Genomic DNA, 72,089 nt, shown 5'->3' on the forward strand with positions numbered 1-72,089 from the left:
TCTGATAACTGTAGACTTTTAGTATAGTTTGAAGTCAGGTAGCATGATGCTTCCAGCTTTGTTCTTTTTGATTAGGATTGTCTTGGCTATACGGGCTCTTTCCTGGTTCCATAGGAAGTTTAAAGTAGTTTTTTCCAATTCGGTGAAGAAAGTCATTGGTAACTTGATTGGGATAGCATTAAATCTATAAATTACTTTGGGTGGTATGGCCATTTTCATGATATTGATTCTTCCTGTCCATGAGCATGGAATATTTTTCAATTGTTTGTGTCTTGTCTTATTTTCTTGAGCAGTGGTTTGTAGTTCTCCTTGAAGAGGTCCTTCACATCCCTTGTAAGGTATATTCCTAGGTATTTTATTCCCTTTGTAGCAGTTGTGAATGGGAGTTCACTCAAGATTTGGCTCTGTTTGTTGTTATTGGTGTATAGGAATGCTTGTGATTTTGCACATTGATTTTGTATCCTCAGACTTCACTGAAGTTGCTTATCAGCTTAAGGAGATTTTGGGCTGAGACGACGGGGTTTTCTAAATATACAGTCATGAAATATAGACAATTTGACTTCCTCTTTTCCTAATTGAATACCCTTTATTTCTTTCTCTTGCCTGATTGTCGTGGTCAGAACTTCCAACACTATGTTGAATAAGAGTGGTGAGAGAGGGCATCCTTGTCTTGTGCCGGTTTTCAAAGGGAATGCTTCCAGTTTTTGCTTATTCAGTATGATATTGGCTGTGCGTTTGTCATAAATAGCTCTTATTATTTTGAAATACATTCCATCGATACATAGTTTATAGAGAGCTTTTAGCAGGAAAGGGTGTTGAATTTTGTCAAAGGCCTTTTCTGCATCTGTTGAGAATATCATGTGGTTTTTGTCATTGGTTCTGCTTATGTGATGAATTACATTTATTGATTTGTATATGTTGAACCAGCCTTGCATCCGAGGGATAAAGCTGACTTGATCTTGCTGGATAAACTTTTTGATGTGCTGCTGGATTCGGTTTGCCAGTATTTTATTGAGGATTTTTGCATCGATGTTCATCAGGGATATTGGCCTGAAATTTTGTGGGTTTTTTTGTTGTGTCTCTGCCAGTTTTTGGTATCAGGATGATGCTGGCCTCATAAAATGAATTAGGGAGGATTCCCTCTTTTTCTATTGTTTGAAATAGTTTAATAAGAAATGGTACCAACTCCTCTTGGTACCTCTGGTAAAATTCGACTGTGAATCCGTCTGGTCCTGGACTTTTTTTGGTTGGTAGGCTATTAATTACTACCTCAATTTCTGAACTTGTTATTGGTCTATTCAGGGATTTGACTTCTTCCTGGTTTAGTCTGGGGAGAGGGTATGTGTCCAGGAATTTATCCATTTCTTCTAGATTTTCTAGTTTACTTGCATAGAGGTGTTTATAGTATTCTCTGATGGTGGTTTCTATTTCTGTGGAATCAGTGGTGATATCCCCTTTATCATTTTTTATTGTGTCTATTTGATTCTTCTCTCTTTTCTTCTTTATTAGTCTGGCTAGCAGTCTATCTATTTCATTTATCTTTTCAAAAAAACCAGCTCCTGGATTCACTGATTTTTTTGAAGAGTTTTTCATCTCTCTATCTCCTTCAGTTCTGCTCTGATCTTAGTTATTTCTTGTCTTCTGCTAGCTTTTGAATTTGTTTCCTCTTGCTTCTCTAGTTCTTTTAATTTTGATGTTGGGTTGTGATTTTAGATCTTTCCTACTTTCTCTTGTGGATATTTAGTGCTGTAAATTTTCCTCTACACACTGCTTTAAATGTGTCCCAGAGATTCTGGTACGTTGTGTCTTTGTTCTCACTGGTTTCAAAGAACATCTTTATTTCTGCCTTCATTTCATTATGTACCCAGTAGTCGTTCAGGGGCAGGTTGTTCAGTTTCCATGTAGTTGTGCGGTTTCGAATGAGCTTCTTAATCTTGAGCTCTAATTTGATTGCACTGTGACCTGAGAGACTGTTATGATTTCCGTTCTTTCCCATTTGCTGAGCAGTGTTTTACTTCCAATTATGTGGTCAATTTTAGAGTAAGTGTGATGAGGTGCTGAGAAGAATGTATGTATATTCTGTTGACTTAAGGTGGAGAGTTCTGTAGATGTCTTTTAGATCCACTTGGTCCAGAGCTGAGTTCAAAACCTGAACATCCTTGTTAATTTTCTGTTTCATTGATCTGTGTAATATTGACAGTGGGGTGTTAAAGTCTCCCACTGTTATTGTGTAGGAACCTAAGTCTCTTTGTAAGTCTCTAAGAACTTGCTTTATGAATCTGGGTGCTCCCGTATTGGGTCCATACATATTTAGGATTATTAGCTCTTTTGGATGCCTCAATCCCGTTACCATTATGTAATGCCCTTCTTTGTCTCTTTTAATCTTTGTTGGTTTAAAGTCTGTTTTATCAGAGATGAAGATTGCAACTCCCGCTTTTTTTTTTTCACTTTCCATTTGCTTGGTAAGTATTCCTCCATCCCTTTATTTTGAGCCTATGTGTGTTTTTGCATGTGAAAAGGATCTCCTTAACACAGCACACTGATGGGTCTTGACTCTTTATCCAATTTGCCAGTCTGTGTCTTTTAATTGGGGCATTTGCCCATTTACCTTTGAGGTTAATATTGTTATGTGCAAATTTGGTCCTGTCATTATGATGCTAGCTGGTTATTTTGCCCATTAGTTGATGCAGTTTCTTCATAGTGTTGATGTTCTTTACAATTTGGTATGTTTTTGCAGTGGCTGCTACCAGTTTTTCCTTTCCATGTTTAGTGCTTCCTTCAGGATCTCTTGTAAGGCAGGCCTGGTGGTGACAAAATCTCTCAGAATTTGCTTGTCTGTAAAGTATTTTATTTCTCCTTCTCTTATGAAACTTAGTTTGACTGGATATGAAATTCTGGGTTGAAAATTCTTTAAGAATCTTGAATATTGGACCCCATTCTCTTCTAGCTTGTAAGGTTTCCACAGAGAGATTCACTGTTAGTCTGTCAGGCTTCCCTCTTTCTCTCTGGCTGCCCTTAACAATTTTTCCTTCATTTCAACCTTGGCGAATCTGATGATTATGTGTCTTGGGGTTGCTCTTCTTGAGGAGTATCTTTGTGGTGTTCTCTGTATTTCCTGAATTTCAATGTTGGCCTGTCTTGCTAGGTTTGGGAAGTTCTCCTGGATAGTCTCCTGAAGAGTGTTTTCCAACTTACCTCCATTCTCTCTATCACTTTCAGGTACCAATCAAACGTAGATATGGCCTTTTGACATAGTCCCATATTTCTTGGAGGCCTTATTCATTCCTTTTTATTCTTTTTTCTCTAATCTTTTCTTGCTTTATTTCATTAAGTTGATCTTCAATCCCTGATATCCTTTCTTCTGCTTGATCAATTCTGCTATTGATACTTGTGTGTGCTTCACGAAGTTCTTGTGCTGTGTTTTTCAGCTCCATTAGGTCATTTATGTTCTTCTCTAAATTTGTTATTCTAGTAAGGAATTTGTCTAGCTTTTTTTCAAGGTTCTTAGCTTCCTTGCATTGGGTTAGAATATGCTTCTCCAGCTCAGAGGAGTTTGTTATTACCCATCTTATGAAGCCTACTTCTGTCAATTCGTCAAACTCATTCTCCATTCAGTTTTGTTCCCTTGCTGAAGAGGAGTTGTGATCCTTTGGAGGAGAAAAGGTGCTGTGGTTTTTGGAATTTTTAGCCTTTTTCCGCTAGTTTCTCCCCATCTTTGTGGATTTATCTACCTTTGGTCTTTAATGTTGGTGACCTTCGGATGGGGTCTCTGAGTGGAAGTGTTATTCTTTTCTGTTTGTTAGTTTTCCTTCTAACAGGCCAGTCTGCTGCAGGTCTGCTGGAATTCCCTGGAGGTCAAGTCCAGACCTTGTTTGCCCGGGTATCACCAGCGGAGCCTGCAGAAGAGCAAATTTTGCTGCCTGTTCTTTCCTCTGGAAGCTTAGTCCCAGAGGGGCACGTGCCAGATGCCAGCCAGAGCTTTCCTGTATGAGGTGTCTGTCGGCCCCTATTGGGAGGTTTCTCCCAGTAAGGATACATGTGGGTCAGAGACCAACTTGAGGAGGCAGTCGGACTCCTAGCAGAGCTCGAAGGCTGAGCTGGGAGGTCTGATGTGCTCTTCAGATCTGTCAAGCAGGGACGTTGAAGTCAGCTGAAGGTGCGGCCACAGCCGCCCCTTCCCCCAGGTGCTCTGTTACAGGGAGATGGGGATTTTAACTATAAGTCTCTTACTGGGGCTGCTCCCTTTTTCTTCAGCGATGCCCTGCCCAGGGAAGAGAAATCTGGCAGTCTGGCCACAGCAGCCTTGCTGAACTGTGGTGGAATCCGCCCAGTTGGAAGTTTCCAACAGCTTTGTTTACACTGGAGGAAAAAATCGCCTACTCAAGCCTCAGCAATGGTGGACCCCCACTACTACTAGTTTTTTCTTTTCTTTTCTTTTCTTTTCTTTATTGAGATGGAGTCTCGCTCTGTCGCCCAGGCTGGAGTGCAGTGGCGCAATCTGGGCTCACTGCAAGCTCCGCCTCCCGGGTCTCCGCCATTCTTTTGCCTCAGCCTCCCAGTCACTGGGACTACAGGCGCCTGCCACCATGCGTGGCTAATTTTTGTATATTTTTAGTGGAGACGGGGTTTCACCATGTTAGCCAGGATGGTTTTGGTCTCCTGACCTCATGATCCACCCACCTCAGCCTCCCAAAGTGCTGGGATTACAGGCTTGAGCCACCGCTCCCAGCCATATTTTATTAATATTGTTGTATAATTTTTATTTTGACCATAATAAAGTGCTGGGATTACAGATGTGAGCCACTGAGCCTGGCCACATAATCCTGTTTCTATGTAAAGTGTAAAAAAAATTAAACTCATAGAAGCAGAGAGTACAATCATGGGGAAAAAAAATCCCCTCTGGGTTTTTTGTCTGGTTAAGAGACATTCTTCATAATCATTCAGGAATTATATTTTCTCTCATCTTCTGCATCCTCCTGTTCTTCAGCCAATGGATGAAAAAAGATACAGAGAAGACACATTTGCCTTTTATCCACTTCACTTCTACTCACTATTAGTCAATGTAAGTACGGCTAAGAATAGCAGTTTTCTGACAGGACAGCCACTTCTCAGTAATAAATAACACACTAAAAAAACAAACAAACAAACAAACAAACAAACAAACAAACAAACAAACAAAAAACAAGTATAAGCATATGCATCAGTAATGCTTGTGGTAAAATAAAGATTTATTTTGTTGATTTGTATTGAGCTCCTGTAATATTTGATCAAAAGCTAGCAAATATACAGCAGAAAAGGAATATTATTTTAAGTAAGAATATTGTGAATGGGTATTTTGTCAATATAAGTAAAAATACGACCTCACACTAATAAGTCTCACCTATAGTTGTACAACATCAAATGCTATTTTTTTTTTTTTTTTTTTTTTTTTTTTTTTTTTTTTTTTTAGGCGGAGTCTCGCTCTGTCGCCCGGGCTGGAGTACTGTGGCCGGATCTCAGCTCACTGCAAGCTCCGCCTCCCGGGTTCACGCCATTCTCCTGCCTCAGCCTCCCGAGTAGCTGGGACTACAGGCGCCCGCCACGTCGCCTGGCTAGTTTTTTGTATCTTTTAGTAGAGACGGGGTTTCACCGTGTTAGCCAGGATGGTCTCGATCTCCTGACCTCGTGATCCGCCCGTCTCGGCCTCCCAAAGTGCTGGGATTACAGGCTTGAGCCACCGCGCCCGGCCGCTATTTTTTATTTAAAATTGTATTTCCTATAAGCATTCAATTTATATTACCCTCCTTTGCCATTTCAATGTCTTCTCCACTTTGTATCAGTGGAAAACAGGCCAGCGGGTCCCAGGAAAGCATGTGGTGCTATTACTACTTTAAGAGTGATCATGAAGAGCACTTGTTTGGGTGTTTCTCACATGTCAAACACTCTTATTTGGCTTAAAGTACTGGTTTTCTATGTTTTTCTAAGTTTACCATAATATAAAATTCTTAGCTAAGCAGGCTTTATCTTAGTCAAATATGTTTTATGAGATTTCATTGACATTTAAGTGTCTGAATTATCTGGAATACTGAAATTTTCCATGAACTCAAATTGAGTACTCTAGATAGTCTTTTTCTAAAAGCTTTTCCAAGGCAGAGTAAGATTTATAACATTTTATTATCATATGGAAGAAGTGTATTAATGTTTTCAGTAATCACTCTGAACACAGCATTTTCTGTCCCCACTATGCACCCTGAGTCCACTCAGGGGAAATTGGTATCTCTGTGAAGAGGCAGAAGAAAATGCTGAGTGGAGGTGCACCACACTGCACAGCAATGCTTTCCACATGCACCTATTAGGGTCTTCAATTAATTGGGCTGTTATTTGCATGGCTAGATACTTACTGAATTTAGTCATACTATATTTTAGCAACTAACGGCATCTGTTACCCATTAATTTTATACATTTGCTTTTTTGAAAAACAAATCTTTTGTTAATTTTACTCTAAATTAAGACTAAATTTACAATCTTCAATTTTTCACTGTTAAGACAAATCAGAGAAGAGCAATGTGTCTATATAGCATGCATGTTTCTGCCTATCAAAATTCTTCTTTCATTGCCTTGGAAACCCTGGGAAGCCCCCTGGAAAATCCTCCCTTTGAATACTTTAGCCAGGATTTTAGACTTCAAAAGGTCAAGTGAGCAAAGCCCAAATCTTGTCTTTGTTTCTTGTGAATCATCTGGCCATTTCCAAAAGCATGGTAATTATCCCAAGTCACCGAAAAGATGTGGTTTTGATTAATTTTATCTCATTTCAAATGTTTTCTCTAATTGTTAGTTTGTTCATGTTAATCTAAAAGAAACTGCCTACATAACTAAGTATGTATTCAAGAAATATCCATATTAAGGTGTTTACAGTTTAATCTTCTATTACAGTATAGTAGAATCCTCTATAATTAGAAGTTAATTATTTATACATTCATTCTTTTTAAGGTTCTTCAAATGTGAAAAAAAATTAGGTACGCCTTTTGAAATCAGTTTAATTCTAGGACATTACCCACTGGTCTTCATGGTATTTCTGTAATGAATAGTGTAAACCTGGGTCACCAGAATGGTGCAGACATGCTGATTGAATTAGAATGAGTTCAGCCTTGTTGGTAGACTATCGGTATCCCAGAGGCTGATCATTCACCACAGCTTACTAAATGTTGTTCCGTAATACCAGTGAGCACTTTTACCCAGATTACCCTTTTCTTCCCATTAATGTGGCCCTGTTGTGGTCTCCTGTTTCTCTTAGCTATCCCAGATGAGAGGTGATTATTTCTTGCATGAATGAGATTCCCTTTTTTGCCCTCTGCCATAGGATCTTATTATTCTCCATACTGGAAGCAACGTGCAGGAGGCAGGAATGATGACAATATACAAACATGTTTCCTGCCATGTGGCCACTATAAGCAGCTTACAGTATGTTCTGCCTAGAAATCACTTAGACTTTCAGGCCAGCAGAGGTGTTTTTCTATGTGTCTCTTTCTCTTAAAAGCACCTCTAATGAAGTTTGGCACAATCAGGATAATCTCTATTTTGATAAACACAAAGTCAACACATGAGTAAACTAATTTTGTGAGTGATTTCCCACCACAGTCACACTTTTTTTATACTCATTAGGAATGTATTACACAGCAGGTGTGCAACAGACTGGGAATCCAGGGTATTATCTTAGAATGTTGCCTACCCACCTGAATACACTTTTAAAATAGTCTTTCTCCTGCTTTTGTTATCAACATAAACAATGATATTATCTGCAAATGATAATTAACTACTTTAGGCTCCATTCCAAGATGGCCAAAAGGAAGAGCTCCAGTCTGCAGCTCCCAGCATGATCAATGCAGAAGAGATGTGATTTCTGCATTTCCAACTGAGCCTCCACTGGTGGTACCCAGGAAAACAGGGTCTGGAGTGGACTTCCAGCAAAATCCAACAGACTTACAGCAGAGGGACCTGACTGTTAGAAGGAAAGCTAACAAACAGAAAGGAATAGCATCAACATCAACACAAAGGACATCTACACCCAAACCCCATCTGTAGGTCACCAACATCAAAGACCAAAGGTAGATAAAACCACAAAGATGGGGACAAACCAGAGTAGAAAAGCTGAAAATTCTAAAAACTAGAGCACCTCTTCCCCTCCAAAGGATCGCAGCTCCTCACCAGCAACAGAACAAAGCTGGACGGAGAGTGACTTTGATGAGTTGACAGAAGTAGAGGCCTCAGAAAGTTGGTAATAACAAATTTCTCTGAGCTAAAGAAGCATGTTCTAACCCATTGCAAGGAAGCTAAAATCCTTGAAAAAAAGGTTAGATGAATGGCTAAGTAGAATGAACAGTGTAGAGAAGACCTTAAATGACCTGATGCAGCTGAAAACCATGGCACAAGAACTATGTGACACATGGACAAGCTTCAATAGCTGATTTGATCAAGCAGAAGAAAGGGTATCAGTGATTGAAGATCAAATGAATGACATAAAGTGAGAAGACAAGGTTAGAGAAAAAAGAGTGAAAAGAAATGATTAAGCCACCAAGAAATATGGGACTATGTGAAAAGACCAAATCTACATCTGATTGGTGTACCTGAAAGTGATGGGGAGAATGGAAGCAACTTGGAAAACACTCTTCAGGATATTATCCAGGAGAACTTCCCCAACCTAGCAAGGCAGGCCAATGTTCAAATTCAGGAAATACAGAGAACACTACAAAGATATTCTTCAAGAGCAACCCTAAGACACAAAAGTGTCAGATTCACCAAGGTTGAAATGAAGGAAAAAATGTTAAGGGCAGCCAGAGAGAAAGGTCGGGTTACCCACAAAGGGAAGCCCATAAGACTAACAGCGGATCTCTTGGCAGAAATTCTACAAGCCAGAAGAGAGTGGGGGCCAATATTCAACATTCTTAAAGAAAAGAATTTTCAACCCAGAATTTTATATCCAGCCAAACTAAGCTTCACAAGTGAAGGAGAAATAAAATCCTTTACAGACAAGCAAATGCTGAGAGATTTTGTCACCACCAGACCTGCTTTACAAGAGCTTCTGAAGGAAGCACTAAACCTGCAAAGGAACAACCGGTACCAGCCACTGCAAAAACATCCCAAATGGTAAAGACCATCAATGTTGTGAAGGAACTGTATCAAATAGTGTGCAAAATAACCAGCTAACATCATAATGATAGGATCAAATTCACACATGACAATATTAACCTTAAATGTAAATGGGCTAAATGCCCTAATTAAAAGGCACAGACTGGCAAATTGGATAAAGAGTCAAGACCCATCAGTGTGCTGTGTTCAGGAGATCCATCCCATGTGCAGAGACATGCATAGGCTCAAAATAAAGGGATTAAACCAACAAAATCAAAAGAGACAAAGAAGTTCATAACATAATGGTAAAGGGATGAATTCAACAAGAGCTAAGTATCCTAAATATATATGCATCCAGTACAGGAGCACCCAGATTCATAAAGCAAGTCCTTAGAGACCTACAAAGAGACTTAGACTCCCACACAATAATTATTGGATATTTTAACACCCCACTGTTGATACTAGACAGATCAATGAGACAGAAGGTCAAGAAGGATATCTAGGACTTGAACTCAGCTCTACACCAAGCGGACCTAATAGACATCTACAGAATTCTCCACCCCAAATCAACAGAATATACATTCTTCTCAGCACCACATCACACTTATTCTAAAACTGACCACATAATTGGAAGTAAAGCATTCCTCAACAAATATAAAAGAACAGAAATCACAACAAACTGTGTCTCTCAGACCACAGTGCAATCAAATTAGAACTCAGGATTAAGAAACTCACTCAAAACTGCAGAACTACATGGAAACTGAACAATCTGCTCCTGAATGACTACTGGGTAAATAACGAATTGAAGGCAGAAATAAAGACGTTCCTTGAAACCAATGAGAACAAAGACAAAACATACCAGAATCTCTGGGACACATTTAAAGCAGTGTGTAGAAGTAAATTTATAGCACTAAATGCCCACAAGAGAAAGCAGGAAAGATCTAAAATCAACACCCTAACGTCATATTAAAGGAACTAGAGAAGCAAGAGGAAACAAATTTAAAAGCTAGCAGAAGGCAAGAAATAACTAAGATCAGAGAAGAACTGAAAGAGATAGAGACACAAAAACCCATCAAAAAAATCAATGAATTCATGAGCTGGTTTTTGAAAAGATCAATAATATTGATAGATCACTAACAAGACTAATAAAGAAGAATCAAATAGATGCAATAAAAAATAATTAAGGGGATATCACCACCGATCCCACAGAAATACAAACTACCATCAGAGAATACTATAAACACCTCTATGCAAATACACTAGAAAATCTAGAAGAAATGGATAAATTCCTGGACACATACACCCTACCAAGACTAAATCAGGAAGAAGTTGAATCTCTGAATAGTGCAGTAATAGGCTCTGAAATTGAGGCAATAATTTTTTTTGTTTGTTTGAGATGGAGTCTCACTCTGTCTCCCAGGCTGGAGTGCAGTGGTGTGATCTTGGCTCACAGAAACCTCTGCCTCCCAAGTTCAAGCGATTCTCCTGCCTCAGCCTCCCGAGTAGCTGGGATTACAGGTGCGTGCCACCATGCCCAGCTAATTTCTTGTATTTTTAGTAGAGACAGCGTTTCACCGTATTAGCCAGGATGGTCTCAATCTCCTGAGCTCATTATCTGCCTGCCTTGGCCTCCCAAAGTGCTGGGATTACAGGCATGAGCCACCGTGCTTGGCCAAGGCAATACCTAATAGCCTACCAACCAAAAAAGTCCAGGACCAGACAGATTCACAGCTGAATTCTACCAGAGGTACAAAGAGGAGCTGGTACCATTCCTTCAGAAATGATTCCAATCAACAGAAAAACAGGGAATCCTCTCTAACTCATTTCATGAGGCCAGCATCATCCTGATACCAAAGCCTGGCAGAGACACTACAAAAAAAAAAAAAAAAAAAAAAAAAAAAGGAATAAAAAAAATAAAAAAAATTTAAAAATTAAAAAAAAAAGAGAGGGAGAGAATTTTAGACCAATATCCCTGATGAACATCAATGCAAAAATCCTCAATTTTTTTTGGATTAAAAAAAAACGAATCCAGCAGCACGTCAAAAAGTTCATCCACCATGATCAAGTCAGCTTCATCCCTGGGAGGCAAGGCTGGTTCAACATATGCAAATCAATAAACGTGATCCATCACATAAACATAAACAGAACCAACAACAAAAACCACATGATTATCTCAACAGATGCTGAAAAGACCTTCAACAAATTCAACAGCCCTTCTTGCTAAAACTCTCTAAACTAGGGATTGATGGAACGTATCTGAAAATGATAAGAGCCATTTATGACAATCCCACAGAAATATCATATTGAATGGGCAAAAACTAGAAGCATTCACTTTGAAAACCGGCACAAGACAAGGATGCCCTCTCTTACCACTCCTGTTCAACATAGTGTTGGAAGTTCTGGCCAGGGTAATCAGGTAAGAGAAAGAAATAAAGGGTATTCAATTAGGAAAAGAGGAACTCAAATTGTCCCTGTTTGCAGATGACACGATTGTATACTTAGAAAACCCCATCATCTCAGCCCAAAATCTCCTTAAGCTGATAACCAACTTCAGCAAAGTCTCAGGATACAAAATCGATGTGCAAAAATCACAAGCATTCCTATATACCAATAACAGAGCCATATCATGAGTGAACTCCCATTCACAATTGGTACAAAGAGAATAAAATACCTAGGAATCCAACTTACAAAGGACGTGAAGGACCTCTTCAAGAACTACAAACCACTGCTCAACAAAATAAAAGAGGACACAAATAAATGGAAGAGCATTCCATGCTCATGTATAGGAAGAATCGATATCATGAAAATGGCCATACTGCCCAAGGTAATTTATAGATTCAATGCCATCCCCATCAAGCTACCAATGGCTTTCTTCACAGAATTGGAAAAAACTAATTTAAAGTTCATATGGAACTAAAAAGGAGCTCATATGGCCAAGACAATCCTAAGCAAAAAGAGCAAAGCTGAAGGCATTACACTACCTGACTTCAAACTATACTACAATGCTACAGTAACCAAAAAAGCAGGACACTGGTACCAAAACAGATATACAGACCAATGGAACAGAACAGAGTCCTCAGAAATAACACATCTACAACCATCTGATCTTTGAAAAACTAGACAAAAACAAGAAGTGGGGAAAGGATTCCCTATTTAATAAATAGTGCTGGGAAAACTGGCTAGTCCTACATAGAAAGCTAAAATTGGACCCCTTCCTTACACCTTATACAAAAATTAACTCAAGGTGGATTAAAGACTTAAGTTAAACCATAAAAAACCTAGAAGAAAACCTACACAATACCATTCAGGACATAGGCATGGGAAAGGACGTCATGACTAAAACACCAAAAGCAATGGCAACAAAAGCCAAAATAGACGAATGGGATCTAATTAAAATAAATCATGCTACTACAAAGACACATGCACACTATGTTTATTGTGGCACTATTCACAATAGCAGAGACTTGGAACCAACCCAAATGTCCATCAATGATAGACTGGATTAAGAAAATGTGGCACATATACACCATGGAATACTATGCAACCATAAAAAAGGATGAGTTCATGTCCTTTGCATGGACATGGATGAAGCTGGAAACCATCGTTCTCAGCAAACTATCACAAGGATAGAAAACCAAACACCGCATGTTCTCATTCATAGGTGGGAATTGAACACTTGGCACTTGGACACAGGGCAGGGAACATCACACACCGGGGCCTGTCGGGGGGTGGGGAGCTGGGAGAGTGATAGCATTAGGAGAGATACCTAATGTAAATGAGTTGATGTGTGCAGCAAACCAACATGGCACATGTATACTTAATGTATCAAAGCTGCACTTTGTGCACTTGTATTCTAGAATTTAAAGTATAACAATAATAAAATAATCACAAGTAGCAGACTAAAAAATAATAATGAACTACTTTACAGTTTTATTCATTATAAATATTAACTAACATCTTTTTCCTGGCTTAAATTATTTTTTGTACAGTTTTATACATTCACACACACATAGAACAAAAGCATATCCAATTATTCAATTTTAGTTGTCTTTATTAATATAAATGTTGAAAATGATCTTTTTTTTTTTTTTTCTGTTTGAAAAGGGCCTTTATTGTTGTACTCAAGAGTGTTATTTCTGGAGACAAAGTTGCCTGTGCTTTAATAGGCATTTTCTAGGAAGAATCCGAACCATAAGCCATAAAATTTTACATTAATAAATTCAAGACAAAGCAAAAAAGTATAGATTTGCTTTCAGCATTTTTGAGACGTTTTTCTATTAATCATGCTATTAAAATAAGTTTTGTTTGAATAATTGCTTTTCTGATAATATGTACAAACACACACAAACACACTCACTTCATAATTTTCTTACACCTAAGGTTTATCTTCAGAGTAATTTGTGTAGTTAACTCCATGTAAATTGACACTGAAAGTCTGTATGTTTGCAGGCAGAGAGACCACATGTTCAAAGAAAACTATATAACAAATATTTATTAATTTTTCAGGACTCAGAAATGTAAGAATTTTTTTATATTTCTTTCTCTTTTTTTGAGATAGAGTCTCACTCTGTCACCCAGGCTAGAGTGCAGTGGTGTGATCTCAGCTCACTGCAACCTTCCCTCTGGGGTTCAAGCGATTCTCCTGCCTAAGCCTCCAGGCGTGCGCGACATGTCCAGGTAATTTTTATATTTTTAGTAGAGATGGGGTTTCACCTTGTTGGCCAGGCTGATCTTCAACTATTGACCTCAGGCAATCCACCTACTTCACTAAATTATGCACTAAAAGTGTATAATTACACTGTTTGCAATACAAATGATAAATGCTAGAGGTGGTGGATATCTTATTTACCCTAATGAAATTTCTACATATTGTATGCCTGAATCAAAATACGCCATACAAGATATAAATATATACACATACTATATACCCACAAATACTAATAATAAATTTCAATAAAAAAATAGGGAGGGTGCAGTGGCTCATGCCTGTAATCCCAGCACTTTGGGAGGCCAAGGTGGGCAAATCACCTGAGGTCAGGAGTACGTGACCATCCTGGCCAACATGGTGAAAATCATCTCTACTAAAAATACAAAAATTAGCCAGGCATGGTGGCGCACACCTGTAATCCAAGAACTCCCAGGTTCAAGCAATTCTTCCTCAGGCTCCTGAATAACTGGGATTACAGGCATGCACCACCATGCCCAGTTAATTTTTGTATTTTTAGTAGAGATGGGGTTTCTCCATGTTGGTCAGGCTGGTCTTGATCTCCTGACCTCAAGCGATTCACCTGCCTCAGCCTCCCAAAGTGCTAGGATTACAGGCATGAGCCACTACGTCCGGCCCATACAACTTTATATTTAAAAAACCATAAACATTATATTAAAACCTGTCTAAACTAATAAATACACCTAGCCGTATTTTAATAGTTTTAACTATAATTAATTTCTTTCTCTCACTATAATGTAGAAAAGCATTACTCTGAAACCCCACCTTATTTTTTATCTTTGTTTATTAATAAAGTAATTCATGGTTTTTGAAAAAAAGTTTTAAGATGTTCTGCATACATGTTAATGTAGGTTAGGTCATTCAACAGACATTCAAAGCATCAACATTGTCACAGGCTAGAATTATACAAATGAGAACATGAACCCCCACCTTATACATTACTTAATATAAGTTAACTACAAAAACCCTCTCCACTTATGTTTTCATCATGCATCTTACATTTTAATGTCCTTACTCTCTCATAGAAAAGGTCATACATAATGCCCAACTAATAAAAAACAATCTCTAATATCTCTAATGCAGCATCAATTGATCATATGCTTTCACATGTGAATACAATAGGAATAAAACAACAGCATAAAGCAGTGTGAAAGCTGTATTACATCATTCACTTTTCAAAAAATTTTTTCAAGGAAACAAGTATACTTTCAATGTAATTACAGTGCCTCAAAAATCTACTTTTTTAAAAGTTATGTAGAAATAATTTATCTAACAGCTGTAGCTGTGGATTAGTTTTTATACTCAAAATTCTGATTTAGTGTAATGTCTGAAGTGTCAGAGCCTTAATTATTCTATCAAAAATTCTCTGATATTTACATAGAATCAATTTTGAATTAGTTTTTCGTATTTGCTGCATCTGCAAAAATATATTTTAGTATAAACCCTCTGGTGTTTTCTAAGCTGTAGTTTTTGGAAAAAAAAGTCTTTCCAAATTCATTACATTTGCAGGACTATTCTCAATATAAATTTCCTTGATTCCCTCAAACAAAGCTTGAGCAACTGCTTCAGGGCTTTCCTCTAGTACAAAATGTGGGCAATAAGATCTGTGACACAAGTAAAGGCACTACTACCCCCTTTATATTCATAATGGCTGTCTTCAGAATAAATATTCTTCTTCACTTTAAAGGCTTCTATTTTCTGAAAGATTTTTTGACAGTAATTGCATTTAATGCTTTATTAACTATGAACCTTCTTCTGTTGAGTAAGATATGAGTAGGCATTAATGGTTTTTCCATATCCTTTGTATGTGTACAATTTTTCTCAAGGATAAGAGCTTTCCTGTGAAATACGCTGTAAGCACCAATAAAATATTTTGCCACATTCTTCACACAGGAGTTTTGGAAGTATGAATTATATTACCTACAATCATGTGTGACAACCATATAAACGCTTTGTCAGGTTTTATACATTTCTAGGGTCTCACACTAGTATAATTTATTTTTACATATAGGGAATTTGGAGGTGTTGGTAAAAGCACTGTTCCATCTTTCAGGTTTGCAGGGTTCCTCTTCAGCATGAATTATCACCATGTCTCTTAAGAATTAAGAACTTGTAGCCAGGCATGGTGACTCACACCTGTAACCCCAGCACTTTGGAAGGCCAAGGCAGGTAGATTACCTGAGGTCAGGAGTTTGAGAGCAGCCTGGCCAACATTGTGAAACCCCATCTCTACCAAAAATACAAAAAATTAGCCAGGCATGGTGTTGGGCACCTGTAATCCCAGCTACTTGTGAGACTGAGGCAGAAGAATGGCTTAAACCCAGGAGGCAAAAGTTGCAGTGAGCCAAGATCGTGCCATTGCACTCCAGCCTCGGTGACAAGAGTGAAACTCCATCTCAAAAAAAAAAAGAAAAAAAAAAGGAATTGAGAACTTGTTATAGGCTTTGCCACATTCTTCACACGTGTAGGGTTTCTGTTTGGTATGAATTATGTGTAATAAGGGTTGAGAATTTCCTTAAAAAGCTTTGTCACATTCTTTATATCTGTAGGGTTTATGTTCGATATAAACTTTCATATTTAGTCAGAGTCGAGGACTGGTTAAAGGCTTTCCCACATTCAACACATTCATAGGGTTTCCCTCCAGTATAAATTATCGTATGCTAATTAAAAGTGGAGGAACATTTAACAGATTTGTCACATTCTTCACTATGTAGGGTTTTCGTTCAATATGAATTTTCTTATGTTTATTAAGGTCTGAGGACCAGTTAAAAGCTTTGCCACATTCTTCACATTTGTAAGGTTTCTCTCCAGTATGAATTCTCTTATGTGTAGTTAGAGTTGAGGATGCAGTAAAGGATTTGCCACATTCTTCACATTTGTAGGGTTTCTCTCCAGTATGAGTTCTTTTATGTTTAGAGAGGATTGAGGGCCAAGTAAAGGTTTTGCCACATTCATCGCATTTATAGGGTTTCTCTCCAGTATGAATTTTCTCATGTGAAAAAAGGGTTGTGGAATGGTTAAAGGCTTTGCCACATTCTCTACATCTGTAGGGTTTCTCTCCAGTATGAAGTATCTTATGTGTAGTAAGGTGTGAGGATAGGTGAAAGGCTTTGCCACAATCTTCACATTTATAGGGTTTCTCTCCTGTATGAATTCTCTTATGTATAGTAAGGTTAGAGCAGTGCTTAAAGGATTTGCCACATTCTTCACATTTGTAGGGTTTCCCTCTAGTATGAATTTTCTTATGTGTAGTAACGTGTGAGGGGTGCTTAAAGGCTTTGCCACATTCTTCACATTTGTAAGGTTTCTCTCCAGTATGAACTATCTTATGTATAGTAAGGTCTGTGGATCGGTTGAAGGCTTTGCCACATTCTTCACATTTGTAAGGTTTCTCTCCACTATGAATTTTCTTATGTGTAGTAAGGTTTGAGGACTGCTTAAAGGCTTTGCCACATTCTTCACATCTGTAGGGTTTCTCTCCGGTGTGAATTCTCTTATGTGTAGTAAGGTTTGCAGATTGGTTAAAAGCTTTGCCACATTCTTCACATCTGTAGGGTTTCTCTCCAGTATGAATTTTCTCATGTGTAGTAAGGGTTGAGGACCGGTTAAAAGCTTTGCCACATATTATACATTTGAAAAGATTTATTACAGTATGTCTTATCTTATATGTGTTTGAATTTGAAAACTTAGGAAAGACTTTTCCATATTTATCACATTGAAATATTTTTTTCTGGGTAGTTGTCAAACATTGGTTAAGTCCATTATAACCTCCTTTGTGCACCTTATGCTCACCCATGCTTTTACAGCCTTTTCTTAACTGTAAATTGTCATGTCTGCATTTTTCATATCTTCTCAGTATCACTTTTTGTAAAGACTCTTGTACGCTCTTCTCTGGCCAAAGGTCTTGGGCAAAATGAGAACTCATAACTAAAAGAAACAACAAAAACACATTACTTCAATTGCTAGACTCAGATAAATACACTTTACAAATCTAACCTATAAAATTATACAAACTACATAAGCAAGATGACATAGCAGAATACCACCAACTCTAATTTCTTCCTGGACATATAAATGTAATAAAAACATGCTGACAAAAATAAAATTGTAAAAAATTTATAAATGACTTAAGTGTGTGAAGGGCCCCAGGTGAGCAGAATGCAAACAGCCACATAGAAGAAAAAGAAAGCTCTGTTAGTTACACCCAACACAGCTCTTCCTGCTGCCCAGTATAACATTGTGCTTTTAAAAGTAAATTGCTGGTTGGGCATGGGGACTCACGCCTGTAATCACAGCACTTTGGGAGGCTGAGGTGGGTGGATCATGAGGTCAGGAGTTCAAAACCAGCGTGGTCAAGATGGTGAAACCTTGTCTTTACTAAAAATACAAAAAATTAGCGGGCATGGAAGCGGGCACCTTTAATCCCAGCTACTCGGTAGGCTGTGGGAGAGAATGGCTTCAACCAGGGAGGCAAAGATTGCAGTGAGCCAAGATTGCACCACTGCACTCCAGCCTGGCGACAGAGCGAGACTCCATCTCAAAAAAAAAAAAAAAAAAAGGAAATTGTTGGCCAGGCAAGATGGCTCATGCCTGTAACTCCAGAACTTTGGTAAGGCAAAGCAGATGGATCACCTGAGGTCAGGAGATTGAGATCAGCCTGACCAACATGGTGAAACCCCATCTCAACTAAAAATACAGAATATTAGCCAGGCATGGTAACAAGTACCCATAATCCTAGCTACCTGAAGGCTGAAGCAGGAGAATTGCTTCAACTGTGGAGGCAGAGATTGTAGTGAGCTAAGATTATGCCCCTGCACTCCAGCCTAGGTAAGAGAGTGAGACTCTGTCTCTCACACACACACAAATGTAAATTGCCAACTCCTGGTTTCTTTTTTTGAAATAAGAAAAATATTGGCACATACATCTTTATTTCTGGTTTCTATGAACTTTTTTAGACACCAGATAATGTCTCCCATAATATAAAATGCTGAATGAAATAGTGATATACATTAGAATGACAGTTTGAGTCTGCTGAGTCTAAAGGTAAATGTTACAGAAGCAGAGAAACTTCAGTAACCCAAACAGGGAATGGCTGTAACAAGTGATTACTAATTATTAAGAAGAAATATGAATAAGCCGATTTAACTAAACAATAAACATAACATTTTAGATAAGACACATCCTAAAAACATGTTTGAGAAATTCCCAGAATCTCTAGCCAAGACAATTGATTTCAGACGACACAAGGACAAACCTATTATTATAAAGATTGGAACAGGTAGCTTCTTGTTAATATATGAATCTCAATCAAAGATTACAAAGTATACAAAATATTCAGGCAACACGGCCCATCAAAAAAGTTATACAGTTTTCAAAAGTGACTATAAAAAGTGTATAAAGTAATTTTAAAAATTCAGAATAAATTGAATGGGCCAGGCTTTGAGGCTCATTCCTGTAATTCTAACACATTGGGAAGTCAAGGTGGGAAAATCACATGAGGTCAGGAGTTTGAGACCAGCCTGGCCAACATGATGAAACCCTGTAACTACTAAAAATACAGAAATTAGCTGGGTGTGGTGGCATCTGCCTGTATTCCCAGCTACTTGAGAAACTGACACACAAGAATTGCTTGAACTCAAGACGGGAAGGTTGCAGTGAGTGAAGATTGTACCACTGCTAGCCAGGCTGGGCAACAGAGCAAGACTGTATGAAAAAAAAAAAAAAGGACAGGAACAGTGGCTCATGCCTGTAATCCCAGCACTTTGGAAGGCTGGAGTGGGTGGATCATTTGGGGTCAGGAGTTCAAGATCAGCCTGGCCAACAGAGTGAAAGCCTGTCTCTACTAAAAATACAAAAATCAGCCAAGTGTGGCAGCATACACCTGTAATCCCAGCTACTAGGAGGCTGAGGCAGGAGAGTCACTTGAACCTGGGAGGGGGAAATTGCAGTGAACCAGGATCATGCCACTGCACTCTAGCCTGAGCAACAGAGTGAGACTCTGTCTCAGAAAATAAATAAATCAATAAATAAATTGGATCTTTTAGAGGTTTTATGTGATCCCCTAGATACCACTAAGAAAATATCTATCTAGATACACAAAATAAGAAAAATAATTGAAAGCATATCAATACAAAAATTTAAAAAACACACAAAAAGGAAGAGAAAAAACAAAGATAAAATAATCAAATAAAACAATTAATAAAATAACATTAGTTAGGCGCAGTCGCTCACACCTGTAATCCCAGCACATCCCAGCGAGGCCAAGGTGGGTGATTCACTGGAGGTCAGGAGTTCAAGACCAGCCTGGGCAAGATGGCATAACTCCATCTCTACTAAAAATACCAAAAATTAGCCAGTCGTGGTGGTGGGTGCCTGTAATCCCAGCCACTCAGGAGGCTGAGACAGGAGAATTACTTGAACCCTGGAGGCAGAGGTTGCAGTGAGCCAAGATTATGCCATTTCACTCCAGCCTGAGTGACAGAGCGAGACTCTGTCTCAAAATAAATAAATAAATAAATAACATTAGTAAGGTTTTCTCTTTCAGAAAACCATATATACATATATATTTTATATATATATAAAATTATCTTTCCAGTCAAGAAACATACTTTCAATAAAAAGGTTTATTAAAAAATTTTATCAGCCTGACCAACATGGTGAAACCCCATCTCTACTGAAAATACAAAAATTAGCCAGGAGTGGTGGTGCATGCCTGTAATCCCAGCTACTCAGGAGGCTGAGGCAGGAGAATCACTTGAACTGTCACTGCAGCCTGAGTGACAGAGCGAGCCTTCGTCTAAAAAAAAAAAAAAAAAAAATTAAAAATCAAGATCCAACTTACTTTTCTACAAGAGTCACCGGAGATCTAATGACAAAGACTGAAAGTGGCAAGATGGAAGTAGAAATTTCATGTAAATATTAACCAAATGACAGCAGGTCAAAATAATATTACACAAGCTACAGCTTAAGTCAAAAACAGTCATATTTTATAAAATGTACTTTAAGTCAAAACTTCAAAAAGACAAAGGACATTAAACAATATATAGATCACCTGAGGTCAGGCATTCAAGACCAGCCTGGCCATCACGGTGAAAGCTCGTCACTAGCAAAAATACAACAAAATTAGCCGGGTGTGGTAGCAGATGCCTTTAATCCCAGCTACTCAGAAGGCTGAAACAGGAAAATCGCTTGAACTCGGGAAGCATAGGTTGCAGTGAGCTGAGATCGCACCATTGCACTTCAGCCTGAGCAACAAGAGTGAAAATCTGTCACAAAAGAAAATAAATACATAAATAAAATTATATATATATATAAAAAATAGAATGCCTGAGTGGTTTTTTAAAAAGCACTCTGTATGCTGCCTACAATAGACTCATTTTAGCCTTGAGTCAAATAGGCTGAAAATAAAAGAATGAAAAAAATGTTTATTCCATGAGAATAGTAACCACAATTGAGTGATGTGGTCATAATTATATTAGACATAATATGCCTTAAGTGACATACACTGATATTATAGTAAAGTGAGTTGATTTAGCAGGAATCAATAACTATAATATTTATCTATCTATATTTATGTGTGTATATAACATCAGGGCTCCAAAATATATGAAGCAACTATTGACAAAAGTGAAGCAAGACATACATGGCAACATAATAATTGCAGACATCAAGACCCAGTGTGCAATAATAAATATAAAATTCAGATAAAAAATAAGAAAGAGAAAACTTAGACACCATTATAGACTATATTAATTATTTTGCACAGAGGAATACTTGAGAGTGCATAATTTATAAAGAAAAAAGTTTTATTTGGCTCACAGTTTGTCAGACTGTATAAGAAGTGTGTGGCAGCATCTGCTTCTGGTGAGGATTTCAGGAAGCTTAAAATCATAGTGGAAGGTAAAGAGTAACTGGACACTATTATATGGTAAGAGACAGAGCAAGTGTGAGGTGAAGGACCCAGGTTCATTTTGGGAGACCAAGGTAAGAGGATCCCTTGGGGCCAAAAGTTTGAGACCAGCCTGGGCAACATAGTGAGATCCTAACACTACAAACAAGCAAACAATTAGCCAGACATGGTAGTGCATGTCTGTAGTCCTAGCTACTCAGAAACTGACTTGAAAGGATCACTTGAGCCCAGCAGGCTGAGGCTACAGTGAGCCAAAATTATGCTATTGCATTCCAGCCTGGGTGACGGTAAGATCTTGTCTCAAAACAGCAACAACAAAACAATTTAAAAAGACTAAAATTATACACTGTTTTCTTTTTGGGGGGGTGGGTGATTAAATGAGCCTTTATAAGAACCTTGTAGCAGTTGTGTTTGAAGGCGGCTGCCCTACAAAAAAAAATTTTTTTTAATTTAATTTAAATCTCTAATTGCATGAGCAGGAAAACCAGGGCTGGAGCTCAACTGGGACCGGTGGAACCCAGTCCTCACGGAGACACACGCATGTAAGTGGGCACGGGGACGCCCTTGTACTGTCATGAAGCCGGCCCAGCGGCAGGAAACACAGAATGGCTTCTGCCTTTCCTCTCATAGAACCAATTTTTAAAGAGTGGGACAGGAAAGAAGCAAAAATGAAACTAAAAGCAGACCTGATCCTTTTAAAACATTTTTGTAGACTCTAAAGGGAGTTACAAAAAAAAAAAAGTCTGAAAGCAAATCCCGACAGCAACCCCCAGGTTTAAGGACAGGTTCTAAACTAGACCCAAACGGAAAACCTGAAGTCTGTGCGCAGCAGCTCGCTGCAAACCTGGACGGCGCCTCCCAACCTGCACACACCTGTGCACACTCACCTGCCAGGAACTAAGCCAGGGTGGCTTAAGATTGCGTCCATCGAAATGAATAGAAAAAAGAAAAGAATTTAATAAAATAAATCACAACAGAAAAACCCCGCAACAGTCCCCACTCCAGCTTTCTGCTCGGGGCTGCTGCCGACCGGATCCTCTCCTCCTCCCTTCATGGGCAGCTTCTGGCCTTCATGGGCAGCTTCTGGAATCCCTGCTTCTCTGGCTGGGTCTGTTCTTCAGTTTGTTCTTCTGCTAAGTCTGGGAAGTCCGGGGGCGGAGGTCTCCAGAACAAGCAGCAGTGGAAGCGTTCAGCCGGAGCGAGGGCTGCCTCGGTCATCCTGCATCTGTCCGTCAGTCACCGGGGCTGGCCGGCCGTCCCTGCCAGGGGCTATGGCACCATGAGCCACCCACCCTCCAGGGCACAGGGCCAGCAGGACGGCGCAGCCCACAACAAAGACCCCAGGGTCTGCACGGTTTACTTTTAACTCCATCATCATGAGGTGATTTAAAAAAAAAAAAAAAATCTTTCAACTTACAGATCGCCATGGGAAGGCAGTCAAAGATCGGGAGCCTAAGACGGGGAAAAGCAAAAACAAAACGAAACGCCCCGCTCGGTTCAGAAGCCCCGGGCGCTGGCCTTGCCCACGCGCGTCACAGTGTCCACGGTGAGCCGCCCGTGTGCCGGCAGGGGCCGAACAAGGGGGCCGGAAGCAGAACCAGCCCCCAAGGTCCACTTTTCTGCTGGTGTCGGGCAAACTAAAGGCAAAGAGAGAAAGGAAGAAAGCCCACGGGAAAGGTCCCCCAGCGATGATCCTTGTCTGCCTATGAGGTGGCACCAGCCCCCCAGCCCTGATGAAACTTTGCAGCCAAGAATTGAGGTCTCGCCTCTGCAGCACGGCCGGTGCTTGCTCTTGGGACTGGCACGGTGTCTTCCCGAGCCAGCGGAGGGTGGTGCAGTGGGTCCTTCTAGACTGGGGGCCAGGTGGGGAAGGAGGGAGCCCGTCTTCCACTGGGCCTGGCTTGCACTATTTCCACGTGGCTGACTGGGGGATGGAGCGGGGTGGGATTATGTCCAGGAGGTACCCTCGCTGGCGGTCCACGGCCGAGGAGCTCTTGTGCACCACCAGGCTTGGGCTGACAAACGCAAGGGTCCCGCCTGTGCTGAGGGGCGTCTACTTCCAGTTGGAGGTGCCGCTGCCCTTGACAGGTTCATTCGGAATGTCTGCCGGTCCTGCTGACCAGGACTGTGGCCAAGGCTGAGTTCTGCAGTTTGGGTGACGGACTGAACGGTATGCAGAACACCTCAGGGCGTCATGGCCGAACCCCGGGACAGCAGGCTAAAGGCCTGTGGCACAGCCCCGTTACTCTAGTCGCAGGCCTCTCCTGAGTGGAACGCCAACCTACGCCGGAGTTTTACGACCTGCTTCGGTGTGGGATGTGGGGCGGCGGCGGCCTCGGCCTAGGCCGGTGCAGCAGAGGCTGTGCCCTGCTGCAGGAGCTGCTGCTCAATCTCCTGCTCCTGCTGCAGCGCCTTCACGAAGGCGGCCTTCAGCCGGCTGGTGTGCTCCACCTTGAGCGCCTTCTTCTGGTTGGTCGTCATGCAGTTCTCACGCATGATGGCGCCGCTCTTCTCCTCCCGCCAGTGGCACGTGAAGTCCATCTTGCCGTGTGCACACATGTAGGGCTCCCAGGACAGCACAGCGGCGGCCAACATCCTGCCCGCTTGTGTCTCCAGTAGGTTCTGCACCACCTCCTCCAGGCCGACCAGGTAGATGAACTCATTGTTGGGGGAGCTGGGCAGAAAGTTCATCTCCGGGGCTGGGGGCTCGGGTGGGGGCATCTCGAGTAGCGTCTTCTCCAGCTGTTTGCGCAGCACCAGCTTGGCGGCCACCTGTCGGCTTGCTGAAGACTCGGTGGAAGTGACCACAGAGGCCACGCTAGTTGGGGTGGAGTTGGCCTGAGCGTAGGAGGCTGTCGTCCCCTTCAGTGATGCTGGGGTGGGCTGTGGGATGTTGACGAGCAGGCTGGTGTTGGGAACACTGGCAATGCGGATGAGGCCCTGCTGGACGATCCTTTGTCCCTGAATCTGCACACTGGGCACCGACACCCGGGGGGCCAGAAGGAGGGGCGGTGGGTCTGTGCTGGAATGTTGCATAATGCTGTGGATTTGCTGGGCCCCCCTGACGAGCGGGGACATGACGACCTGCGAGTTCGCCTGCAGCCCCAGCTTCAAGGACGCCTGCTGCCCACCTCGGACCTGGGGCGGGGATATGACACTGTCGAACATCCGAGCTGAAGAGATCTGGAGTGATGGCTTGCCAGCAGGAATGTTCTGGGTGCCCCGAACAAGCGGCGGAGGGGTGGTCACGGGGCTCCAGACAGAACCTGCGGGCTTCTGGGTGGTGGCTTCCTTTCGTATTTGACTCGTCCACAACTGTTTCAACAAAACGAGTTTTGCTTCTTCTAACCTCAACTCTTCTTTCAGCTGCTTGAACATCCTTTCTCCTTCTTTCGGGTTGCTTTTCATGAGAGCCTCGGTGCTAGTCTCCAAGGCCACCATGATCAGCGCATTCTCTCTCGGGTTGGAGGGCTGCTCGTTGTGGGAGAGTACAATCACGTCGGGTGAGGGGGGTCTCCTCTCAGATTTCGTGTCACTGTATGAGGAGGGCATGTCCACGGGTCCATCGCCCACCAGACCTTCGCCTCTGCCCACGGCCACCGTCGTGGCCCCTGTTGCCCTCAGCAATCCTTGGGCTGGACCCGCTCCCGGCTCAGGTGTCACCCTCATGTCTTTGTCAGTGTTTAAATCTGAAGCCAACAATCCTCTCTCCATTTTTATTTTCTTGCTCTTCACGTCGTCCTCCGTTGCGTCCAGTTCAAGCGCTCGTTTCTGACTCGTGTTTGGCATGCTTCTTCGGTCATTCTGAACTGGCTTTGCGGTATGGGGTGCTGGTCCTACCAGTTGGTCATGGCCACAGTGACGTCAAAAGGCTACCTACTTGAGACGACTTGCTGACCAACCCAGCCGTGGGTCAGCCAGGTCCTGGGCAGCGCGCGGGGTAGTGGGGCTGCGGGTCCGGGGTCGCCCGCGGGGCTGGGCGGTGTTGGGGCCGGGGGCGCCGGGCCGCCACGTGCTTGTTCCGCCTGTGGGGCCGCCCAGGTCCACCGCACTCGCTCACCTGTGCTTGCTCGGCCTGTCTGCTGGCCCGCCAGCACCACCGGCCAGATAATGCGTCCCGGGGCCGCACACATGGAGCCTGGCGCCGGCTCCATGTCACAGCCCAGGACATGCGCACCAGGTCAGTGCGCTCAGCCCGCGGTCCCCAAAACACTGGGGAGCTTTCACAGGCTACGCCACCCGCCGGCGCCCAGCTGGGCGGGGCCTTACACTGTGCTTTCTAACAAAAACTGAATGAAACTAGGAATTAAAAGCAAAAGTCAGATGGCAAATTCAAAAAGATGTGAATACAAAACACATTCTTCAACATATTCTTGCTCGGGGGTCAAAAAATTTCATTGTTCAAATTTGTCAATACAACCAACGGTTAAAAGTTACAGTATCAACACTGATAAAATAAAGTTGGATTATTTCCTTGAATGATACAAAAATATATTTTAAATAAAATACTTAGACAAAATGAACTAACAAATCTTTTAGAAAAAATACCAAAAAAAAGCCGGGCGCGGTGGCTCACGCCTGTAATCCCAGCACTTTGGGAGGCCGAGGTGGGCAAATCATGAGGTCAGGAAATCGAGACCATCCTGGCTCACACGGTGAAACCCCGTCTCTACTAAAAATACAAAAAAATTAGCCGGGCGTGTGGGCAGGCGCCTGTAGTCCCAGTCGGGAGGCTGAGGCAGGAGAATGGCGTGAACCCGGGAGGCGGAGCTTGCAGTGAGCAGAGATTGCGCCACCGCACTGCAGCCTGGGCGACAGAGCAAGACTCTGTCTCAAAAAAAAGAAAAGAAAAAATACAAAAAAAAGACATGACACTGGTCTTGGCACCATTTTCTCAGATACACCATTAAATGTATGAGCAACAAATAAAAGAACAGAAAAGTTTACACTATACTTCAAAATTTCTGAAAGAAAAAATTTCAAGAGTGACAACGTCCCTTAGAAAGTGGCTGAAAACATTTGCATATTACTTGTTAGAGGAGTTACTATTCAAAATATATAAATGACTCTTTAAACAGTAAAGTTGAATAAGTTGATTTAGAAATGGACAAAAAACTTCTCAAAAAAATATACAAATGGAAAAATGCACTTGAAATGACACACAAAATTACTAATTTGTAGAGAAATGAAAAAAAGAAACATGATAACATACAAAATCACCTCACACCCATTAGAGTGGCCACTATAATTTTTTTTAAATACACCAAATCTGTTGATGATGCAATAAAAATGAAATCCACGTTGACTGGTGGAAAATAATATTGCAGCCATTATTTTAAAATGTTATAAATGTTCCTCATTTATAAATCTATATCCAAAATACGTAACACAGGCCAGGCGCAGTGGCTCAAGCCTGTAATCATAGCACATTGGGAGATCGAGGTGGGCAGATCAAGTGAGGTCAGAAATTCAAAATCAGCCTGGCCAACATGGTGAAACACTGTGTCTGCTAAAAATGCAAAAACTGGATGGGCGATGTCACGTGTACATAATCCCAGGAACTTGGAAGGCTGAGGTAGGAGAATCGCTTGAACTCAAAAGGCAGAGGTTGCAGTGAGCCGAGATCACATGACTACACTCCAGCCTGGGTGACAGCATGAGACTTGATCTCAAAAAAATAAAAATAAAAATAACAAATAACAAAAGAAACAAAATATGTAACACAGGACCTGGAAGACACATTTGAAAATCCATGTTTATTGTACCAGTATGCACAAAATTCAAAAGGCTGAAGCAACCCAGATGTCTCTTGATTTATAAACATACCAAAAAAATGTAACATATACATATGATGGAATATTATTCCACCTTAAAAAGAACAATCTTGTCACATTTTAAAATGAACATTGAAAATATGTCACCTGAATTAAACCAGTAACAAAATTATGGATACTGTATGATTCCACTTATATGAGGTATCTTTATTTATTTATTTTTTTTGAGATGGAGTTTCACACTTGTTGACCCGCCTGGAGTGCAATGGCACAATCTCAGCTCACAACCTCCACCTCCCAGGTTCAAGTGATTCTCCTGTCTCAGCCTCCCAAGGAGCTGGGATTATAGGCGTGTGCCACTATGCCCGGCTAATTTTTTTGTATTTTTGGTAGAGACAGGGTTTCTCCATGTTGGTCAGGCTGGTCTCAAACTCCTGATCTCAGGTGATCCGACTGCTTTGGCCTCCCAAAGTGCCGGATTACAGGCATAAGCCACCGCGCCCAGCTATATGAGGTAGCATAAGTAGTCAAAAATCATAAAAACAGAAAGTTGAAGGTTTGTCTGTCAAGGGCTGGGGAGAGGGTAAAATGAGCAGTTGTTACTTAGTGGAATTAAGTTTTAGTTTTATAAGACGTAAAGTTTCTAGAAGTCTTTTGCATAACAATGTGAATATACTTAACATGCCTGAAATAAACAGTATTTCTTTGAGACAGGATCTTACTCTGCAGGGTAGTGGCACAAATTTGACTCCCTCTCAATCTCCGAAGTACCTGGGACCACGGCTGCATACCACCATGCTTGGCTATTACTAATTTTTTTATAGAGAGGGGTCTCCATATATTCTCCAGGCTGCTCTCAAACTTTTGGGCTCCAAGGATCCTCCTGCCTTGGCATCGCAAAATCCTGGGATTACAGATGAGAGCCACAACCATGCCTGGCCCTGAAATGTACACTTCAATAGATTTAAGACAGTAAATTTTATGTTATGTGTTTTTAAAACAATTTTGTAAAGAAAAACTGAAACAAATACAGAATTATAAATCCTGTTGAAAATTACCTTCAAATCACAAAAGTGTTTTTCTCACAAAAGGAAGTATATATTCATCATTAAACACATGGAAAAAATAAAACTATCTCAATGACTGCTCACTTAAAACTACCATCGAAAATCAGATAAGAAAGAATATAAGAGAAGCCACAACTAAAATTGGTGTCATATTTATAGATAAACACGCATACATATGTAATCTGATTGTAATAAACTGCATAATTTTATTTATTTATTTAATTATTTTGAGACAGAGTCTCGCACTGTTGCCCGGGCTGGAGTGCAATGGTGTGATCTCGGCTCACTGCAACCTCCGCCTCCTGAGTTCAAGTGATTCTCCTGCCTCAGCCTCCCAAGTAGCTGGGATTACGGGCACCCACCACAACACCCGGCTAATTTTTTTGTATTTTTAGTAGAGATGGGGTTTCACTATGTTGGCCAGGCTAGTCTCAAACTCCTGACCACATAATCCACCTGCCTCAGCCTCTCAAAGTGTTGGGATTACGGGCGTGAGCCACCGGGCCCAGCAATTTATCTCTTAATTAAACCTCAAATTGACTTAAATGTACAAACAGAATTGCAAATTTTCTAAAATTATAACATAAAAGTAAAACCAAGACACAATAAACTGATATTAAGAAACCTACACTAAGGCCGGGCACGGAGACTCACTCCTGTAATCCCAGCTCCTTGCAAAGCGGAGACATGAGGATTGCTTGAACCTGAAAGGATATTCAGTCTGTCCAAAAATAAAATGGGAATCACAACTACCCAAGCCCCTGTACCAAGCCAACTAAAGGTGGGCCCTAGTGCAGACCCAGCAGTCTTATGACCAAGCTAAAACCCCTTTTCACTAAAAATTCACAGTGTATCTCATCACCCTAAGGGCCCAATAAAAGAAGATCTTTACTTTCTAAAATCAGTTTATGAAAACTTGAAGAGGTGTTTGCTCCATCAAATTTAGATACCAATACAAAACTACATTGTGCCCATTGTCGATGCTTCTATTTTTTTTTTTTTTAATTGAGACAGAATTTTGCTCTTGTTGCCCAGGCTGGAATGTAATGGTATGATCTCAGCTCACTGCAACCTCTGCCTCCCGGATTCAAGTGCTTCTCCTGTCTCAGCTTCCCAAGGAGCTGGGATTACAGGTGCATGTCACCACACCTGGCTAATTTTTGTATTTTAGTAGAGACGGGGTTTCATCATATTGGTCAGGCTTGTCTCGAACTCCTGACCTCAGGTGATCCACCTGCCTTGGCCTCTCAACGTGCCTGGATTACAGGTGTGAGCCAGGGAGCCCAGCCAATGCTTCTATTTTAATGTAGCACTGGAAGTATGTGGCAGAAGAATTAGTCAAAGAAATAAAAAACAAAAAACATTGAAATTGAAAAAAAAAAAAGTAAAAAGTTGCTGTTTGTAGATCATACAATCATATATTTAAAAAACCATAAATGGTACATTAAACCCTATCTAATAAATACAGTCAGTAAATTAGCAAAATATAAAGTTAACATACAAGTATATGTATGGTTTCAAACACCTTTTTTTCTTTTTTGAGAAGGAGTCTAGCTCTTTGGTCCAGCCTGAAGTGCAATGGTGTGATCTCAGCTCGCTGCAACCTCTGCCTTCCGGGTTCAAGCGATTCTCCTGTCTCAGCCTCACGAGTTGCTGGGATTACAGGCATGCACCACCATGCCCGGTTAATTGTTTTGTTTTTAATAGAGACAGGGTTTCTTTGTGTTGGTCAGGCTGCTCTCAAACTCCCGACCTCAGGTGATCAGCGCGCTTCGGTCTCCCAAAGTGCTGGGATTACAGGTGTGATCTAGTACTTTGGGAGACCACGCCTGGCTATGGTTCAATACACTTAAGCTGCACCCAGCTACAGTTTCATACACTTAAACTATCTGATAAAATAGAGAAAAAAATCTTATTTACTATAGCATTAAATAATACATTTCTGAGAAAAAAATTAAGTAAGGATGTAAAAAACATTTACAATTAAAAAAAAAAATCTGGCCGGGCGCAGTGACTCAACCCTGGAATCCCAGCACTTTGGGAGGCCGAGACGGGCGGATCACGAGGTCAGGAGATCGAGACCATCCTGGTGAACATGGTGAAACCTCGTCTCTACTAAAAAATACAAAAAACTAGCTGGGCGAGGTGGCGGGCGCCTGTAGTCCCAGCTACTCAGGAGGCTGAGGCGGGAGAATGGCATAAACCCGGGAGGCGGAGCTTGCAGTGAGCTGAGATCCGGCCACTGAACTCCAGCCTGGGCGACAGAGCGAGACTCCGTCTCAAAACAAACAAAAAAAAAATCAATGAAAAAAGGGAAGATCAAAATAAATTTTTAAAAATTTTATGTCTTTGGATTGAAAGAACAAATATTAATAAAGTGCCATATTATCCAAAGTGACCTATAGATTCAATACACTTCCTATCAAAATTGCAGTAGTATTTTTTTCACAGTAATGGAAAATTCAATTGTAAAATTTACATGAAACTAAAAAAAAAAAAAATGCAACAGAAACTACTACTCTCACGCATTTCAGACCTGATGTAAAAAGAGGACTTTAAAAAAAGTTTTAGTTTCTCAATATTATGCAGATATTTGTGTGTCCCCAAAACAACGGAAAAGCAGCCACACTGTGAAGTCTCTTTCTTCCTCTTCTTTTTTTTTTTTTTTGGTGAGATGGGAGTCTTGCTCTGTTGCCCAGGCTGAAGTGCAATGGCATGATCTCAGCTCGCTGCAACCTCCACCTCCCAGGTTCAAGTGATTCTCCTGACTCAGCCTCCCAAGTAGCTGGGATTACAGGCACCCACCACCACGCCCAGCTAATTTTTGTATTTTTAGTAGAGATGGAGTATCACCATGTTGGTCAGGCTAAGCGCAAACTTCTGACCTCATCTGATCCACCTGCCTTTGCTTCCCAGTGTTCTGGGAGTACAGGCATAAGCTACCACGCCTAGCCTGCGCAGTCTCTTACATGCCATGAAGAGGACTTTGGCTCTCACTGTGAACTTGAAGGAAGCTCACCAAAGGAGAAGTAGAATTCTTAGAGAATTTAAAAGCATAAGACAGAAGATGCCCTTTTGTGATAGCAAAATTAAAATACAGCTGCCCAGGAACTATTTCCTTTGGAACACAGCATCCCGAATCACATTTTAAAGACTGGCTTTCTCTTTGACGTTGGGACGTCTTATCTGTGTCATCTGTTGTATTCATTTTCACTCACACCTACCTGGGGGATTGGCAATCATCTCATGTCTCTCCATAGGTTTTTTTCCTTGCTCCAGACAGGTAACCAGGTCTGGCTTAGAGACAACAATACCTGTTTAATTAAAAATAAATAACATGAATCTTGCTCATATACTCCAATTACAAGCTAGTAATGTGCTCAGCAGAGATGTCATAAAACCTTCTAGTAAATTAATACCAAAATAATAATTTATAACAGAAATTTCTAAATATTTAGAAAATACTTTCAATTTATAGGTTTCTTAATTTCACTATCTGGTACTACTGAATCAAAAATTGGTGGTGGCAATTAGATTTTTAGGTGGGGGCAACAATATTTTATGTCACTAAATTTCTGGAATTACCACTAATTTAGAGTGAAGAATACAGCTCAACTCAGGAATGTGTCAAGTTTGGATTAAGATTAAACATGTTGAAGAAATTATTTTCTAAATAAACAAATTAGGAAGACTTTCTGGAAAAGGGGGATCTGAAACTCTTTTATGCAAAGAATAAATTACTAAAAAACATTCTACAAAAAAGAGAAATAAAACCTTTCGGGTATATTATGAATTATGTATTAAAGTTATCCTCACCAAGGAAGACCAGGTTTCTGTAGTTCTCTAACATCACATCCCTATATAAATTCCGCTGTGCAGTGTCCAGGCAATGCCACTCCTCCAGAGAGAATTCTATGGCCACATCTCTAAATTGCAATGGTCCCTGAAACACACACACACACACACATATTTACTAAATAGCCATGAGTGGAATTTTTTTTTTTTTTTTTTTTGAGACGGAGTCTCTCTCTGCCACCCAGGCTGGAGTGCAGTGGCCGGATTCGGCTCACTGCAAGCTCCGCCTCCCGGGTTTACGCCATTCTCCCGCCTCAGCCTCCCGAGTAGCTGGGACTACAGGCCCCGCATCCTCGCCCAGCTAGTTTTTTGTATTTTTAAGTAGAGACAGGGTTTCACCGTATTAGCCAGGATGGTCTCGACCTCCTGACCTCGTGATCCGCCCGTCTCGGCCTCCCAAAGTGCTGGGATTACAGGCTTGAGCCACCGCGCCCGGCCATGAGTGGAATTTTTAATTTGACTGAAGATGAAATTAGAGAGTAAAGAGAACTAGTTCTGACTCATAGGACTGCCTAAAATTATCCAATAAAATATTTTTAAACACAAAAATATTCTCTAATGTATTCGCTAACTCTGAGAAAAAAGCAGTACAAGATCCACAACATCAGTTTATATATGATATTTTTCTAGATAATAGAGTATAAAATTAGGGCCATGAATATGTACATTATTGAGTGCTATATTTGCATCATATGGAATGAGTTGTGAATATTTTTCAGATGCAAAAGACATCTTGAGTTAGAAGGTACCTTTCAAATTTTAATATACACAATAAGCTGAAAACTTTGTTGTGCAGGGTTTTTTTTTTTTTTTTTAATTCCAGAAGATCTGGCACAAAGTCTGACTTTTTGAATTTCTAAAGAGCTCATCTCTAATGCAAATGTTTTTGGCCCAAGAACGGTATTTTGTCAAACATCCAGTAAATGGAAGAGCCTGTGTTTTTCCCAGTTTTTCTGGCCTGTAAACAAAGATTAGATCCTTCATTTTCCAAAGAAAAGTATGTAGCAAAAAAGAGAAAAAAGGACAGCTGCCAGATTAAATGTGATGCTTTATGCACATCAGCTGCATAAAAATACTTAATAATGAAGAGAAAAATAATTCTATTGTAAAAAAAACTATCAGAGAGCCATGTCACCAAGTGAATCATTAACCATTAATTGCACTAGGACAAATTTTTATGATGTGCTAATGCACACAGAAGAACACAGCATCATGGCTGAAATATTCCTCCCAAAGAAAGTAAATAAAATTCTGAATTTAACCATAAAGAAACATGTTTTATGCTAACTTCAAAATACAGATAACTCCTATGTTCTATAATTTTTAGTAGGAATTTTAAGTAGGCTTCATTTAGCACCCCAGAGAGCAGGTATCTTAATTTTTTTTTCCAGAACTTTCTGGTTAATAACTGCCATCCCATTTAAATAAGCTTTTCCTTAATCTTGTTCGGCATAGAGCTAATGGAACACATAAATGGAGCCTCAACATTATGTTTTCCATCTTTACTAAGGACCACAGGTTCCCCCAATAGAAATCTTGAGTATCCACAACTTTCCATGTTCAACAGCCACAAAGGGAGCACTTTTAATATTGCATATCATAAATTATTGCTGAGAATCCTGCATGGCATATAAGAAGCTATGATGTAGTGAATGTAGAGGAGGCTCTAAGGTATAGAAAAGAAATATTTTACAGAGACCGTTGACTATCATAAGAATTTTAAGAAGTATTTAAACCAAACTCATTAGAAAAAAAAAGCAAAAGTAGAGAAATAAATGTTTGTGAATACTAAATGCATAGCATTCGAGGAGGCAGAGTGAATACAGGTCTTGATCTGAGACAGAAAAGCCACTTTTTTTATTTCTCCTGCTTCTCTGGAATTCCTTCTCAGATGAGATTCTCTGAACAAATTATACCTGTATCTTGAGAGTATGTCCTTAAAAGTGTCAGCACCACCTGTTTACCTGGTAGCATGACATCAAATGGCAGAAAAAAAAAAAAAAAGAAAAGAAAAAGTCCACACATTTCTGTCCTTTAAAACAGAAGAGATTCAGGAACAATAAGCTGCTTCATGAAGATAAAAATATAAGTTTCTCCTTTCCTGTCCACAGGTAACCTCCCTGCCAGAGACACCAGCAATTTCTGCTACAGTAATGGAAACATGCACCACAATCACCTCTCCCTACTAAACCCAAACAGAACAGGCCCTGTGACCACCCTTTAGTGCAAAGGTGGAACTTAACTCTCATGAATGAGAGCATTGCCTCTAAAGTTTTAATGAGCTTATAAATCACTTGGTAATTTTGACCCCACTTTATGTAATGTGATTCTGCAAGTTTGAAAAAGGTCCATGAATGGGTGTTTTAAACAAGTTTCCTGTCAATGCTGATGTTGCTCCCCCTTGGCTCATTATTAGCATTAGTTAGAGAAGCAGGCACAGCACAGGGTCCCTTACACTCAGCCCTCTTGTCACAACCAAATACTTCTGGTACAAATAAAGACAACCCATCTCCATCCTAAAGTTTTATATTCTTTGCTGGCTCTTTAAAGTTTACAGAAGAAACAGAAAGCAGTAATGTCTGAATAAATCTGTATTTAAAAAAGAACATGTACACATGTACTAATGCAATGTTTATTAAGCAGGTACTATGTGCTCGAGAGTATGATACAGAGCACTGTGCTGGGCTTAACAAATTATGTGATTTAATTCTCATAACACCCTGGGAGCTGGGTTTAACAATTTCCAGGATTTAGATAAAGCGCCCAGCATTTTTATTTCTTCTTCTGTTTCTCTGTCATCAACTTTTTAAAAAAATTGTATGGAATAAAAGCTAAATATAGACAGATTTCAAGCTATAGAAAGAAAGAGTTTAATGTAGTGTAGAGAAAATTTTATTCTGTTTATATTTACTTCTTTTTTTGTCACTTGTGGAGCAACTACTGGATCTTCAGAAATAGAAAACAAGTTGCTAAATAGAATGTCTCTGCGAGCGCTGGATTCATAGAAAATTTAAAAATTAACACCCTCTAATACATACTTTGTTTTTCTGATTTATCTGCTTTTGAGTTTCAGTAAATTCTAAGCACCAGCTCTAGAAAGGCAGCAGGATTCAACCGCCAAAACTCTCATCTTTTCTAATCATTTCTGCGAGGCAAGACTCCAGGGTAGAGTTAGACCTAAATAAGGCCTCTAAAAGGTGATCTTAACAGGTCTAGGATCAGGTGAGAACCCTATGTGGAATTCGGTTCTCTACGCCACTAGGGTATTTCCAGTTTTGTTTTTTCTAACCTTATCTAAAAGAAACTTATATCCCAGAGTTTCTGTAATTTTTATTTTTTCTAGCCACCACCCTGTCAATTGTATACTATATACTACTAGGCAATTTAAACAAATTCCCAAAGTTTTCTAGGGTAATTTTTATTTTCTTTTTTTGGAGACAGAGTCTTGCTCTGTCGCCCAGGCTGGAGTGCCCTGGTATGACCTCGGCTCACTGCAACCTCTGCCTCCTGTGTTCAAGCTGTTCTTTTGACTCATCCTCCCAAGTAGCTGAAACTACAGGCGCGTGCCACCATGCCTAGCTAATTTTTGTATTTTTAGTAGAGACAGGGTTTCACTGTAATGGCCAGGCTGGTTTGGAATGCCTGACCTTGTGATCCACCCGCTTCAGCCTCCCAAAGTGCTAAAATTACAGGTGTGAGGCACTGCATCAGGCCTTTCTAGGGTAATTTGATTAGAAAAGAAATATGTGGCTGGGCACGGTGGCTCACACCTGTAATCCCAGCACTTTGGGAGACAAAGGCAGGCAGACTACCTCAGGTCAGGAGTTAAAGACCAGCTTGGCCATCATGTTGAAACCGTCTCTACTAAAAACACAAAAAATTAGCCGGGTGTGGTGGTGGGAGCCTATTAATCCCAGACACTCTGGAGGCTGAGGCAGGAATATCACTTGAACCTGGGAGGCAGAAGTTTCACTTATCTGAGCTCACACCATTCCACTCCATCCTGGGCAACACAGAGAGACTCCATCTCAAAAAACAAAAATTAATTATAATAACAATTCTTCTGTTCGTGAATATCCCTACAGGTGTAGACATCAGAAGTCACAGCAATATAAAGTGGCCTAAATGAAGCCCAAGATTTTGGACACATCTATTTATTGTACCAACCATATGATGCATAATTATTTATCCAGTGGCTAGGTTACACTAAAAGTTTCTGAATTGTAGGAACCATGACTGCTTCTTTTTTTTTTTTTTTTTATGGTTATATGAAATGTAAGGAAGTACTTTATCTATTTAGGTCTCCAGATCTCATCCTTGTTTATCATTCAAGCACCGGAAACAGGAGAAACTCTCATCTGGGTACCAACCAAAGACACCTCTTATATGAGGGGATGAACAAACACAAGATGACTCATTTATCTTACACTGAGACAGAAGCACAATTAACCACACTTCTCAGCCTGACACAATTCTGCTCTGGACATCCTCGAATACCCCAAAGACACCTAGATCATTGTGAGAGAATTCCCAGTGACCCTGGATTGATGGCCCAATGATAAACCAGGCTGGAGAGACTCAGGCTGACTCTAAATAAAAAATAGAACTGCACTGGTGGAGCTCCAGAACCTGGATCACCCATTCTGATTTGCTAGCTCTTGGGTAAGAGAAAGAACAAAAATACTCTGCTCCAGTCTCACATTTTACAGGTAAATGTAGTTGTGGTCATGGCTCTGGATACTTTGTGGCCTTGATCTCTCACTCCTAAGATGCTTATTTACACTTACAGATTCTGCCATCATTTCCTCCTGGAGCCTCTCACATAACTGTAGCAGGTCAATGAACAAGATGTGAAAAATCTCACAGAGCCACACTCCCAAATGGGGGCTGTAAGATGTCTATGTTGACATCTCACAATGCAGAAAATATCTTTTGTTTGTTTTCTGTACATTCTCAATCAAAAGTCTGGCCCTTTTTTGTAAATCCCAGGCAGAGGCCAGACTTTATCTGCAGATTCTACGTAGGATCCACCTGGCTCTGCATCTTCTGGTATTACAGCAAGTGGAGTACAATAGGAGAGATCCCCTCATAGAGGCTACTCTAGCCATTCTAAATGATAAGTCTCCATGAAAGAAAAAAAAGCTGATACAACATGAATATAAGTAGACAGTTTATTTGGATCAAGCTTAAGGATTATAACCTGGGAGCAAAGATTCAAGTTGCCTGGAATCTACACTTTGATTAGCAGCAGTTACAAGAGGATTGGTAAAGACAAGAAAACAGTGGGATGATACAAAGTTGTCAGAAATTTTTATTTATTTACAGAAATAACATTGATTATATATATTTACATATATATCATTATGGTTTAGGCTATGGGATATAGTGTCCAATGTGGCACTGTTAGCTTAATTTATAGCTACTTGTGACAATAGTGAACAGTTTCAAGAGATGAATACATAGTTCAAAGGGGGAGAAAGACATAACCGTACTTTTTTAACATCTGAGTTTGATAACCAAAAGAACTTGCATTTGTCAGATAAAAGTTTTTTTCCCCAAATCTCAAAAACTTGGATTCAAAATGTGGAGCTGCAGATGTAGGACCTGAATGGCTGCAGTAGCAGCAGGTGTTACCTGCACATCTGTAAGCATTTTAGCAAGAAGAGAAAGGGGAAAGTGGAGATTCTCATGTCTACATGTCTACTCAATGCATACATGTTACTGTGATTTGGTCTGTGAGCTCCATGGTCTCTGAATCAGTTTCAGGTCTGAAGATTCAAGAGTCATTCTGAGAGAGAGAAAACAATTGATCACAGCCCAGTGAAGTTCATAGAAATGTAGTCTAGCCTCTCTTGAAGAGACTGTAGAGGACTATAGATGCCAAACAGGAATAGACACAATTTTTTCTGCATATTTGGGAGACAGCATGCACTTTGCTGCACAACTGTGAGTTGACTGGAAGCCTGAGAGGGAAAGTCCCCTCTAGAGTAAATTCTGGTTGGCACTTTATGTGTTTGTATCATGTCTGGTAATTCTAGACAGTGTTTGGAAACAATAATTAAAAGAAAAATTTTATCTAGCCCCAGAAAATCTTCACAATAAGACAAAAGAAAGAAAACGTTTTTATTACACAATTAAATGTGAATGTGACATGCATCATTGTCAATCTGCTTAAGAGGCTGCAAAGACAGAAAGATGATCACCACAATTAGTCCACAAGTAGAAGAATTTCCAGCATCATGTCATACATGGTGCTGGAAATTCACCTGGAGATTGAAGAGGTTATCTGTGTATGCTAATTACTTATATTCAATGACAAATAAACTTTTCTCATCTTCATAACAGGATGTAGTTTAGCAGCTTGAAGCCAGGTGCCTGCTGAAGGCAGGATTTTACTGTGCTAGCATTCTATCTTTTTGGCTATTTACATTTTAGAGTAGTGGCTCAATGCTCCCTGGCACTGGGCTACGACACTCCTGCTTGCATTCTCCTGGTTGCTAGTGTCCTCTCTTGACCTCTATCATCTGCCACTGAGACACAGATCAGAGCACAGTTCAGTTTATGTGAACCCCATTTGCCAAAGCAGAACTCTAGTGTCACATCACAGAGTGAGGCCTGAGCTGCAGGAGGAGAGCCTGCAGGCCACGTGGGTAGAATTGCACCTTCACAATCATGAGAATGTGAGCAGTGTTTCAGCCACAGTTTCTACTTGTAATGGTGACATGAAGAAAATACTGCTGAATTTCCAGGATGAGTCCAGATAGAAATAGCTCCAAAAGTTCTCACGGTGACAGCCCACCTCATTCAGACACCATGGGATGCTAACAGGGCTTCTGAAACAGACACCGAAAGTATTGGAGAGAAAAACAGATCTCCATCTGAGCAAGATTATTTTGACAGAAAAATGTTAAAAAGATCTTTGAAAAAAAAGCTCAGGTTGGCCGGGCGCGGTGGCTCAAGCCTGTAATCCCAGCACTTTGGGAGGCCGAGACGGGCGGATCACGAGGCAGAAAATCGAGACCATCCTGGCTAACACGGTGAAACCCCGCCTCTACTAAAAAATACAAAAAGCTAGCCGGGCGAGGTGGCGGGCGCCTGTAGTCCCAGCTACTCGGGAGGCTGAGGCAGGAGAATGGCGTAAACCCGGGAGGCGGAGCTTGCAGTGAGCTGAGATCCCGCCACCGCACTCCAGCCCCGGCTACAGCGAGACCCCGTCCAAAAAAAAAAAAAAAAAAGCTCATGTTAAGATTGATCAAATGAGCCAGAAAATGTTCCCCTAAAAGCAATTTCTCTATAAACACCCAAAGTGCACAGGTACTCTCAGCATGAGAAACATGAGCATTATGAAGAAAGGGGGCAGAGTTTCAGAAGAATTTTATAAAGTTTTTTTCCATCTCTGCTGCTCTCTCATCTCCTAGCCATTGAATGGGGGTTCTATACTGAAATACATCTGACAACTTCCAACAACACTTAAAGATGAAGAAATAGAATCTGACTGTGTTCATATAGTGGAATATATTACAACTTGCAACATAGCTAACTGAAGAGCTATCATGGTTCTTGGTGGCCACATCACCTGTCTTTATTTTTCCTGTATAAAGGAAATAGCAGCATTCCAATTTAGTGAAATAAAAGATAACAAAATTGTGTTTACTCATAATTATTCCTATTGAGTAAAGTAATAAACATATCAGACTAATATCTACTCTAACAATTTTATAGTAAATTTTCTTTGGATATTAGATATAAATATCTAAGTATGAATAATTTTAATGAACTAGACATAATATACGTAGCTTTTTTTTTTTTTTTGAGACACAGTCTCATTCTGTTACCCAGGCTGGAGTGAAATGGTGCAATCTCAGCTCACTGCAACCTCCGCCTCCCAGGAACAAGTGATTCTCCTGCCTCCGCCTGCCGAGTAGCTGGGATTACAGGTGCGTGCCACCATACCCAGCTAATTTTTAATTTTTAGTAGAGATGCGGTTACACGATGTTGGCCAGGCTGGTGTCGAACTCCTGACCTCAGGTAATTAACCTGCCTCAGCCTCTCATCTCAAAGTGCTAGAATTACAGGTGTAAGCCATTGCACCTGGCAATGTATGTAGCATTTTTAAAAACTGCAACTATACTTCAGTTAAAACACTTTATATTTCAAAAATATAAATAACAACATTAAAATAACCATTTAAGTGAATCATTCAAAGTAAGCATTGTGGCTTTATATTCATACTATCGTAGAAAATACCGTTTTTGGCTCACGCAGGTAATACCAGCACTTTGGGAGGCTGAAGTGGGTGGATCACCTGAGGTCAGGAGTTGGAGACCAGTCTGACCAATATGGCAAAATCCTGCCTCTACTAAAAATACAAAAATTAGCTGGGCATGGTGGTGCACGCCTGTAACCCCAGCCACTTGGGAGGCTGAGGCAGGAGAATTACTTGAACCCAGAAGGCAGTGATTGCAGTGAGCCGAGATTATACCACTGCACTCCAGCCTGGGCAACAGAGTGAGACTCTGTTTAAAAAAAAAAAAAAAAAAAGGCCAGGCATGGTGGCTCATGTCTGTAATCCCATCACTTTGGGAGGCTGAGGTAGGCAGATCACCTGAGGTCAGGAGCTCAAGACCAGCCTGACCAACATGGAGAAACTGCATCTCTATTAAAAACAGAAAATGAGCTGGGCCTGGTGGTGCATCCCTGTAATCCCAGCTACTCGGGAGGCTGAGACAGGAAAATTGCTTGGACCTGGGAGGTACTTTGCCTGAGCCAAGATCACACCATTGCATTCCATCCTGGACAACTCTGCCTCAAAAAAAAAAAAAAAAAAAAAGTTTAATGTATATGAATGCAGGTTGCCTACAAACCCTATACATAACTATGCTAATTGTTCTGAAGTAATAAATAGAAAGCAAGGTACAACTACAGACTCCACTGTTTAGTTTATGCACTGAACTGTTCTTGCTTGTGCAGTATAAGTACTTCAGCCTGCAGATATCAGATGATTACCTTGGATAATCAGGTTTCTGTCAAAGAAACTTAGTATCTTTTAGTCTTTATCATTCTGTATTGCTAAATTTAATTCTATCTTTGTGCTAAGCTTCTGTGTGCTCTTAAAATGGACTTTTATCTAAACAAATCTGTGTATAATTTAAAGGACTAAAAATGAAAAAAATAAACTTTTCAGAAGCAAAACAAAGCAATAATTCTGAAGTACTACATAATCTGGACCTGAAAAAATGACTAAAGGTTTATTTAAATGTTAATATGATTTACATATATTTCAAAAAAGCAGAGAAAAATCTACATATAACCTGAATTCCTTAAGAAAACAAAGAATATCAAAATATTTTCGAAACTTTTTATTATTTATTATACTTTAATTTCTGGGGTACATGTGCATAATGTACAGATTTATTACATGGGTATACATGTGCCATGGAGGTTTGCTGCACCCATCAACCCATCATTTACACTAGGTATTTCTCCTAATGCTGTCCCTCCCCTAGCCCCCCAACCCCCTTTTTGGAACTTTTTAAAGAGTTTTTGAACTGTTGGACATCAGAATTTTGCACACTGTGTGCACTTGAAAAAATGTTTATGGGGGAAAAAGCAGAAGAGAGACAGATGTTATAAAAAAAATCCATAAGTGCATAAGACCAGTGCAACAGACTAGAGAGCCCAGAAATAATGCCACCCTCCTACCATCATCAGATTTTTGGCAAAGCTGACAAGAAAAATGTGGGAAGGTTTCTCCATTTAATAAATGGTGCTGGAATAACTCGCTAGCACTATGTAGAAGACTGAAACTGGACCCCTTCATTACACCATATACAAAAATCAACTCAAGATAAATTAAAGACTTAAATGAAAAACTTGAAATTGTAAGAAACCTTGCAAGATAACCTAGGAAATACCATTCTAGACATAGAAACTGGCAAAAACTTCATAAGCTACCAAAAGCAATTGCAACAAAAGCAAAAATTGACAAATGGGACCTATTTAAACTAAAGAAGTTTTCACAGCAAAGGAAACTGAGTAAAGAGACAATCTACTGAATAAAAGAAAATATTTGCAAACTTTGCCTCTGACAAAGGTTTAATATCCAGAATTTATTAAGAACTTAAACAATTTTACAAGAAAAAAACAAACAACCCCATTAAAAAGTAAACAAAAAAACACAAACAGCCGGACGCGGTGGCTCACGCCTGTAATCCCAGCACTGTGGGAGGCTGAGACGGGCGGATCACGAGGTCAGGAGATCGAGCCCATCCTGGCTAACACGGTGAAACCCCGTCTCTACTAAAAATACAAAAACTAGCCGGGCGAGGTGGCGGGCGCCTGTAGTCCCAGCTACTCAGGAGGCTGAGGCAGGAGAATGGCGTAAACCCGGGAGGCGCAGCTTGCAGTGAGCTGAGATCCGGCCACTGCACTCCAGCCTGGGTGACAGAGCAAGACTCTGTCTCAAAAAAAAAAAAAAAAAAAAAAAAAAAAAAAAAAAAACACAAACAAATGCTTTTCAAAAGCAGGCATACATGTGACTAACAAGCATATGAAACAAAGTTCATCACTAATCATTAGAGAAATTAAAGAAAAACCACAATGAGATACCACCTCACACCAGTCAGAATGGCTATTTTTAAAAAGTCAAAAAATAACATGCTGGCAAGTTTGCAGAGAAAGGAGATGCTTATACTCTCCTGGTAGGAGTGTAAATTAGTTCAACAACTATACAAAAAGCAGTGTAGTGATTCCTCACAGAACTAAAAACAAAATTATCATTTGACTTAGGAACCTTATAATTGGGTATATACCCAAACAAATATGAATTATTATAAAGACACATCCACATGCATGTTCACTGCAGCACTATTCAAAACAGCAAAGACATGGACAGGCCATAAATGCCTATCAATGGTAGAATGGATAAAGAAAATATGGTATGGTCAGATGTGGTGGCTCATACCTGTAATCCCAGCACTTTGGGAGGCGGACGCTGAGGTTGGTGGATCACCTGAGCTTAGAAGTTTGAGACCAGCCTGGCAATAGGGCAAAATTCTGTCTCCACAGAAAATCAAAAAAAAAAAAAAAAAGAAAGAAAAATTGGCCAGGTGTGGTTATGCATACATGTAGTTTCAGCTACTTGGGAGGATGAGGTAGGAGATAATTCCTTGAGCCTGGGAGGCTGAGGCTAAAGTAAGCCAATATTATGCCATGGCACTCAAGCGTGGGCCATAAGTGAGATCCTGTCTCCAAAAATAAAGTAAAAGATTTAGTAAAAACAGAATATGGTACATAAACATCATGGAATACTCTGTGGCCATTAAAAAAAGAAGATCATGTTCTTTGCAATAACATTGATGAAACTGGAGGCCATTATTCTTAGAAAACTAATGCAGAAACAGAAAACCAAATGCATGTTGTTATTTACAAGTAAGAGCTAAATAATAAGAACACATAAACACAAAGAGAAAACAACAGACACTGAGGCCTAGTTGAGGGTGGAGGGTGGGAGGAATAAGAGGATCAGAAAATACACCTGTTTGGTGCTATGTTTACTACCTCAGTGACAAAATAATCTGCACACCAAATCCCAATAACATAATTTTAGCTGTATAACACGTGTGCATCCCAAACCAAAAATAAAAGCTAAAAGAAAAAAAAATAAATCCCTGAGTAGGAGAGAGTGCAATGTAGGTAAAAGGACTGATTTTTGCTACAGACAGTGACCCAGGAAGGGCTGCACTCTGATTTATTTCTGTGTGAATACAGGAACATGAGATTATGAACAGGTGGTCCAGACCCTAGGTTGGTGAAGAAAACAGGTTGCTGCTGCAGATTCAGTGTCTGGGGGTTGGGATATGCCAGGGGACTTGTAGACACTTGCGGGTTCTTCACAAAAAACACAGATCAAAAATGCCACAGTGAAGCTTCTTTTCTCTAAGTTTTCAGTCATCTGTCACCCTGGGAGAAGACCTGGAATTGCAGGACAATGGGCAGTGCGACCGCCTGTGTACAGGAGAGCAGAGCCTCCCATTCCCAAACACCCAGAGTTTTATTCCAGGCCAGGCCTCCGTGATACCTTTTTTCTGGCACCAAATCTGTAGTTTGATGAACATCAAACAATTCTTCAACACCAACTCATTGTCTAACATTGGAATTCTGACACCACCCAGAGTCAGCACAAACCCTGATTCAGGGCTTGGTCCCACAACACTGTCCTCACTGCAGATGCCAGCAACAAACCCCATGGGCCCACCTATGCTTCTGAGCTACTGTTTAAAAATTGGGGTCTATCACCTCCATGATATTCAATAATTTGTTAGAGCTACTCACAGAACTCAGCAAAACACTGTAGTTATGTTTACTGGTTTCATATATAAGATGCAGCCCAGGAAAAGCCAAAAGGAAGAAATGCATAGAACAAAGAAAAGAGATGGGGAAAGATGAAACACATTGATAGTCCTGGAAAATATCTGTGATTAATAAAATTCTCCATCGTTTGTGTGCTCCAGAAACAGTTTATAGAAAGAAATACTCTTCCCCTTATGACTTAGATAGTGCTCTCTTTTCTTACCTATCACACAGCCAGACAGACACTCTGCACATTTCCTCCTATTTCGGGAAGTCAAGGCGGGCAGATCACTTGAGGTCGGGAGTTCGAGACCAACCTGACCAACACGGAGAAAACCCGATTCTACTAAAAATACAAAAGTAGCCAGGCATGATGGTGCATGCCTGTAATCCCAGCTACTTGAGAGGCTGAGGCAGGAGAATCACTTGAACCCAGGAGGTGGAGGTTTCCGTGAGCCATGGTCACGCCATTGCACTCCACCTGGGCGACAAGAGCAAAACGCAAAACTCTGTCCAAAAAAAAAAAAAAAACCCTCCTGTTTCAGGCTTAATATTAGCCTTAGCTTGGAGCCACTAGGTTCAAGCTTTGTCATGTCAGAGTTATTCACTTGGTTTTTGAAACTCAGTGTTTGAAAAATCCGTGAAATTACTTAAACACAGTTTTACATAAGGGAAGGACATTTTAAGATGTCTTTTTTTTTTTTTTAGACGGAGTCTCACTCTGTCACCAAGGCTGGAGTACAATGGCAAGATATAGGCTCACTGCACCCCGCCTCCCAGGTTCAAGCAAGTCTAGTGCCTCAGCCTCCCAAGTAGCTGGGATTACTAAAGGCGCCTGCCACCAACCCCGGCTACTTTTTGTATTTTTAGTAGAGACGGGGTTTCACCATGTTGGCCAGGCTGGCCTAGAACGCCTGACCTTGTGATCCACCCGCCACAGCCTCACAAAGTGCTAGGATTACAGGCATGAGCTACCGCGCTGGGCCAGGAAAGGGTATTTAACCCTAAGGCAGTTCCTATTTTTGTGTCCTTCCCATATAGGCTGGGGTCGGACCGCACAATCTAAGCTGATCCCGGTTGGGCTAGACACAAACTTTTCCCAAATAGGATAAACGCGCGATGTTTTGAGAAAAGGAGAAGGCGGAAAAAGAGGTAGGGTTGATTTACAATTTTTACAACTTATGACCAGGAAGTTGAGTCTTTGAAGAGGAGCTTAGTTTGTCCTAACAACTCCTTACCTCAAGTGATCCGCCTGCCTCGGCCTCCCAAAGTGCTGGGATTACCGGAATGAACCACCGCGCCCAGCCCCATATATTTTTAATAGAAAAGAGAAACTGTGAACCCAAGGCACCAAAGCGCTTCCCATTCGTGAACCCGCACTCCCAGTCAGGATTCTCCCCTGACAACTCTTCCCGTGGTCCCTGCACAATCTGGGAGAGAAGCGGCGCTGCGGGGGCAGAGCTGCCCAGAGACGGCTCCAGGCCAGGGCACAGTCACCGCGCAGTGAAGAGACAGGACGCCTGGGGGCTGGGCTGTCGGCGCAGCCGCCATCTTTTGGCTGAAGGGAACCGAGGCCCAGCTGGGGAAGGAGAACTCGGGGCGCAAATTGTGGAGCTGACTAAGGGGATACCTGAGTCCCTGAGTCCCTCCACCATCACTTTCCACCGGTTCCAACCAGCCGCTGCCCTTCGCTTGGGATGTCCGACCGGCACTCTCACCATTTCTAGGCTTCCAGGGGTCCTGGTGTCTTAGCTGTGGATCTCACAATACCTACAGGTCACAGGGCCACAGAGGCTGGGCCTTTAGCAGTACAGGACACAGAACAGTGAACAGGCGACGTGGAGCTCCCGCTGCACCAAGAGACAAAGGACCCACCAAACCAGAAGCCGCCCTGTTCGCTCCGGCTGCGTGCCTGATTGGACGTTTCTAGCCCAGCGTCCCTGATTGGATAATGCTTAAGGCCCCGCCCTCTCAGGCCCTGAGTGACAGAAGATGTGATCAGATGCTGGGCTGTTCGCTCAGGCTGCGTGCCTGTTTGGACGGTTCCAGCCCAGCGTCCCTGATTGGATAATGCTTAAGGCTCCGCCCCCTCAGGCCCTGAGTGACAGAGGATGTGATCAGATGCTGGGCTGAATGAAAAAAAGTAACAGCATAAATTGCAGCCTTTTCAGCCAGGGCTTTCTCCCTGAGCTGAGCCACGTCCACCCTAGAGCATGGGAAAATTCTATCTCTTTTTTACTCTCTCTCTTTTTGAATGTATTGAGAAGGGAACAGAAGTATTTTGTTGTCATATTAATAATACTGTTTGTCTTAATTTAATTTAATGTAACTTAACTTAGGAGAGCTAAGTAATTAAACATGAGGCCAAAGTACATAAGAAAGCAGCAGCCTTTTATTGCAAATATGCACACACTCTCCTGCGAGGTTCTCTGGTCCTCAGGTGTAGGGGGCCAGGGAAGTCGCGCCCGCCCTCTCTGGTGAGGTTCTCAGGTCCACGAATGCGCTAGCGGAAGAAGTCACCCCCTCTCCTGCCTCCTGCCGGCAGCGGACTTTTATGCATTGGTACTGGAAGGGGGACGGCAGTGGGTGGCATAAGGGCGTTCCCTAGGTGCGGCCAGGTAAATCTAGGTCTCTTCGGATTGACGTCACCTGGCGCATGCTCGGTTGATCTGCATCTTCCCCAGCGCGGGCTGCATTTTCCCTGCCGGGAAAGTTGGTGAGGAAGAACCTGGAAGCAACAGGGGCGGTGCCTTCCTGTTTACCTTCCTCCATCTTGTCCCTTCTCCCTCACCCAAACACTGTTGGAAGTAAAATATACGGTGGCACAAAGTGAAACCAGTACTCAGGCAAAAGTTTTTTTAGTAAGGCAATTTACTTCTGCAGAATATTTTTGTCTGCGTTAATCACGATTTGCAAGAGCACCCTCAACAAAGGAGGGAAGGGGTTTTTTTTTAATGTAAAGTCTCTACATCTGTGTTACTGCCCCATGGGCTGGGGTTGGACCGCGCAATCTAAACTGACCCAATTGGCTATTTGTAAATATTTTTCCAAATAAGGAAGGGAAGGGGAATGTATAAGTCACAGTGCTAGGACGTTTGGTTCTGAAGGGTGGAAAGGGTGCAGCGTGAGTAATAAAGGGAACAGATGTGAGTTATTGATTAGAGCTGATGGGAAGCACGGTTGTTACAGTAACTAGGGGCAAGGAGGCATGAAGAACAAGAAAGTTGAGTCTGAGAACAAAGAACGAGAAAGTTAACAGACTAAACCTTTGAAGAGGAATTTTATTGTATTTTACAATTTCCCCCTTTTAATTTTTATAATTAAAAAAAAAACAACTTTTTTTTTTCGAGATGGAGTTTTCCTCTTGTTGCCCAGGCTGGAGTGCAGTGGCACGATCTCGGCTCACTACAACATTTGCCTCCCAGGTTCAAGCAATTCTGCCTCAGCCTCTGCAGTAGCTGGGAGTACAGGCGTGTGCCACCACGCCCAGCTAATTTTGTATTTTTAGTATAGACGGGGTTTCTTCATATTTGTCAGGCTGGTCTCTAACTTCTGACCTCAGGTGGCGTGAGCCACCGCAACCGCACACTTTTTAAAACTTTTTTTTTTTTTTTTTTTAAGACGGAGTCTCGCTCTGTTGCTCAGGCTGGAGTGCAGTGGCGCTATCTCGGTTCACTGCAGGCTCCCTCTCCCGGGTTTACGCCATTCTCCTGCCTCAGCCCCCCCCCCCCCCCCCCCCCAGTAGCTGGAACTACAGGAGCCCGCCACCTCGCCCGGCTAGTTTTTTGTATTTTTTTAGTAGAGACGGGGTTTCACCATGTTAGCCAGGATGGTCTCGATCTTCTGACGTCATGATCCACCCACCTCGGCCTCCCAAAGTGCTGGGATTACAGGCTTAAGCCACCGCGCCCGGCCTTTTTAAAACTTTTTAAACATACCTTTGCTTTGTTGTTTGACTTGATCTTTTCAAAGGAAAAGTTTTTCTGAATAAGGTGGAGAAGAACTAAGGGAGATTTTAGTAAGCGTTGTTTTTATAAGTCTTTGTACTAGCCCACAGATGCATGGTACAACACAACACCCAACAAGAATTAGTAAACCTATTACAACTACAAGAGAAGTAAGAATTGAGGCTATGATTTTTTTTCATTTACTGAACCACCTCTCTAGCCATTCTGAAAATGTGTTATTGACCCCAGAATTTTTAGTTAATTCACTGGATAAAGTGATAAGTTCGTGTAAGTCCCTTGTTATGTCCCCATTGGGGGCAGTATTGTTTGGGATGAAGGTACAACATTGAGTTTTAATCATAACACAAACTCTACCTTTTTCAACTAATACTATGTCCAGGGCCATTTTGTTCTTCTAAGTTATCTGGCTAGTAGGCCTTAATTGGTTGGCCATTTCTTTGACAGCATTTCTGGTGAAATTAATAAACCACTATTGATTGTAATATATGTAATTTATCTATCTAATCTCCATTTTTATTAATAGTTACCCATGGAAATACTGATTTAAATCCTGCAGCTATTTGGTCTTCAGCTTTGAATTCATCAGGTACCCCCCGTGGGACTCCAATTGTGTCTAAATGAACTTGAAAGTCAAAAACCCATAAGGGGCTTCTCTTATTTTATGGTGTTACGGTTTTTCTTTTTCTAGTTGATGAAATGCCAGGGTGAAAGGGATAGCCAATTGGGCAACAGTGTAAGTGCCATTCCAGTTACTTGGCAGAGTGTCCAGTGAGGGTCCACCACAATACCACCAAACATTTGCTGGAGGATGAACAAGGGCAGACTGACTGGTAAGCTTGTGGAAAGGCTTAAGCTCATTGTATCCCATAAGGTCTCCAAGAAATGCCAAGTTTTCCCTTTGTTGTGAGAGACATGAGGTAAAATTGACGCTAGGAGATGGAGGCTGGATGGCTTTTGGGGCCTGACCTACAGGGTGTTGAAGTTAAGAAATAGCAGAGAGAGACCGGGCACAGTGGCTCACGCCTGTAATCCCAGCACTTTGGGAGGCCGAGGCGGGTGGATCACGAGGTCAGGAGATCAAGACCATCCTGGCTAACACGGTGAAACCCCATCTCTACTACAAATGCAAAAAATTAGCCAGGCGTGGTGGCAGGCCCCTGTAGTCCCAGCTACTTGGGAGGCTGAGGCAGAAGATGGCGTTGACCCTGGGAGGCAGAGCTTGCAGTGAGCTGAGATCGCGCCACTGCACTCCAGCCTGGGCAACTGAGTGAGAATCCGTCTCAAAAAAAAAAAAAAAGAAAAAAATACCAGAGAGAGAGCTCAGGAGGATTTATTACCCCAGGCTGTGGGGTCTTGGAAAAGACCTACTGTAAAGTTTATGCCTGGTCAACTAGAAGACCATCTGAGTGGGAAAGGGACAATATGGGCCTCTGACTGGTGGTGTGCACATGCATTTGTTTAATGCCTGCACAGAATATTTGACCCATTTTAACCAGACATTTGTATCTTGATATCTTATTTTAATTGTTAAAGTATGCCTTAAATTAGTTACTTTTACAATAACTATTTTATTCTTATCACTGGGCATAGAAGATATGACAGTCTGGTTAGAAAAGAGCTTAGGAGAAGAGAGGGAAGGGGGCTAAGAGCATGAGGGATGACTAAACACATTTTGAAAGACCCGGTAAGATTTGTGCCAGCCAAGTTGGGTCTTATGCCATAGAAGCAGCTCAAAGTGGTTAGGATCCGTAGAAGTGGGGGTGAGAATAGAAATTTGCACCAGATTACATCGGTTAAACTGGCAATCGGAAGGAGTGTTTCTTTTAGCAAAGCAAATGTATGGCTTTAAGGGCATACAACCACCTGTTGATGAGGTCTAGTCCTGACATTCGGTTGTTTATAAAACATCGTTTCAGCTGTAGCAGGCCTTTTTTTTTTACATTTGTTAAAGAACAGGAGTCGTGTTCGGGCGCAGTGGCTCACGTCTGTAATCCCAGCACTTTGGGAAGTCAAGGCAGTGGATTATGAGGTCAGGAGATCAAGACCATCCTGGCTAACACAGTGAAACCCCGTCTCTACCAAAGAATACAAAAAATTAGCTGGGCATGGTGGCAAGTGCCTATAGTCCCAGCTACTCAGAAGGCTGAGTCAGGAGAATGGCGTGAACCCACGAGGTGGAGGTTGCAGTGAGCTGAGATGGTGCCACTGCACTCCAGCCTTGGCGGCAGAGCAAGACTCTGTCTCAAAAATAAATAAATAAATAAAAGAACAGGAGTCGCGTTAGGGGGAGCCTCTTGTCCAAAAGTGACAAAGATATTTCTCTGAGGCTAAGAGCTGTTTTTGACTCTGGAGATTTTCACAGGACATAATGAGGCAAGCATTAAAGGAAATAGTTTGGAGTGAGCCTGTCCTAGTTACATTAATAACGAGAGGATTAACAATAGAAGGGGAGAAGGAGAAGGAGTAATAGAACAGATGGAAGATAGTTAAACTTTTCTTAGCTTTAGTTTTGGTAGGGTTCTCCCCTGAAACTATGGCACATGATTCTGGAGGGTGTAGCACTTTTTTGACTCAATTGTGATGAGTCCATCCTTTTTTCATTGTCCAGACTGGCTCCTATTCTTAATTTCTCTTTCTCTGTGGCAGAGAAAATAGGGATTGTAATGGGGAGGAAGACGAGGAGTTAAATGAAAGATAGGCATTTTAGATGCAACCACAGCCTGTTTGGCTATCTGATCTGTTAGGTTATTTCCCAGACTCTCAAAAGAAAAGCTTTTTTTGTGTGTGGAGACATGGACAATTGTTATGTCTTCTGGCAACTGAAGCTTATTTAATACTTGGGTTATTAACTCCGTGTGAACAAAGTCTTGACCTTTACTATTGATAAGACCTCATTCAGTCCAAATTTTTCCAAATGTATGAAATGTATGTGCCAGCCCAAAAGCGTACCTAGGATCAGCATAGTTGGTTTCTTCCTGGTTCTATAAATACTTTAAGGCTTGGCTGAGTGCAAACACTTTACAAGTTTAGGCAGATCAGTTATTAGGCAATTTTTCTGACGCTATTTCTTTAAGAGCTTTCTAAAATTAATTACTGAATACCCATGTCTTTTATCCTCAATCACCCAAGAGGAACCATTTATACATAAGTGTCATCCCATCCTGAAGGGAGTTTCTCCTAGGTCTGGCTGGACCTTTGTATGGCAATCAATTAAGTCTAAACATGTATGTTCTGTTTTTAGATTTGGATCCCCTGTTAAGAAACTTGTTGGGTTAAGTGAATTATTAGTAGTTAATGTTAAATCATTTTTTTCTAGTAGAATAGCCTCATAGCTTCCTTTTGTAACAGGATGAACCACAGACAAAATCCCTCAGACACCGGGTTAAAGAAGGAAGAGGCTTTATTCGGCTGGGGGCATCGGCAGGCTTGCATCTCAAGGATGAACTCTCTGAAGACAGAGTTCCTGACCCTTTTAAGGGCTTACAACTCCAAGGGGTCCATGTGAAAGGGTCGTGATAGATTAAGATCTATAGATAGCACATGGTTAGAGTAGGGGGTTAATCTTTAACTTCAGGCAGCTTTTACTTCCTCCTTCTCTTCAGAGACAAGAGACAGTAAGAGAAATGGCCTCTCTCCTCATTCCCTCCTTTGACAACCTTACTCACTAGTGAGGGTTTTCATTCTCATCTTCACTACCCAGGTCTTCCTGTGAACAGCTGAGGTCTCTTGATGAACTAAGGTGGTAACGAAGCCTCTTGGTGACTGGAGAAATATGGGTGACATACGGGGAGTAACATGCATGTTCCTAACACTATTATTATTCCCATTATAAGAGTTTTAAATCCTCCTAGAGCTGGAAACCATTTGCCAAATAGTGATCCAGGATCAAACCTATGCCAAATCTGCACAGGCATATGTGCCAGCTTTGTCATCTTTCTAACTATCTTCATGCTTTGGCTGTGCATGAACCAGTCAGCTTCCAAGTGTGACTGGAGCAGAGCTTGTCATCTTATTCAGAGTCACAGTGCAGGTGTTGTCCAGGCTTAGTCTCACCCCCCAGGTCTCAGGTGCTGCAGGTTTTACATGGCTATAGTGGATCCAGGCTGGAATTCTCTCTATCTTTATGGCTGTGGGAGTGGTCAAGATGATGATCTGGGGTCCTTTCCACTGTGACCGCAAGGGGTCTATGTTCCAATCCTTGATCCACACCCAATCACCTGGAGAGAAAGGGTGAACTGGGGAGAATAAACTGATGGGGCATGTCTCATTTACCCAGGCTGAAATAGTTTGTGTTATGTTCCCTAAAGTCTGTAGCTGTTTCTGTAACTCAATTTCACCTAGCTCATGAGGAGTGCCTGGGAGTTCCTGTAGTATGGGAGGGGGCCTATGATATAATATTCCATGAGGGGAATATCCTGTTCTTTTAGAAGGGGTACATTTAATCTTAAACAATACCATAAGGAGAGCTTGTATCCACTTTAATCCTGTTTCTTGACCCGCTTTCCCTAAACTATTTTCTATTGCCCGATTCATTTCCTCCACCTTCCCAGAACTCTGTGGTTGGTAAGTGGTATATAGTTTCCATGTGATCCCCGATACCTTTGCTGTCTTCTGTACCAAGTCAGTCACAAACACTGGCCCATCGAGCCAATTCATACGGGCAGTCCAAACCTAGGGATGAGATCTCGGAGAAGTTTATGGCTTACTTCATGAGTTTTCTCAGTTCGTGTTGGATAGGCCTCCACCCACCCAGAGTATGTACACACTAGAACTAGCAAATACTTGGTACCTCCACATCTCGGCATCTCAGTGAAGTCTACCTGGAGATCTTCAAACGGGGCTGCTCCATAAGCTTGTATACTGAGAGGGACAGTTGCACCTTGCCTAGCATTGTGCTGCCAGCAGATGACACACTGCTGCACCGCTGTTTTGGCAAGGGCTGACAGATGCAAGAGGTGGAAGTACCGGCCTAGCAACTTTTCAAGTGACTCTTGGCCTAGGTGGGTGATCTCACACACAGCCAGTACAAGTGTGGCTCCTAGCAGTTGTGGCACGGCTAGTCTTCTGTCCGATAACCAGATCCATCCCTCTTCTATCACCTGCCCTCCCTCTGCCTGGAGAAAGTCCTTCTCTTCTTTAGAATAAGTAGGTACAATGTCAGGTACCTGAGGGAGCAGGGGGGCTGTGACTGATGCCCAGTAGGGAGTGGCTGCTGCTGTTCAAGCCTCTGAGTCAGCTCAGGAGTTCCCCATGGCAATTGAGGTGGAAGCTCACTGGTGTCCTCTGCAGTACATGACTGCCACCTTTTAGGGCTTCCACACTGCCTCTAATGATAGCAGGATCTCTTGCTGAGACTTTATGTCTTTTTCCCGCAGAGTTCAACAGGAGTTTTTCTTTGTATAATGCCCCATGCACTTGGAGGGTTAAGAAGGCATACAGAGGGTCAGTATAAATGTTTACAGTCTTACCTTCACTTAGCTCTAAGGCCCGAATTAAAGCAATGAGTTCAGCCTTCTGGGCTGAAGTACCCTGGGGCAATGATTGGGCTTCAATGACAGCATCCAGGGTTACCACCGCATATGCTGCGCACCTCTCTCCTTGTGGGTTGACAAAGCTGTTCCCATCCACATACAGCTCCCAGTCTACTGATGTCCAAGGATGGTCTTGGAGGTTGGGCCTGCTAGAATAAACTGAGTCCAACACCTCTACACAGTTATGTTCAACTGGGCTCTCTAATACTGGGAGTAAGGAAGCCGGGTTAAAGTCATTGCAAACTTCAATGGTTATGTGGGGATTTCCACAGAGCAAGCTTTGGTACTTAGTCTACCATTCATTAGCCAATGATGTCCTTTGGTATGCATTAAAGTCACCACATCATGGGGGCACTTTATGTTCAGGTTTTGCCCAAGAGTCAGCTTATCCACTTCTTCTGCTAGCAGGCCAGTTGTTTCCAAGGCCCTCAAACATGGGGGCCAACCTTTAGAAACCCTGTCTAGTTGTTTAGAGAGGTAGGCCACTGGCCTCGGCCAGGGCCCCACGGTCTGGTCAAAACTCCGACTGCCATCTTCTGTCTCTCTGACACATATAGTGTAAATGGATTTGTCAGATCAGGCAGCCCCAGGGCTGGGGCCGACATGAGTTTCTCTCTCTCTTTTTTTTTTTTTTTTTTTTTTTTTTTTTTGAGACGGAGTCTTGCTCTGCCGCCCAGGCTGGAGTGCAGTGGCCGGCTCTCAGCTCACTGCAAGCTCCGCCTCCCGGGTTTATGCCATTCTCCTGTCTCAGCCTCCCGAGTAGCTGGGACTACAGGCGCCCGCCTCGTCGCCCAGCTAGTTTTTTGTATTTTTTAGTGGAGACGGGGTTTCACCGTATTAGCCAGGATGGTCTCGATCTCCTGACCTCATGATCCGCCCGTCTCGGCCTCCCAAAGTGCTGGGATTACAGGCTTGAGCCACCGCGCCGGGCCGAGTTTCTCTTTTAACTTATGGAAAGCTTGTTGCTGTTGGGACCCCTATTAGAAAGGTTCCTTGTCACCCCCCTTTGTGACTCCGTACAGGGGCTTGGCCAGTACTGCAAATTTTGGGATCCATAACCTGCAGAACCCCATGGCTTCTAAGAATTCTCTCACCTGCCTTCTGGTCTTAGGCTCTGGTAGGCTGGAAATGACCTGCTTTCTTTCTGATCCCAGAATGCACTCCCCCTGTCTGATAGTAAATCCCATGTAACCCACCTGCTGTCTGCAGATCTGAGCTTTCTTCTTGGACAACTTATACCCACAGTCCTCCAGGTGTCAGAGCTGGGTATCCATTCCCTTGGCACATCTGACTGCCATGAGGTGTCCCAGCAGAAAGTCGTTGATGTACTGGAGCAACATGCAGCCTAGGTCTTTGGCAGGAAACTTCTGGAGGTCTCGAGCCAGTGCCTCCCCAAAGATGGTGAGGGAGTTCTTGAACCCTTGGGGAAGCCAGGTCCAAGTGTACTGAGTGGTGACACCTGGCCCCAGATCCTCCCACTGAAAGGCAAACAGTTTCTGGCTCTCAGGAGCTAGTCTGATGCTAAAGAAAGTGTCCTTCAGGTCCAGGCAAGTGAACCAGCTGTCCTCAGCTGGCAGCAACCCCAACAACATGTACGGGTTAGGCACCATTGGGTGCAAAGTCACTATAGCTTGGTTGACCAAGCACAAATCCTGTACTGGCCTGTAGTCCTTGGTCCCTGGCTTGGGAACAGACAGGAGGGGAGTGTTCCATGTAGACTGACAAGGGACTATAATTCCAAAGGCCTTCAGGCACTTGAGGTAGACCTGGATACCTTCAAGAGCTTCTCTGGGGACCAGGTACTGTTTTGCCTGACCGGCTGAGCCCCAGGCTTAACTTCTATGAGTACAGGGGCCTCGTTGATTGCCAACCCTGCAGGGTTGCCTTCTGCCCACACCTTTGGCCACCGCTTAGCCAGAGCTGGTCCTATCTCTTGGCCTGGCTCAGTTAAGAAGTCTCCATTCCTCCTCCCAAGGAACCATAAGGGCTATGATGACAGCCATTCCACGTAGCTTTAGCTTTAAACAGCCGTGCTTTGTAAAAGAGATGGTGGCTCTCAGCTTGCTAAGAAGGTCCCTTCCTAGCAAAGGCAAGGGGCACTCAGGCATGTACAGAAACTGGTGAATCACTTCATGCCCCCCACCCTCAACCCACAGTGCAGGTCCAGGGCAAACAGAAAGCTTGCTTTGCTGAAACCCCTGTGGCTCCGTTTGTATCAAAAGTCTTTTTGGATAAGGGGGCAACCAAGGTGGTTACTACTGAATGTTCAGCACAAGTATTGACAAGAAGCTCAATGTCCTTGCCCCCGACTGTCATCCTGACCATGGGCTCTTTGGGGGCACATAAGCCTGGTCCCCTTTAGTCCAGTAACCCTTCTGCTAGATTGAACAAGGCCCCTTCATCTTTGTTTGAGGCCTCCTGCTCAGAGTCACCTTGTTTCCTTTTCCACTGGGGGCACTTGTCTTTCCAGTGTCCTATTTCCTTATAGTAAGCACACTGGTTATGCTGTAAGCGTGGACGGCCAGACTGAGTATTATTCCTGGGACCTCTCTTCTCTTGCTCCTTTGTGGGGGATCCCTTGAATAGCTGTGGCTAGCAGGTCAGTGGGCTTTGCGTTTGCTCTCTCTGTGGTTCTCTCTGCTGCTTAGTGCATCTCTATTAACAAACACCTGGTTGACTATCTCCAATAACTGTGAAGTATCCATACCTGCAAACCCAGACTGTTTCTTCAATTTTCTTCTAATGTCTTCTGCGCTTTGACTAACTAAAGCCGTGTTAATCATGCACTGATTTTCAGGGCTGTCAGGATCAAAGGGAGTATACATACAATAGGCCTCACATAGTCTCTGGTAGAATTGTGCCTGGCTATCATTTTTTCCTTGAATGCCTGAGGGGAAGGGTCGGGGACACTCAGCGGGGAAGATAATCTAGGAGATCCCATGTGCTGGAGTCTTTCAGCATGGAAACTGGCTTTTCTGACTTTTTGTTTTGGGGTGCTAGATTAGGTTTTTCCCTAATTGTCTTTAAGAGAAAAAGGAGGACAAGTCCCTGTCTCTAACAAAGAGCATAGTCCAGTTTTTCTTTTGGCCAGATGCGGTGGCTCACACCTATAATCCCAGCAATTTGGGAGGCCAAAGCAGGCAGATCGCCTGAGGTCAGGAGTTCGAGACCAGCCTGACCAACATGGAGAAACCCTATCTCAATTAAAAATACAAAATTAGCTGGGTGTGGTGGTGCATGCCTATAATCCCAGCTACTCAGGAAGCTGAGGCAGGGGAATCACTTGCACCTGTGAGCTGGAAGTTGCAGTGAGCCAAGATCACGCCTATTGAATTAGAAGCTGACACATTGGCTGGGCGTGGTGGCTCAAGCCTGTAATCCCAGCATTTTGGGAGGCCGAGGCGGGCGGATCATGAGGTCAGGAGATCGAGACCATCCTGGCTAACAACACGGTGAAACCCCGTCTCTACTAAAAAATACAAAAAAACTAGCTGGGTGAGGTAGCGGTGCCTGTAGTCCCAGCTACTCGGGAGGCTGAGGCAGGAGAATGACGTGAACCTGGGAGACGGAGCTTGCAGTGAGCCGAGATCTGGCCACCGCACTCTAGCCTGGGCGACAAAGCGAGACTCCATCTCAAAAAAAAAAAAAAAAAAAAAAAGCAGCTGACACATCACATCTTCATTTGACCCAAACATTGGCCAGAAGATTGAGGGTTTGAGGATGGGTTCCTGAGTCCAAATAAAATGCAATTTTTGTTTGTTTGTTTGAGATGAAGTCTCGCTCTGTTGCCCAGGCTGGCGTGTGGTGGTGCTATCTCGGCTCACTGCAAGCTCCGCCTCCTGAGTTCAAACAATTCTCCTGCCTCAGTCTCCTAAGTAGCTGGGACTACAGGCACACGCTGCCATGCCTGGCTAATTTTTATTGTATTTTAGTAGAGACTGGGTTTCACTGTGTTGTCCAGGCTGGTTGCAAATTCCTAAGCTCAGGCTATCTGACTACCTCAGCCTCGCAAAGTGGTGGGATTACGGGTGTGAGTCACCACACCCAACCAGCAATATTTTATCATTTGTTGTTTTGTCTTATGTTTAGTCCTTTCATTATTTTTCCAATATTTTAGGAGACCTAGGGGGATATCAAAGGGATTATTATTGTTATTATATTTATCTTTTCTACCCCTTGTTTTGTTTGGGGTATTTCTTATATTGGGTCCTGGGTAGGGTCAATCTCTCATACTAAAGATTTCTTGCCTATTCTTTCCCTGGAGGCTTGTTAAGGCTCAATCCCTCATAATAGAGATTTCTTGTCTATTCTTTCCCTGGACGCTTGCTAAGGCTTAATCACTTAAACTAGAGATTTCTTGGCTATATTTTAGTCCCACCTGCTGGAGGCTCCTTGCACCTTTCTTTCACTTCGTCCACTCTGGCTGCTTTTCTCATGGGAATTTAGGTCTCTCTTAGCATTGGCATGCCAGTATAAGTCCCATGGCAGGATCTGCCACAAGCAGTATGAGATGACCATGCAACTACAGATAGGACCCACTCACTCTGCACAGCAGTAGTGCTCAGTATCATTCCCACAAGCAGCACCGCAAGCAGTAGTGCTTCTGATCCTTTACACAGGCTCTCAACCTCCAGAATCCCAACCACCAAGGAGATACTTTGTCACCCATGTGAAATTTTTTACCTTGACTTGTGCACAGAGTTACCTGGTCGCCACGGTATTGTGAGCCTTTTTCTTTCCGCGTTGCTGAGAATCCAGATTTATACATCACACTGAATAGGTCTTGATCTCTAGCCTCTGGGGCCACCGCAACAAGGCAGTGGGATGTGTCTCCCCCGGGAGTTGATAGAATACCCTTCTCTGGAGAAGAATGGGAATCCCAGATGAGCCCCCAGAATTGTTGGAAGTAAAATGTTTGATGGCACAAAGTGAAACCAGCATTCAGGGGAAAGATTACTCAGTAAGGCAAGAGGGTATTGTCTGTGTCAATCACGATTGCAAGAGCACCCAGAAAAAAGGAGAGAAAAGGTTTTTATTTTTTATTTATTTATTAATTTTTGAGATGAAATCTTGCTGTGTTGCCCAGGCTGGAGTGCAGTGGCACAATCTCAGCTCACTGCAACCTCCACCTCACGGGTTCAAGCTATTCTCCTGCCTTAGCCTCCTGAGTAGCTGGAATTACAGGTTCATGCCACCATGACCAACTAATTTTTGTATTTTTAGTAGAGATGGGGTTTCACCATGATGTTCAGGCTGGTTTTGAACTCCTCACCTCATGATCTCCCCACCTTGGCCTCCCAAAGTGGTAGGATTACAGGCATGAGCCACCACACCCAGCCAAGTTTTTTATTTTTAACACAAAGTCTCTACCTCTGTGTCACTCCCCCATGGGCTGGGGTCAGACCACATAATCTAAACTGACCCAATTGGCTATTTGTGAATATTTTTCCAAATGAAGGGAAGGGGGATGTATGAGTCACATTAGTGGGACCTGCAGTTTTAAAAGGTGGAATGGGTGCAGAGTGAGTAACCAAGAAAACAGATGTGAGTTATTGATTAGAACTGATGGGAAGAAAGACTGTTACAATAACTAGGGGCAAGGAAGCATGGAGAACAAGAAATTTGAATTTGAGAACAAAGAACAAGGAAGTTAACAGGCTAAACCTTTTAAAAGAAATTTTATTGTATTTTACAATACATAAAATTTTTGTTCAAGAGAAAATCAGCTTTTACTTTGGTAATAGTGTATTATCAATACTAAAGCTAATTTTAATAAAACCTTATAAATAAACTCAAATTGTCATTTTTGACCACTGCAGATTTACATATGTATTTTGTAATCTCTTGTATTTTTTTAACTTTTTATGTTTTATTTGTATTTACATTCTTTTTAGTTTTTCAAACAACCTTTAAGTAATTTCAAACTGTTATAGGAGATAGAAAGAAATAATTTAGGGCCAGGCACGGTGGCTCATATCTGTAATCCCAGCAATTTGGGAGGCCAAGATGGGAGGATCACTTGAGGTCAGGAGTTCAAGACCAGCCTGGCTAACACGGTGAAACCCCATTTCTACTAAAAATACAAAAATTTAGCCGGGCGTGCTCTTGCACACCTGTAGTCCCAGCTACTCCAGATGCTGAGGCAGGAGAATCACTTGAACCTAGCAGGCAGAGAGTGTGTAACGGCCCAAGGGGTTCACCTTGCCCTTTGCCTAGACAGAGCCAATTCATCAAGCCAGGGTAATTTGTGGAGGAAAAGTTACATATTAAATTTGAACTCAATTGAACGTGGACACAAACAATGGTCACCAAGTCTTGGAACAGGTTATGTGAGCCCCTTGAGGCATTTATCCAGCGCTGATATGGAGAAATCTCCATTTCAATCTATTCCTATATGTTAGTTATTGAAAAACAATAGACAATTGCAAAAAAACAAGTTGACTGTTTTGTGTTCCTTGAGTCCAGTCACAAAGGGACCCCATGACTAGGCCTCATGCCAAACAACTCGTTACAAAAAGAGTTAGGGTCCCAGACAACACTGAAGCTTCATAAGACAGCTCCACGTCTGTGCACGGATGGGTGGCCAACTCTGGAGCCCAAGGTGTTGCTTCTCGGTTGGGTGGTGAGTCCTCCATAGTCTGAGGAGTGCAGTTTCCGACTCTGAAGCCAGACCTGTTGCTTCCTAGTCTGTTGCTGAGTCTTCCATAGTCTGGTGTGGAGGCAAAGTTAAAAATTAAATTTGAATTAATGGAATGTAAACACAAACTATGGTCGCCAAGTCCTGGAACAGGTTGTGTGAGCCCCTTGAAACATTCATCCAGCGCTATTACAGAGAAACAGGAGTGATCCTACTGGCATCAGATTGCTGCCTCTTGAGGTCAGGGATCCCAGAGGAAGGAGCAGACACTCTTCTTTGCTGTTCTCCAGCCTCCTTGAGTGATATCTCCAGGCATGGGAGTGAACCAGATAAATAGGGCCTGAAGTGAATCCCTAGCAAACTGCAGCAGCCCTACAGAATGGAGATCCGACCATTGAAAGAAAAACAAACAGTAAGCAACAGCAAAAGCATCAAAACCAAACAAAAAAGTACCCACAAAAACCCCATCCAAGGCCAGGCCTGGTGGCTCACACCTGTGATCCTAATATGTTAGGAGGCCAAGGTAGGTGGATCACGATGTCAGGAGACCAGTCTGACCAACATGGAAAAACCCCATCTGTACTAAAAAATACAAAAATTAGGCCAGGTTTGGTGGCTCATGCCTGTAATCCCTGCACTTTGGGAGGCCAAGGCAGGCAGATCACCGGCGTTCAGGAGTTCAAGACAAGCCTAATCATCGTGGGGAAATCCTGTCTCTACTAAAAATACAAAATTTGCCAGGTGTGGTGGGACATGCCTATAATCCTGGCTACTTGGGAGGCTGAGGCAGGACAACCACTTGAACCCAGGAGGCAGAGGTTGCAGTGAGCCAAGATCGCACCATTGCACTCCAGGCAGGGCAACCATAGTGAAACTCCATCTCAAAACAGACAAACAAGCAAGCAAAAAAACTAGCCAGGCGTGGTGTTGCACGGCTGTAGTCCCAGCTACACGGGAGTCTGACACATGAGAATCACTTGAACCTGGGAGGCAGAAGTTGCAGTTAGCCGGGATCATGCCACTGCCCTCCCGCCTGGGTGACAGAGCAAGACTCTGTTTAAAAAAAAAAAAACATTCAAGGGTCAGCAGCCTCAAATATTGAAACTGGACAAACTCACAAAGATGAGAAAGAATCAAGAAAAAAACGCTGAAAGGCCAAAGTGCCTCTTTTCCTCCAAATGATCAAAATGTCTCTTCAGCAAGGTGCAGAACTGGACAGAGGATGAGATGCACGAATTGACAGAAGCAGGCTTCAGAAGATGAGTAATAACAAACTACTGAGCTAAAGGAACATGTTCTAACCCAATGCAAAGAAGCTAAGAACCTTGACAGAAGGTTAGAGGAACTGCTAACTAGAATAACCAGTTTAGAGAGGGACATAAATGACCTGATGCAGCTGAAAAGCACAGAACGAGAACTTCATGAAGCATGCAAAAGCATCAATAGCTGAATTGATAAAGCAGAAGAAAGGATATCAGAGTTTAAAAATCACCTTGGTGAAATAAAGCATGTAGACAAGATTAAAGAAAAAGAATAAACAGAAACAAACAAAACCTCTGAGAAATATTCTGTGTTCTGTGCAAGGAATGCATGAGGGGAGAAGAAAAGACCTACACAATACCTTTAAGGGTAAACAAACTTTATTCTACATAAATGGCAATGCAGATATAGTAAGCAAATTGATATAATAAGCAAATTGCAATGGGAAGGGGAGAAGGGAAAAGAGATAAATATATTTACACTCACCAGACTATGGAGGATTCATCACCAGATGGGGGAGCAACAGCCTGGGCTCCAGAGTCAGACATTACACTCATCAGACTATGGAGGATTCACCACCACACCAGGAAGCAACAGCCTGGGCTCCAGAGTCAGCCACCCATCCGTGCACAGATGAGAAGAGGTTTCCTGAAGCTTTGGCGTGGTCTGGGACGCTAGCTCTTTTTGTAACAAGTTGTTTGGCATGAGGCCCGGTCATGAGGACCCTTTGCGACTGGGCTCAAGCAACACAAAAAGGTCAAGCTGTTTTTGTGTGGTTGTCTATTTTTTTTAATAACTAATATATAGGAATAGATTGAAATAGAAGTTTCTCTGAAACAGTGCTGAATGATTGTCTCAAGGGGTTCACACAACCTTTGCTGGGACTTGGTGGCCATTGTTTGTGTCCATGTTCAATTGATTTCAAATTTAATAAGTAACTTTTCCTCCACATTTGACCACATTTGGATACTCAATTGTAGGAAAATACTCTTACAGATATATGGGGAAGGCAAAGTTGAAATAGATTACAGATACAGGGTAAGCACAGGAGAATTAAAAGGGCAATGAATAAAAACCAAATTTGGCATGGCTTTGCAAGCAGTGTAACATTGTGAGGATTACCAGGAACATACACACCACATTTAGTATGCAGCAAGGCGCAAACCCCCCTTGGGCTGCGGGTAAGCATATCTAGTGCCATTTGATTTTGCAACACAAAAGTATGCAGCTGAGCAAATTCATCTGATAAAAACCTAAGTTCAGTGCTACTATTATTAATAGATTTTTCTGTATGTAAGGTTAATGTGTTCATTTGTTGCTGAAGCAGGATTGTACCAGCAGCAAGGGAAAATACTGTTAGAAAATACCACCACCAGGGAGGCCAGCACATTCATAACTAGTGATGTTTGTAAGCATCTAGATTACTCAGGAGGGGAATATTATCCCCAATGGTGAATGGAACTAATGGCCACCCCCAAGTGCATCCCCCTATTCAATGCAGGGACAGGTACCATCACCCATAGGATCTGCATACCAAGACCCCCCCCCCCCAAGGGGACAGCAATGGCGTTACTGTAATCATAGTGTACTAATGTGTTATTAAAGTAAGAAAGAGATTGTGTTTCATTGGGTGAGATGTTGTCGATTTGGAGTATGTGTTGACAATTGTCTGGAAAAACTCCATTTAAGGCCTCCAGACAAAGGGGATGCTGTACCAAATCCGGCCACCAGCACAGCAGGTTCTCAATATATTCCATTCCAGGCGTATTGGGCAGAATACCAAGGCTTTTGATGCAACATGAGGGTGGAGTTCATCTTTTTCTGACTTGGCAAACATGGATTGTTTAGTGTGGTCAAAGGAAGTCCAGGTTGGACTGCAAGTGTTGTTGTTGTGGCCCCATTGGTAACGACATAGCCTTGCAGAAATGTTGTCAGGGATGATTCTCCAAACTAGCCCATTCCAGGTGGTCTCCGGCAATTCAAAATATAGCCAACATTGACAGCATTTGGCTTCTGTTGCAGCGGTGGCTACCCAGCTGATGAATTTTTTCTTGGCCTCAGACACAAAGACCCAGGTGCTGATAATTCATAGATAGGTTACTCCCTGTAATGACAAAAGCAGAGGAGAACACGATATTGTTTTTCATCTTTAGGAAATTGTACTATGCCTTTATTTTCTGCCCCCATAGCTACAAGGTCACCAGCCTTAGGAATGGGATCTGATGAACGCTATACCCATATTTTGGCTTCAGGATTTAAGCTACCTGTACCAGTGAATCTCATCTCCCAGTTCTGTATGTAGCCTCTGTTGGGGCAGAGATTTCCTCAGGGGTTAACTGTTGACAAGGTGCCACTAACAATTGAACAACCTGCATCTGTGGTTTTATAGCAAAAGAATCTGGAGTGGTATTATATAAAATGACCTTTATATCTTGCCTGTAATTGCTATCAATTATACCACCGTACATTATGATGCCTCTCATTCCAAGGCTTGAACACGTTGTAATCCACATTCAAGTTTGCAGTTATGGTGGAAATGTTGGTCTGTTGATCTTCCTGCTGTTTAAATAGTCTGTCAAGAGAAAGCAGAGACACATTTGCATCAACATGGAAAACAGCAGTAATAATAGTGTGTGCCAGGATTCAGCTGTCTTCCCAGTATGATATCTCCAAACTTCTTTATTCCTAATTAACCATTCGTTTCATTACCATCAGGGCATCCAGCTAGTATGACCATTTGCTACTGACCAAGAGTTGGTATACAAGTGACAAATCCCTCTGGCCTCCTCCTGAATAGCTCTGAGGACGGCTAATAGTTTAGCTAACTGGCTGCTCCCACCCCTTCCTTCATCAGATATGCTGATGTTTTTATCAGGATTATAAGCCACGGCCTTCCAGCATCAGGTCCCATTGGTGGATGCATCAGTAAACCAAGCATGTTTCTGATCCTCTGGGCTTAGTTCTTTAAAGGATTTGCCTCATTAGGTGTAGGAGGTTTTCTTTCCTATCTGCAGGACTTGCTCAGTGGTTTCCTGGGCTGGCAAGTTTTGTACATCCTCATGTAAAAATAATACCCCTGCTGGGTGCGGTGGCTCACGCTGTAATTCCAGCACTTTGGGGGCTGAGGAGCGTGGATCACGAGGACAGGAGTTCAAGACCATCCTGACCAACATAGTGAAACAGCGTCTCTACTAAAAATACAGACGTGGTGGTGCTCACCTGTAATCCCAGCCACTCTGGAGGATGAGGCAGGAAAATCGCTTGAACCTGGGAGGCAGAGGTTGCAGTGAGCCAAGATCAAGCCACTGCACTCCAGCCTGGGTGACAGAGTAAGACTCTGTCTCAAAACACAAATGATACCCCCTTTGGTTTCGGCTCAGCCTGGTCTTGTATGTACCATTTCCATTCTATGATGCTACTTCATTGGGTATGCCCTATCAGGTGAGTTTTGGGGGAACTCATGACCCAAGTCATAATAGGAATTTCAGGCCTCATAAAGACATTATGGTTGAAGCAGAGGTGTTCTGTTTCCAGCAAAGCCAATAGCAAGCTAACAATTGCTTTCAGAAAGGAGTATAAGTTTTGCTGGCCTCTGGCAGTTTCTGGGTCCAAAACCCGAGAAGTACCCTCTTCCCATCTTGCTTCTGCCTACGGCTCCAATTAACATGTTGATCTAGGACAGTTACTTGCAATTCTCCTGGCCCATCCTGTATGGACCATAGATCTAGGGCTAGTTGTACCGCTTGTTTAGCTTGTTCAGAAGCCATGCTGTCTGTCTCTCCCCAATGAAATTCATAGCATTTTCTAGTGACAGCATGCAGAGGTTGATGTCTGCAGAATCCAAACAAGTCAATAAATTTCTGGGCCTCCTTTATAGCAGTAGGGGTTGCAAATTCTAGTATTTTAGCCTTAGCCTTTGGTAAAATGGACTATTTCCCGGCATTCCATAGGATGTCAAGGAATTTTACATTTTCTGCAGTTCCTTGAATTTTACTAGGTTAATTTCCCATCCTTGAAATAGGAGCTGGGCTTTTACCTGCTCCAAGCCCCAGCTGACTAATTCTTCACTTTTACCCTGACTAGCCATTCGGACAGCTGTTTTTTGAGCAATACACTGATAGCTTTGAGCCTGATCAGTCAAGACATAGGCTTGGCATTGGGCCCGGGTGAGTCTGGAAGTCACAGTAGCATTTTCCTTTTCCAGCTTACATTTCTTTTGTAGCAACCAGCCCCTCTCCTGATACATTAACTTATCAGCAGTAAGCAAACACTATCCACTTTGGGAGATCCCCTCAGCGTGTCCTTTGCTGACTGGAATCCCCTGCAGCACTTCACACACAGTCAAAGGTTTAAATTGCGCTAATTTAGATTCCCAATTCTCACAAAGTCCAGTTCCCCTGGACCATTCAACCACCAAAGGGAAAACTGGGGGAGTTCCCATCCCAGGATATGGAAAGTCTCTGAGCTTTCAGCCCCATCCTTGTGGACAAAAAAGCGACACACTTTTGTTTTCGAATCCTGTTTGTGATGCCAAAAATGGGCTGTATGGGAAATGTGTGAGGGGAGAAGAAAAGACACACACAATACATTTAAGAGTAAACAAGCTTTATCCCATGTAAATGGCAATGCAGATATAATAAACAAGTGATATAATAAGCAAATCAATATAAGAAGCAGATTGATATAACAAGCAAGTTGCAATGGGAAGAGGAGAAGAAAAAAAGAGATATATATATTTACACTCACCAGACTATGGAGGATTCACCACCAGACTGGGAAGCAACAGCCTGGGCTCCAGAGTTGGCCAGGAAAGGTCTCATGAAGCTTCAGCGCAGTCTAGTATCCAAGCTCTTTTGTAATAAGTTGTTTGGCATGAGGTGCAGTCACCAGTTGTTTTTTTTCACAACTGGTCTCAAGGAACAAAAAAAAAACAACTTGTTTTTGTGATTGTCTATTGTTTTAAACAATTAAGTATAGGAATAGATTGAAATAGAGATTTCTCCAAAACAGCTCTGGAAAAATGCCTCAAGGGGCTCACACAACCTATTCCAGGACTTGGTGACCATTATTTGTGTCCATATTCAATTGAGTTCAAATTTAATATTTAACTTTTCCTCCACACCAGACTATGGAGGATTCACCACCAGAGTGAGAAGCAACAGCCTGGGCTCCAGAGTCAGATATTACACTCACCAAACTATGGAGGATTCACAACCAGACTGCGAAACAACAGCTTTGGCTCCAGATTCAGCCACCCGTCCAGACACAGATGAGGAGAGGTCTCATGAAGCTTCCATGTGTCTGGGACACTAGCTCTTGCTGTAATGAGTTGTTTACCATAAGGCCCAGTCACAAAGGTCCTTGGTGACTGGGCCCAAGGAACACAATAAGGTCAACTTGTTTTTTTTGCAATTGTTTATTGTTTTTCAATAACTAAAGTATAAAAATAGATTGAAATAGAGATTTCTCCATAACAGAGTTGGATGATCATCTCAAGGGGCTCACACAACCTGTTCTAGGACTTGGTGACCATTGTGTCCATGTTCAATTGAGTTCAAATTTAATATTTAACTTTTCCTCCACAAATTCTCCTGTCTTGATGAATTGACTCTGTCTAGGCAAAGGGCAACGTGAACCCCTTGAGCTGTTACACACCTCTGCCTCCTGGGTTCAAGCGATTCTCCTGCCTCAGCCTCCGGAGTAGCTGGGACTACAGGTGTGCACCAGCACGCCCAGCTAATTTTTTGTATTTTTAGTAGAGATGGGATTTCACCATGTTGGCCAGGCTGGCCTTGAACTCCAGACCTCAAGCGATCCTCCCACCTTGGCCTCCCAAAGTGCTGGGATTACAGGCGTGAGTCACAGTGCCTGGCCCTAAATGATTTCTATCTCCTATAGGAGTTTGAAATTACTTAAAGGTTGTTTCAAATTGAAAAACTAAAAAGAATGTAAATACAAATAAAATATAAAAAGTTAAAAAAATACAAGAGATTACAAAATATATATGTAAATCTGGAGTGATCAAAAATGACAACTTTGGTTTATTTATAAAGTTATATTAAAATTAGTTTTAGTATAGATAATACAGTATTACCAAAGTAAAAGTTGATTTTCTCTTGAACGAAAATTGTATGACAGCAAAATGCTTCTGTTCACCTTTTGAATACATTCAAAAACAGAGAGAGTAAAAGAGAGAATATACCCATGCTCTGGGATGGGCCTGGCTCAGCTCAGGGAGGAAGCCCTGCCTGAAAAGTCTGCAGCTTAGGCTGTTCTTTTCTCATTCAGCCCAGCATCTGATCTCATCTTCTGTCACTCAGGGCATGAGGGGGCGGGGCCTTAAGCATTATCCAATCGGGGACATCGGGCTGGAAATCGTCCAATCAGGCACGCCGCTGGAGCGAACAGAACGGCTTCGGATTTGGCGGGGCCTTTGTCTCTCCCTGCAGCTGGAGCTCAAGGACTTGTCTTCACTGCTCTGTGTCCTCTCTCTGCTCCTACAGGCCCAGCTTATGTGGTCCTGTGACCTGCACGTATTGAAAGATCCACAGCTAAGACTCCGGGACCCCCTGAAAACGTAGAAATGGTGAATGTGTCCGGTCCGACATCTCGAGAGGTGGGCAGGGAGGGGGGTGGTTGAAACCAGTGGAAGGTGGCTGTAGCGGGCACTCAGGTCTCGCTGCAGTCAGGTCCACAATCGGCGCCCGGAGTTCTCCTTGCTCAGCTCGGCCTCAGTCCCCTTCAGCCATAAGATGGCGGCTGCGCTAACAGCCGGGGCCCGGGGTGTCCTGTCTCTTCTCTGCGTGGTGACTGTGCCCTGGCCTGGAGCCCTCTCCGGACAGCTCTGCACCGGCAGCGCCACGTGTCTCCCAGATTGTGCAGGGACCAAGGGGAGGGTCGTCAGGGGAGAATCCTGTTTCGGAGTACGGGTTCATACATGGGGAGAGCTTTGGTCGTGGGGTTCACAGTTTCCTTTTCACCTATTAAGAATTTATGGGGCCGGGCGCGGTGGCTCACGCTTGTAGTCCCAACCCTTTGGGAGACCCAGGCTGGTGAATCACTTCAGGTCAGGAGTTCAAGACCAGCCTGGCCAAAATACATCTCCACTAAAAATACAAAAATTAACTGGGTGTGATGGTGAATGTCTGTACGCCGGTTACTCGGGAGGCAAAGGTGAGAGAGTGCCTTGAATCTGGGAGGCGGAGGTTGCACTGAGCTGAGATCGTGCCACTGCCCTCCAGCCTGGGCGACAGAGCAAGACCCTGTCTCAAAAAAAGTTGTGTGAGTCACCGCCGAAATATCAAATAATTTAATCAACGAGTGATTCAAGAATTGTGGAGCACCCAGCTTTGTAGTTTGTGGTCCATGGTTGGGGCTTGAATAAAAGACATTTATAAGGTGCATGATGAAGAAAACCGAATTCAATAATGGGTTAGGTATAGAGTTGCATAGTTTCCTAATTTGTGCAATCAAGGTGGAAATTTCCTGGTTATGTATTCAGAGCTTTATTGGCAGTTTATAGCTCTTTAAGCCTGAATTTTGTTTCCCCTAATGTAGTAATTTACCAAAAAATGCACTTGAGGTGAGATTTTTTTTTTTTAGAAGTAGGAATCCAGGGACTAGAGCATCCTCAGTCTAATTGCCTGCCCCTTAATTATTTTCACACCCCATAGGGGTCTGATTATCCCTGGCATTTTTCACATGTGTCCCAAGCAGGGCCTCAAGTGTTCCCCATGTTCCTCAATTAATAATTTGTTTAAAGCGTTTCATAATACTAATGAAAAGATTTGTTTTCTGTTTGTAAATAGTTCTTATGAGAAGAAAGCAAGGAATACTCCCCTGACACTGTATTTTAAAAAATATCTGTGCTTCTTTTTCCTTTATATTGCCAGAGAACTTAAGGAAATGTTTTCGGGTCAAGATTACTCTTCGGAAACTTTATAGGGTGATGTGTCCTCAGGCAACCTTCTGTTTTTTTCTGGTCCTGGGTTTTAGTACTTTCTGGGGATAAACCAAGATACCCACCATGGCTATGTCTGTTAGAGTGTCTAGTGACTATTAGCCCTTGGTCATTTTCTCCCATAGGAGCACCTGAAGTATAGAGTGTAGCCTCTCAAGGGAGCAGGTGGCAGCCTTGGGGCTGAAAGGCATCTCCTGGTGTACTTTTTTTTTTTTTTTTTTTTGTAATCCCAGCACTTTGGGAGGCCGAGACGGGCGGATCACGAGGTCAGGAGTTCGAGACCATCCTGGCTAACACGGTGAAACCCCGTCTCTACTAAAAAATACAAAAAGCTAGCCGGGCGAGGTGGCTGACACCTGTGGTCTCAGCTACTCGAGGAGGCTGAGGCAGGAGAATGGCATAAACCCGGGAGGTGGAGCTTGCAGTGAGCTGAGATCCAGCCACTGCACTCCAGCCCGGGCGACAGAGCGAGACTCTGTCTCAGAAAAAAAAAAAAAAAAAAGAAAGAAAGAAAAGCTAGCCCTTGAGACATGAAGATTTTCTTCACCCAACCTAACTTCCATTTCTTGGAGACACACTGCTCGTCAGCCAATCAGATACTGGTATTAAGGGGAAAACGTAATTTCTGCCCCCTGGGTGCTCTTGGAGGGGGTGAAAGAAAAATAGTAAAAAGTTTGTGAAAAACATTTCAAAAGACAAAAGAAAATGACTCCGGTGAGATGGCGTAAAAACTTAGAAAGTAAAATGCACTTGGGGCACTCACTGGGGCATAGAGCAGTGTCTCCTGGGAGAGCGGTTATTGAGCATGTGAACAGGATGGGGTGGGTGATTGGATCTCTACCTGGAAAAGATTTGTTCACTTATTTTGACCTCAGGTGTTTTTGTTGTTGTTGATTCTGCTTTCTTTTTCTTTCTTTCTTTTTTTTTTTTTTTGAAACAATCTCTCTCTGCTGCACAGGCTGGAATGCAGCGGCTTGATCTCGACACACTGCAACCTCTGCTTCCTGGGTTCAAGTGATTCTCATGCCTCAGCCTCCCGAGTAGCTAGGACTACAAGTGCGCACCACTGCACCAGGCTAGTTTTTGTATGTTTAGTAGAGATAGACCGGGCTGGTCCCAAACTTCTGGTCTTAAGTGATCCACCTGTTCTGGCCTCCCAAAATGCTGGGATTATAGGCATGAGCCACTGCACCCAGCTGCATCAGGTTTTTTTTTTACTATAATCTGCATTTTATTAGTAGAGCTTGAAAGGTAAGAAAATATTTACAAAGGACATAAAAGAGATGCGTTTCAAAAAATTAGTGTTTAATCATATATTCCATTTGTTAATAATTCCCATTTACCTTTTTCTTTCCCGGAATGAATCTAGGAATTTTCTCAAGTGTGTTTTTTACGGCTGAATGATTTCAAACAGAATTCCAAGCCTTAGCTTTAAGAATGCTGGCTACAGCCAGGTGCGGTGGCTCACGCCTGTAATCCTAGCACTTTGGGAGGCCGAGGTGGGTGGATCACAAGGTCAGGACGTCGAGACCATCCTAACCAACATAGTGAAACCCCGTCTCTACCAAAAATACAAAATTAGCTATGCGTGGTGGCACGTGCCTGTAGTTCCAGCTACTCAGGAGGCTGAGGCAGAATCGGTTGAACCCAGGAGGTGAAGGTTGCAGTTAGTCAAGAACACGCTACTGCACTCTAGCCAGGATGACAGAGCTAGACTCTGTCATTTAAAAAAAAAAAACAAAGAATGCTAACTACCAAGGAAAAAAATGGGGAAAACCTCTTTCATTCTGGCTATAGACAATGAATATATTTCCACAGAAAAATGTGTTAGATAATTGATGAGTTACATAGATTCATCAAAACATCAATTCCTCTTTTTGCAGGTAAATTTTTGACAGTGAATATCTCAGTTCTATATTCTGTTGTCTTGATTTCTGAGTTTAAT

At 42.3% G+C, this 72,089-nt stretch overlaps 1 protein-coding gene and 1 pseudogene across 5 annotated transcripts; both read right to left on the bottom strand.

Moving 5' to 3' along the window:
• Window positions 1–14,597: 14,597 nt before the first annotated feature.
• LOC115892145 (zinc finger protein 253) lies at window positions 14,598–46,687 on the bottom strand. 4 transcript variants are annotated; one of them, XM_030912873.1, is made up of 4 exons: window positions 46,507–46,687; window positions 32,398–32,524; window positions 31,806–31,895; window positions 14,598–17,758 (listed from the first exon to the last, which is right to left on the bottom strand). In XM_030912873.1, the coding sequence occupies exons 1-4, from the start codon at window positions 46,507–46,509 to the stop codon at window positions 16,482–16,484; spliced, it is 1,497 nt and encodes a 498-aa protein (XP_030768733.1). In that variant the 5' UTR covers window positions 46,510–46,687; the 3' UTR covers window positions 14,598–16,481. The 4 variants fall into 4 exon arrangements, with proteins under 4 accessions (XP_030768733.1, XP_030768734.1, XP_030768735.1 ...); XM_030912874.1 differs by having other exon boundaries at window positions 46,419–46,687; XM_030912875.1 differs by lacking the exon at window positions 32,398–32,524.
• Window positions 23,624–25,906, bottom strand: LOC104666727 (annotated as a pseudogene). The gene has a single exon (XR_004052032.1). The product of XR_004052032.1 is annotated as a transcriptional repressor p66-alpha pseudogene (transcript).
• Window positions 46,688–72,089: the final 25,402 nt, after the last annotated feature.

This window comes from Rhinopithecus roxellana, chromosome 12 (genome assembly GCF_007565055.1).
Source record: "Rhinopithecus roxellana isolate Shanxi Qingling chromosome 12, ASM756505v1, whole genome shotgun sequence".
NCBI lineage: Eukaryota > Metazoa > Chordata > Mammalia > Primates > Cercopithecidae > Rhinopithecus > Rhinopithecus roxellana.

Bases quoted from the DNA above. Each gene is read 5' to 3' on its own strand.
- LOC115892145 (XM_030912873.1), bottom strand. The intron at 31,896-32,397 runs GTGAGGATAACT...TTAATTAAACAG, and splicing joins CAGAAACCTGGTCTTCCTTG to GTATTGTTGTCTCTAAGCCA. The intron at 17,759-31,805 runs GTAGGTGTGAGT...TGTTTCTTTTAG, and splicing joins GATGATTGCCAATCCCCCAG to TTATGAGTTCTCATTTTGCC.